The sequence below is a fragment of the Lactuca sativa genome, chromosome 3 (assembly GCF_002870075.4).
Source record: "Lactuca sativa cultivar Salinas chromosome 3, Lsat_Salinas_v11, whole genome shotgun sequence".
In the NCBI taxonomy this organism is placed as follows: Eukaryota; Viridiplantae; Streptophyta; class Magnoliopsida; order Asterales; family Asteraceae; genus Lactuca; species Lactuca sativa.
The window spans coordinates 55,721,963-55,794,051 of record NC_056625.2 but is presented as its reverse complement, the minus strand read 5'-3'; the positions used below and the strand labels follow the sequence as shown (position 1 = coordinate 55,794,051).

The window sequence follows — 72,089 nt, the reverse complement described above, 5'->3', positions numbered from 1 at the left end:
CCATCAGACACTTAACTTCATCATCTGATGACTCCTCATCAGTCTTCCATTTTTCTTCTTCAGCAACAAGAACTTTATGATCCAAGTTCTCTACTTTCAGTTTCTCAACCAGCTTGTTGTACTTCTGCTTCCAGTATTCATCCGAGCTTTGGATTCTTTGTTTGCATTCTTTTGCAAAATGATCAGTGCTCCCACAGTTAAAGCACTGGGCTTTCCTTTTCTTATCAGTACCATGCTTTTTATCAGCGTCTGATCTTTTTGAAAATTTTCCACCCAGCTTCTTCTGAAACTTTTAGAAGTTTCGGCCTGATTTCTCAAAAGTCTTTACAATCAAGGCCGCACTAGCCACAACCTTTTCGAGATCATCAGTGTCACTTTTAGATGAATCAGTGTCTGAATGGTTTTCAGTGTCTGACTCTGACATTTGCTTTTTGTGTGAGAATAAAGCTACAGATGATTCACGCTGAGAATCCTTCATCAGTTCCTTTCTCTGAAGCTTGGATTCCTCATAGTAACGTAGGTTTCCATAGAGACTTTGTAAGTCCATAGTGTTGATCTTCTCACTGTTTTTTAGCACATCAACATGGTTCTCCCAACCTGCACCCAGAGAGTCCAAAAACTTCTGCACTAGAACAGTTCGATGCTTCAACTGATCTAGTCTCCGCATATCATTAACAAGAGTATTAAACCTATTAAAGGTTTGAGTCAGAGTTTCACCTTTCTTTGCAAAAAAATGTTCATACCTTCGGTTTAGATCATTTATTTGAGTGGCCTTGACTTCTTCAGTGCCTTCAAAAGATACAGTCAGTGTATCCATCATCTCCTTTGCTGAGATGCAATTCTGGACCAGTCCAAAGATATTGTATGGCAAAGCATAACTGATTGTAGCCCGAGCACGAACATCTAGACCATTTTTTCTTTTGTCATCTGCTGTCCAGTTTTCTCTAGGTGTTTTCTTCATAGCACCATCAGGAACGTTGTTTTTCAGAGGCTGATACATCGGAACATATGGACCCTCTTCGACGATGTCCAACATGTCTTCATCTACTGACTCTAAAGCATATAGAGCCTTTATTTTCCACATAGCAAAATTTGTTTCATCAAAAGGAGGAATTTTAGCGGAAGGATGATTTGATGAGTTTGACGAAGAAGAAGATGAAGCCATTTGTTTGATAAAAGAAACCTGCTCTGATACCAATTGAAAAGACTTTAGACCAATCTATTTATCAAACAATGACTGTAAATAAGAACAATAAGGTTTCACAAAGAAAAACATTCACTAAGAATGATAATCTCACAAAGAGATTATAGTTTGCACAAAGCGGCTATTAGGGTTTTTAAAAGACGTAAAAAACTACACAAACCGATATAGAACAATATATAATACTATTCTAGACAATCCCTATAAATCAGGGATATAAAGCAAACTAATATACGCTAACTATGAAAACAAGATAAATACAAGATCTGTTACAATGCACTGAATAAAGCTATATACACTGAACTATTGAAATGCTGATGCTGATGCTGAGATATGCGCTGATGCTGAAAGATTAATTTCAAACATCATCATATTTCAAGGTTTGACCTTACATCGTGAGCATCAATGCTCACGTCGTGAGATGTAAAAATTCGAAAAACTTGTTTGATCGATTCACCAATGTGCAAATACATGAAAGATAGTCATAGGCTCTGATACCACTAATGGAAAATGTAGGTTACAATACAATGCTCTAAGCAAAAAACATTTAACAGTTAAAAGATTAGGGCACATGCTACCTAAGAAGGATCTATGCCTTTCACATAAAGGCAACATACTATGAACTATCAAACTATAAAATTTCCTAATGAAATTTGAATTCATAAGGATGAATACATACCTTGTTGATTGTTTTAGTAAACAATCAATAATCCTTTCTTCAAAGCTTTTGGAAACTAGCACCACAATTGGCGTGCCTCTAATGGTTCACACCCAAGCTAGCAAGAAAGAAAACTATAGAGAGAGGAGAAAGGAGAGTAGAATTTTGGATATCTCTATGGAGGTATGATTGGACGAAAATAACAAGGATTAAGGGTCTTTATATAGTGGTCCAAGGAAACCCTATATAACCTTGATTTGAATATTAAATTAGTATTTTAAATCTGGTATTTATCTCATTTCTTATTTATTCACATGAGATATTCTATAAAACCTAGAATATCCTCCTTGAAACCGTCCACCCCTATGGTGAAAGGTTATGGAGCCTTTTGTTCAACTATTGAACAATTACACTTTAGACCTTGCACTTTTAATTAATACCATTAATCCCAAAATTAATTCCAATTAATTTATTATCATATATCAATTAAATAATAACTTTTCTAATTAATATATTATTTTCATAATACATTAATAAGCCTTTTATATTAATTTATTAATAACATAATAAATTAATCTCTCTCTCTCTAAAAGTCATTTTGTCCAACTGATGGGTCTAAGTGCAACCCAAAAGGATTGTGTTACTATCTATTCAAGTATATACCAATTATAGTTATAAGCTTAGACACCTAATACAGTAGTTCAAACCTTGAAAGAAGTAAAATCTTGGCTTAGAAAGTGTTTCGCTATGAAGGATCTAGGAGAGGCTGTCAATATTCTCGAGATAAGAATTTTGAGAGATAGAAAGAGCAGACTAACTGGACTTAGTCAAAGTACATACTTGGACAAGGTACTAAAACGATTTAGTATGGAAAAATCCAAGAAATAAGAGCTACATATTCAGAGCAATGTCAAGTTGAGTAGGACTCAAAGCCCAAGTACGGATGTAGAGACAACTGATATAAGTCGAGTCCTTTACACTTCGGCTGTAGGATCAATCATGTACGCTATAACATTTAATCGGCCTGATGTATCCTTTTCTTTAAGAATGGTCAGTCACTATAAGGGAAATCCTGGTGGAGCTCATTAGACAGCAGTAAAGAACATTCTCAAGTATCTACGAAGGACAAAGGATATGATTCTAGTCTTTGGAGGCAATGATATGTTGAGAGTGACTGGGTATCGTGACGCCAACTTTCAGACAGATAGAGACAACTTTCGTTCTCAATATGGACGGGTGTTTACATTAAATGGGGGAGCAGTTACTTAGAAAAGTTCCAAGCAAGACACCATGGCTGATTCTACGTGCGAATCAGAGTACATAAAGGTGCGTGAAGCATCAAAGGAAGCAACTTAGTTGAGGAACTTCATCGGAGATCTTGGAGTAGTTCTAACCATTCAGAAACCGATGGAACTTTTCTATGATAATGAAGGTGCGGTTGATTTAACTAAAGAACCAAGAGACCATGGTAAGTCAATACATATAGATAGAAAGTACCATTATATCAGACATAAATTAGAAGAAGGTCACCTCATTGTGAAGATGGTATCATCAGAAGAGAATCCTATAGATCCTTTGACGAAGGCTCTGAGTAGGGTTAAGCACAATCAAAATGCTAGGAGCGTTGGATTAAGAGATGATATTAGTTATAGTATTTAGATGAGTTGTTTGAAACTTGTAACAAAATAAATGTAATTGATTTTTGGTGATTAAATAATAGAGATTATTTATGAGTTTTTTTACTGCCTTTGTCAATTATTTATTTTTGTGTTTCATTTTTGCATGTTTTACTTCTCAAATAATTTAATTATTCAAATTCCACAGTCATTCATACTTTGGGAAGTAAGTAGTGAATTAAGACTATCATGAATTGGATTATAGATTGTATAAGGGAGTTAGACATAGCAATTGCATTACGACAATATTCATGAGTACTTAGAAATAGAGATTTAAGTATTGGATAAACCCATGCTCAAAGAATTACTTCATGGATTATATCGCGAGTAATTGTGAGATGATAATATCTTATATTTTTTAAACAGAGATATATGAGTTGTAATTTACATATCGGTTGTGCATTGGTATTGCAAAAACACGTCAGTAACATAATGTTATAAAGCGCAGTGTCATGTATGATTTGATGAGTAAAGGATACAAGCATATAAGTCAAACTTTATTTGTTCCTTTTTCCCTAACGGGAAAAGTGATATCTTTGGGCCCCTCGATGATTTGGTGTTGACTTATAGTGTTGGGCCCAGCGAAGACTCAATTGATGTGTTCAATTTAGAGTCTTATGTCGTCATCACAAATCGGGAAATAAGGAAACAAAACATAGACAATGATATTGATGTTAATTCACTTCTCATGTTTGTATGATATCTAGTAGAAGGGAGGAATACTGGATCACTTATCTTAGGACCAATGTCTATTTATTTCAGAGTTCGGTAGTTAGTGTGGAAGCACACTTTGCTATCTAATTTAGAAGTTATACTAGTAATTGTAGTTATAGACTTATCCAAGTGGGAGACTGTTGGATTAGGTGTCTAAGATAATAAGTGTAACGCCCCATTTCTGGTATGTAATTCAAATAAAGTATTTTCATGTATGAAGGGGTACTGGACGATTCTATAGCCCGACTCGTCGTGTGGAGGCGGGATGATCATGCATTTTGAGCTGGCTACTCGACGAGTCCATATGCTGGACTCGGCGAGTCCGCTTGTCTGGATGGAGCCCTAATTTTAAGGGTTTGCACCCTATTTAAACACACTTATGTGCCCCCAACCTCGCCTCTATCACTCTCAGAACATTCCCCTTGTAAACCCTAGCCCCATTGTTGAGTTTGAGTGTGTTTGTGATAGCTTGGAAGCTTTGGGAAGGAAAGAAGGTCCATTGGAGGGAAGGAAGATCCAGGAGTTAGCTTACATCTGTTCTTCATTCAGGTAATGAAGTTATGACCTTGTGTATTCCTCCATTATAACCTTCTTTATGCTTGTTATGCCTTCTTTGGAGCCTTTTATGATTCAAATCTTGAGAAATGGACTCTCCTTGGATGAAAACTTCAGATCTGGACTCTTATTGCATTCTAGAAGTATAAAGTTTCAGTTAAGGTCGTGATTGAAGTCCCTCTTGAGCTTGGAACCCCATTAAGAGCTTGGGGTTGGCATTTGAAGCCTTAAAGCCATGCATGGACGTAAAGTTTGCAACTTTACGTGATAAGCATGCCCTAGAAGCATGGATCTGTGACTTAGAGTCGCTGCATAGCTCAAATCAGGACTGTATGGAAAAGGGACTGAATGGACTCGACGAGTCACAAGTATGACTCGGCGAGTCATATGAAGATGGCCTTGGACTCGACGAGTTGGATGAGAAACTCGGCGAGTCCGATGAAGATTGCCTTAGACTCGACGGGTTGTTCTACAACTCGACGAGTCAGATGAGTTTTCCCGAGAAAAGTAGTGTTTGAGTGAAATGGCTTCATTCCTTCGTAGTTACATGTAAAGTCAGCAACTTTACGTGTTCAGATGGTCCCAAGGGCTATTACCTACGAGTTAGAGGCCCTGGAATGGATTAGAATTTGATTTCATGGAATCTGCGTTTTGACTCGTTGATTTGTTCTTCGGACTCAAAGATTTGAGTCGCGAGTCCCCGTGTTTCCTTCAAGTTGTGAGTTCAGAGTGAATCAGTGAGTGGGAAAGGGGCTCGGAGAGTTAAAGTCAGAATTAGTAAAGGAGGGACTCGACGAGTCTGCGCCTTGACTCAGCGAGTCCGGTGAACTGGAAGTTGACTTTGACCAGGAGTAAAATAGTTATTCTACCCTCAGTTTGGTTATTAGTAGTTGATTGAGTGTGTTTATGGGAATTGTAGCCAGGAGAGACCGGAGCAGCAGCAGACAGTTCCCGGGGTAGAGTTTCAGCAGCCAACTTTCGAGGTGAGTTTTCCTTCCAGTAGGAACGGGTCTACGGCCACAATGTCGGCCCGTTTAGTTAGCAGTAGTTCTAGAACTCGGTATGATGCAGTAGTTAGATTGCTTGATGTCTTTGTGATTCAAGCATGTTTTGTGTTGTGTGTTCCGGACTTTGGTCCGATGCAGTATGCAGTATATGTGTTCATGCTAGTTGATATGTTTATGCTATGTTATGTTCAGTCAGTTCCGGACTTCGGTCTGATGCAGGGGACAAGGTCCCAGTCAGTTCCGAACTTCGGTCCGATGCAGTTTCCGGACTTCGGTCCGATGCAGAGGGCAAGGCCCTGGTTAGTTCTGGACTCGGTCCGATGCATTTTCCAGACTTCGGTCTGATGCAATGGGCAAGGCCCAATATGTGTTTATGTGATTGTATGTATGTGGTAGTCTGGGGGAGCTCACTAAGCTTTGTGCTTACAATTTCAGTTTTGGTTTCAGGTACTTCCGCAAGCAAAGGGAAGGGCTCGGGATAATGGCATCGCACACACCACAACTTCAGTTTTATCCTGGGAGTTGGTTTAGTTTTTCCTAGATATGATTTGACACAATCAATACAATTTTTTCCACGATATGTTATTATGGTTTTGAGATGTTGACGAATGATTTCTCTTTTATGGCATTCGATTTAATGGTTTTAGATTTATTTAAACAAAAAATTTTGGGTCGTATTTTGGGTTATTTCAATAAGTGAATTAGTATATACTTGAATTATTAGCAAAGTCCTTTTGGGTTCTCCTCAAACCTAGTAATTGAAAATGTTGACTTTTAAAGGGAGAGACTAGTTTATTAATTTATTATGTGATTAATAAATTAATTAAAAATCAAATAAATGAATCTATTAATATGTTATGAAAGTAATATATTAATTAGAAATTGTATGATTAATTAATAATTAATCAGAATTTAATTTAGAATTAATTTTGGGATTCATTGGATTAATTAAAAGTGCAGAGACTTTTTGGTTAGTTATTGAAAGTTGAAGTAGGAAGGCTCTAGAACCCCATGGGATGGGGTGGAGGAAAATTGGCAAGGATAAGCCTAGAATTTTCGTCCATAGGGTAAGGATGAGAAGATAAGACAATTTAGTTATTATATTAATTAATTTAGGCCTTATCCCAAAAACCATAACTTTGGTCCCAAGTTTCCTTCACCTATATAAACATCCCATGGCCTCATATTTTCGGTCACTTCATTCTTGAATAGCCAAAGACAAAATTATCTATCCCTTCTCCTCTCTCTTTAAGTCTTCTAGTTGCTAGGGTTGGGTGTGAACCATTATAGGCACGAGATTTCTGATGCTCACTTCCAATAGCTTTCAAGAAAGGTTTATGTTTGTTTACTACAACAAATCAAACGGTATGCAATCTTCCTTTGTGAATTTTAGTTTTGTAGTTTGATAGTTCATAGTATGTTACCTTTATATGAAAGACATAAATCCTCTCTTGGTTGCATGTGCCCTACTCATTTCATTGTTAAATGTTTTTCCGGTTACAACATTGTTTTGTAATTTACATTTTCCATCATTAATAATTATTCAAAATAAGATGTGAAATTTGCAATAGAATAACATATTAGTGTTCACTATTACATGTCCAAATTGCAACAAAATTTAAATTCAAAATACGAATTGACATTATCAATCTATTAAACCAATATTTTGGTGAAGAAGAGTGAATGTTGATCGTAAACAAAAAGGAGGTCGTAAGTTTCCTACTGTTAGAATTTGCAAATAGACCCCTTTACTTCTTTCAAAATAAACCGGAAAGGCCCTTGAATGATAACAAACGTAACAAAATAGGTAAAAATGCATAAGACTATAGGCTAGGGTTCCATTTCATCTTTTATTTTTTCTCTATCATTTTAATGTATCTTATTTCTCCTTATTCCTCAAAACTAAGAAACGGTCACATTTCGGTGAGCAAAAGAGAACTAAGAAACCGAAAAACTGACAAAATTATTAAGTTGGTTAAGATTAGTTCTTCTAACCAGGTTGCATATATTTTTACTAAGTCTCTTGGGTCTTCACAACATGAGATTCTTAGTGAAAAATTGTGTTTGTTTGATCATTTTTCTTCAAAATAATATTTTTCAAAATGGTTAGTTTGATTTGGTTGTTGAAATAAATAATGGTTTTATAAAATATAAAATCAAACTAACATTTTGTTTATTTTCATATTGGATATATTTTGTTGTATTCTTGGCTTTGAGGTTTTACAGGTTAGGCTATGGAATGGTGAAGGGTACCATTTGTAGATTGAGCAAATATTTTTCGGGTTTACACACAGATCTTTGGATCATGTATGACCCGACTACTTAAGGACTGAACAAGTGGAGGAGAGCTCATTCACAAGTTCAATCAATTTTTCATATGCTCTCTTGTTCTCTCATTCCATCTTCTCCGATTAGGGTTTGTTCAAACTGTTATCTAATCTTGTAGATATGTTAGTTTTAGATTGAGAGATTTGTACAGAGAGTAGTGTAGGTTTTTGTAGTGAGATTTCCCTATAAGTTGATGAAAACCATTTGTCTATTGATCCTCAAATGATATAATAGATAATGATGTTGGAAAATCGTGTTTCTATAAATTTTCACACTTTGAAAAATTTCTTATATAGACGATGATAATGGTGAGTGAACCTTTCTTTCATGCGGATGTGACACTCCTCTAAGTGAGTTTGATACCTTATATAAGGACAAAGAGGGTAGATGTTTGTTCACAAGGGCGATGTGGAACACATCTTAGCTTTCAAAATAAAAACCGACATACATGTAAAACATGAGAATCGAAAACAAGACAACAAGGTTCAATGTCCAAACACTTAACCACTAGACCATCCTTTTGTATATGTTTTTAAATCACAGAATATATATACACACACTTCATAAAATTTGATTCAGTTCAGTTTTGCTCGGTATTTTATATTTACGAAATCAAACCCATGATGAATTTTTTCGGTTTTAAGAAAACTAAATCCAAAACCGACAGTTAGGGTTTGGTTTTGATTTTTCGGTTTCGTGGTTTTTGTCTGTTTTCCGGTTTCCTGGTTTTGTTTTACTCACCCCTATTGAAATGTGACCGTTTCTTTGGTTTTGAGGAATAAGAAGAAATAAGATACATTAAAATGACAGGAAAAAAAATGATGAAATGGAACCTCACCTACGGTCTTATACATTTTTAAATTTTTTTTTTTTCTATTTCGTTACGATTGTTATCATTCAAGGGCCTTTCCGGTTTATTTTGAAGAAGTAAAGGGGTCTATTTGCAAGTTCTAACAGTAGGAAACTTACGGTATCGTTTTTGTTTACGATCAGCAGTCACTCTTCTTCCCCAAAATCCTTTTAATCATAGGCCGATCGATCGCTCGAAAAAGCAAAAGTTCTGAACTGCAAAAATGGCATCAACATTGGCGGCTCGTCAAGCTGCAAATCTACTCCGTCTTTCCACTCCTCGATCGGCTTCTCAAGCCGCTTCCCTTATCCAGCGCCGTGGCCTCGCTGGTGCCGCCGGTACGATTCATCGCACTTTCTCTCTACCCCTCAGATATCCGTCAATTGCTCCAATTGTATACTGTTTTCTCAATGTCCCCAAATCTACGTTCCATTTCGTGAATTTTTACAACTGCGGATGATTCTCTTTGGGATTTAATCATGGGCTTTAGATTGTATTGAGAATTCTAAACCCTAATACTGGTCATTAGATATAGATATGTGCAACCCACAGATTTATTTATGAATTGAGATTGAATTGTTGAGACTGATATTGTTTATTTGCAGACCATCATGGACCTGCAAAGGTTGACTTCTGGAAAGACCCGATGAGTCCATCCAGGTGGAAGGAAGAACATGTGAGTCTCCTAAATTTTCTGTAATCATTTGATTTGAATTCGATATTGATGTGTTAATGTATGTAAACTTGAAGTATTTGAAAGGTTTAGGGTTTTCACATTTCACATAATCTCAATTTTCCTGTAGAATGATTCAGTTTGATAGGTCATATACTCATATTGGTAATTAAGTCTGTTGTAGTGATTATATGTATGAAATTTTGTGTTTGCAGTTTGTTATTGTGTCTCTATCGGGTTGGGGATTGCTAATCTATGGTGGATACAAAATGTTCTCAGGAGGCAAGAAAGATGAGGTATCGTTCAATAACCATTTATGCTCATCTTTTAATAACCTAATGTTTATTCTTATTATGCACTTCTGATTCTCCCATTTGTGTTTTTATGGCAGAAACTGGTGCAAGCAATCAACTAAGAGCTCCAAATTTGTACTTTATGCTTTGTGCTAATAATTTGTTTGCATTGTTGCAACTTTTTCTGAAATTCAAATTTCTTCTCGACATCTTACATTTGCATAAATATTGAATGCATATCACTTATTTGAATAACAAACTCTAGAATCTAGAATTCAAGTTAGAATTGATTACAGTGGATCACACATTCAAGTTCATCTCTCTGAAATCAAATAACACAATTTGGGATTTAGGAATAGTTAGACCAAATACCAAACACCAAACAAACACCATTTAAGTTACAATGAATCAATCAGTCTTCAATTTCTTCCTTGTAATCTTGATCTGCTTCTGATCCATTGCTGGATTCCATAGAAACATCCACTTCCCTCTCACCTTCTTCATCTTCATCCTTAACCCTCGTTTCCTTCACATGATCCATGGTGGCGGTGGTGGTGGTGGTGGTTGTGTTCTTCATTTTAATCTTCACGTCATCTTCATGCTCCAAACTAGCGTTTTGAAGTTTGACATTAGGGTTTATGTTGGTGGTTACTTTTACTTTACTGGTTAAATTGGCTTCACGATTTGAAGGTGATGGATCATCGGAAGTGACTGATAAGATTTTAGGTGGAGAAGAAGAATGGAGAGTGGTTTTGAGATGGTTGATTTTGGATTCCTTGTGTTTGATTTCATTTTGTTTCTCATCAATTGTCAATTCAAGTGCTCGTTGTTCATCTCTTAAGGAACCAATCATGGATCGCATCTCCATCATCTTGTTATCGAGCTCTGTTTTCTGAGTTCGAAGGGAGAACAATTTCGCATTCAAATCCTGGTTCTTCTTCTTGTGTTCTTTCACATATTGTCTTTCTTTCTGCACAATGTTACATAAAATTATTTTCCAATTTAAGTTTTAAATACGATTATATTCTAGAGAGAGAGAAACCTGCAACAGGAGGTGAAGAGAGAGGATTTGTCGATCTTTGTCTTTGATAACGAGGTTGAACATCCGTCTGTCTCTCACCTTCTGAACCACCATCAGTCCCATTACTCCGACCAGAAGCAACACCGCTAGTATCGCCATTTTCTTCTTGTTGTTCTTCCATCCACCAACGCCACCTCCGCCTCCACCACCGGCGCCGCCGCTAAGTGGGTGTCCCTTCGTTCCCATGTTCACTTTGGTTTCAGTTTGAGGGTTGTAGTGGATGAAATCATGAAACAAGGTTTAAAAGGGTAGGTTGCATGGGAATTGTGCCCCAACTAAAGTGTTGTTTCATCTCTTCACTCTTTTATTTGTTTTTTGTATTTTTTGAAATATAAAATTGAATGCCAAACACGCTACTGTTCTGATTCTGCATGTCATTCGATTGGTGCGTTTGCATGCCTTTATTTTTTTTTATTTTTTTACACTCAACCTTCTTTTAAACTTTGACTGTCATTTAAAAAAATATATATTAAATTATTAAGATTAAATAGTAGTTCTTTAATGTACTTTATTTATATTTTTTCAGATTTAAATTTATTTCATCATTATTAAAATTATCCGCTTATTGTGTTATTGTAGTTGTGTCTAAGTTTTAAAGGCTCAAGAAACCTCGATAACGCCAAATATATGCATTTATATAACGTTATATGACTATTGTATGCAATCCAGTAAACAGTATCCTCTGGATATGTATGTAAGAACGGATTGCGACAGCATAAACTTATTTGGTCGAAAGTGACACCACAAGAACTAAAACTTAAATACTCCAAAGATGTAGAATATAATTTGTTGGGTTTAAAACATGAACATTTATTTTTGGGTAAGTTTTCGATAAATATTTACTTTTTACCCACTACAAGTCGATCAATTTTACACACTTTTTAAAAATTATTCGCTCCCTTCACAAAATTATGAAGATGAAATGTGCCGTGACAAATTACTTTTTAGTCTTTCATTCTTAAAAATATGGAGAAAAAAGAAGTTGTTGCAACCTCACACTTAAAAGCATGGATAAATTACCTAACTTTACACCCAAAGAGAGTTTCAAGTACGCATTAGGCAACCAAAGTTTTGTACCACATTAAGGTCCCCTGAAATTAAAGAGAAAGTTTTGCAAAGTGGTTATAATCAAGGTTGTCAAGATCGGGATATGATGTCGGATCATTTCAAGTTTGTAAAATCGAAATCCTAAGATCGGGATTCTAAGATTTCACAAAAAATGACATAAAAAGAAATTGATCACAGGCCCATCCCAGAGGGTGGACGATAGAGACGACCGTCTAGGGTCCCATCATTTAAAGTGGTCCAAATTTTTTATGAAAATTTTTATATTTAGAAGATAATGTAGGTATTTTTTTTTTTCAATTATTGAGTTATTATAAAAAAAACTTGATGACATTTGTGTATTTCAAGGGCTCATTTTTTTTTTCTTTCGTACTAGGGCAAAAATATATTTGGAACGACCCTAATTGGTCATATATAAATCTTTTACCATATTTCATGGTTAAATGCTCTAATCTATTGTTGAAGGAAAAAGTTAATAACAACCTGAATCTAAATCTCAACTGAGCTTTAAGTGAAGAGACCGGGTCAACCAATAAATGGGTAATAATAATAAAAACTTGATTAAAATTTAACAATTATCATGGAGTGGTAGGATTAGATCGGATCCGGATCTTGCGATCTTACGTACAAAATGATCTTATTGCGGTCTGACAAGATTTTCATAGGTAGGATCGTAAAATCATACGATCAAGATCCTTTTCCTGACAACCTTGGTTATAATACCAACTTTGTTGTATAGATCTAAATATTTTCCGATTAGAAAACACGAGAGGAACATAGTGGTTGCAAAAAATGAGGATGTAATGGTGAATGTGTGTTAGAATATTTTTGGACAAAATTACAAATACGCCAATAAAAAATTCTTTGTGAGCGACATTGATCATCGAGAAATTAAGTATTACATTAGGTCAGACATCTCCATAGGAGACAATCGATGGTTGCAGGTTTGGGGGTATAGTTATGTTGATGGTGCATGGAAGAGAAGATAGTAGAGAATAAAGTAGGAAGATAACATGAATCAAATTTGACGAAATTGACTCTTACCCAAGACATACCCTTAGTTAGGAAGGGTGCATATGTTTAAAATTGAGACAGTTGAGTAGTATATGAGTAGTCTATGTACTTGTTTCGTTTCCTCTGTTTCATGTTTGCCATATTTTTTTTATCACCTCACTATCATCATATATGTACTTTCAACTTGTATTCCTAGAATATGCTTCACTATTTGTTTATCGCGTGAGTTTTTATCTACTTACTCTTGACCCTTTTTACTTTAAACTTTCTTGCTTGTATCAACTATTTTTATTTCTTTAGTCACCCAACACTATATATATATTAATTTATTGTTGACTAGCGTTCCATAGGAGATCATCCTGTGTGAACTTGTGTTTTTCCTTACAACATACGTTCTCTATCATTGAGTAGAGGTTGCCTACATCTTTTATATATGTGTTTTCCAGTTATAAATTAGTATATTGCTCGATTTTTGCACATGTATTTATAAAGTGACCAACATGTCTCAATATATAGCTTGAAGTTCCAAGTATGCTTCTAATAACAAGTTAAAACTTATAACTTGAAGTTCCAAGTATTATGATGATAACAAGCTTTTGATGAGAATTATATGCGTCTATATAAGGATAGATATTTTGACAATTTGACGACTACAAATTTATTATGATAATATTATCTACTACATTGATGTTATCAATCTTTGTGTTTAGGACGTTGTTTCTTATTTTATCGAGGATTGTCGTGGGTCTATATTCTCAATTTTCAAAGGGTGTTACAATTAACAATTAGTATAAAAGTATTAGCTTAAGAGAATTATATATGGATCATAGTACCTAGACTTAGATTGTGATAATGCTTAACAGCTTAAGATGAAGTTAAGAGGTTGAAGGGTTAGGTGATGATCCTAAAGAGAGCAAAGGTTGAAAAAGTTGAAACATTGTTAAACAAACAAACTTTTAACCTAAATTTCTTGATGAGAAGAAAGAAAAATAACGAAACCTGTCATATAAGATACAAGGACCAAAAGCTAACAGCATTCTCATACATAATTGATCTACTTAGAAACACATACATCTCATCTCTAAAGAGTAGTAAAAAATCAATAAATAAAAAGAATAGTAATACACGATTATAGGCATTCCTCAATAGCTACATGATACAAATGAAGAAGAAGTAATATGCATAGCAGTTGTTGCATCTATATATAACCTTCAAAGCCCAGCTGACACCAATCCATGTAGTGTGACAATACCTATCAACTTGTTGTCTTCATCGATTACAGGCAAGAACTGAACAGGGGATGGAGGAGCCTCCATCTTCTTCATTGCTTCAACAGCCATTCTTTCTGCACTTATGGTTCTTGGGTTCCTATAATCACAACACATTTCTAATCTTTATCAAAAAAAGATTTCAATTTTCAAGTTCTAAAACGTAGATTTCATCCTCTTTTTCACAAAATAAAAGATATTTATGATTAATGTTACCTGTTGCACATTTCACCAACAGTAAGTTTAAAGATCCCCTCTTTGCTAGCTTTGAGTGTACGCCTAAGATCACCATCAGTGAATGTCCCTATGAGGTGATAATCATCATCAATCACCAGAAGACAACCACATCCTTTACTAGTTAGCTCCACCAATTGATCCATTATCAGGTCTCCTTCATGACATACTGGAAGTTCATCTTGCTTCTTCATAACATCCCTCACCTGCAACAGTCAATCAAATCAACAGATCGATACATACATTAATCAATGATCGAATGAAATTGAGAAAAAGGAACCCCGATTCTGAATTCTAACCTTAAAGATCAAACTCTTTCCGATCCGGCCAGCAGGATGATTCGCCGCATACCCTTCTTTTGTTAAATTCTTCGCATCCATCATTGCAATCGCGACTGTGCACCCAAAAACCATTTGAATCGCCGTCGATGTCGTCGGAGCCAAATCAAATGGGCATAATTCCCTTTCCAAAGGTAAATGCACATTCAAATCAGACATCCCCATCAACGCATTCCCCTCCACCGACGTCACCGATATCAAAAACGCCCCTTTTGCCCTTGCGCATGGAACTAACCTGATCAATTCTTCCGTATTTCCACTTTTGCTAAACATAACCAATACATCATTACTGTTTAAAATTCCGATGTCGCCATGGAGAGCGTCGACGGGGGACAAGAATTGGGATTTTATGCCAAGAGACACGAGGGTTTGTGAGATGTTTTTGGAGACGAAGCCGGATTTGCCGACACCGGTGATGAAGATCGTACCGGTTGAGTTTAAAAGAGTTTGTGTGAATACATGGGCTTGCGAAAGGTCTAGCTTATCAAAAAAGTTATTGAGGTATTTCTGTTGGGAGTTGAAAAGGGTTTTCAGTTTGATCGGATCAATGAGATCGGCTTGTTTCTCTGAAGGATCTGAATATAATTGTGGAAGAGACCCCATTTTGTTTCTAATTTCTTGTTTTACTGATACGATGGGGTCGGCAATTGGTTCGCCGGAAAAGGTTTCCGGCGAGTATGGAAGAGTATGGACAGAGGAATAGTTGCACTCAAAAGCCGTTGCTCGGAGAAAAAAAAAATACGCGGCACAAGATATATACATCAATCATGTGAACGGAGTCTCTGCACCGACACTTCTTTCGAGAATTAATTACAATAGCTACACTTCTTTATCTAAGCCCTTACAAGTTCAGTCCTTTTATTTTCCATATTGTTTCTCTATCCCCAAAACAAAACCTTGTTTACTTTTGTCCAAGATTAGATAATATATCAAGAAATTTTGAAAGAATAAAAATTAAAAATAAATTTATTCCTTCTCCTCGTCCACCAGCGTGTGCCATTTTTAGTAAAATTGTCCAAGTTATGAAAGTCCATCTCAACATGACGGCTCGACATAAAACAGTTTTTCAGTATTTACATGCACCACATGTTCAAGATTTTCTTTTATTTGGCCAACATATGTCTCCTGTGGAGCATCGTACTATCCTCAAATATCGACTCATAACCCCAATATTCACAGTTGACGAGATATGTCTGGTGTGCGGTAAGACATGTTTGGACTCTTTTGGATAGCATGTAATTCACTGTAAAGAACCCTTTGAAAATACATGCATGATATGGTCAGGGATGGTTTGTTTGACATATTTAACATTCCAAGGTTTCCGCCAAGAAAGAGACACCTATGAATTTCTTGACTGGCTCGACAGAAGGAAGGTCAACTGTAACATCCATAAATTTTACACCAAATTTAAACTTTTCCGATCACAACTTAAACCCAAATAGTGTTTGTTTACAAATTGTTTTCAAATCATTATTCATCAGAGTGTCCCAAAAACAGATTGTAAGGATGAGGAGCGGTACGGTCACGCCTTCGCCTTGTCACGGCCTCCTGAAGTACTCGAAACAATAACTGAAACTGTAAGCCCAAGGGCTTAGTGAGCTACCCCCAAAATACCAACACCACACTGATAATATCATAACAGTAATAATCAATCAATATGCATTATGGGCCATCGGCCTGACTGGACTACCCTACAAGGGCCTACAATCTAACTTAATCTATACTGAGCCTTCGGCATGACTAGACCACCTCGTGGGCCTATAGTCTCCCCGGACCGCTCATAGGGTATGTTGGCCTTCAGCACAAAGCAGGACCGTCTCAACCCAACCCCCAATCAAACAAACATGTGCACATAAATATCATACGCTAGCATTTGTAACAGTCAAACCGATCTAACAGATCAAATAGCATAACAACATCCTATAATCAGGATACCGATCTAACAGATCAAATAGCATAGCAACCATCCTAAACCAGGATGAAATCTAGCATATCAGTAACATAGCAACCATCGTAAACTAGGATGAAATCTAGCATATCAGTAACATAACAACCATACTAAACCAGGATGTATCTAGCATATCAATAACATAGCAACCATCCTAAACCAGGATGAAAACCATAAAGGGTCGGCCTTGGTGCCTTAGACCCTTTGATACAGTGAGGATAACTCAACTCGCAGATGTCGACTCGGTAGATAAATCCCAACTCTCGGATCACTCGCCAAAGACTCCTCCACCTAGTACAATAGTACGAGCATACTCATAAATTCTCAACCTCACAAGTACTCCATAAACCAACCAGTCAACCCCAGGTCAATGGTCAATGTCAAAGTCCTCAGTCAAGGTCAACAGTCCCTATTGACCTTAACTCACCAAGTACCCTCGGCTAGTCGCCGAGTTCTTTGAAGTTCTTTCCCACTCGTCGAGTTCCTACGATTTTCGATCGAAACCCCAAGGCCACCTATCGAGTTTCCTTCTTGCAACACGTCGGCTACACATGCATTCATAACTCGGGTAAAACTCATCCGACTCGTCGAGTTGTTTATACAACTCGTCGAGTCTAAGGCAATCTTCATCGAACTCGCCGAGTTATTCATCGTCGAGTTCATCGGCCATCTTCATATGACTCGCCGAGTCAACCTTGCGACTCGCCGAGTTCCTTCAGTCCTTAAGCCATACAGACTTATTTAAGCCATGAAATGGCTCCAAATTTTAGATCCAAGCTTCTAGGACATGCTTTTCACGTAAAGTTGCAAACTTTACGTGCATGCATGACTAACAAGGATCTTAATGCCAAATCTAAGCTCTTAATGGAGTTTTGTGCACAAGGAAGGCCTCAACCACGACCAAAACAGAAACTTTATGATTCTAGAACTTGAGAAGGGTCCAGATCTAAAGTTACAACTTCAGATCTAGCCCATAGCTCACTAATGTGACTCCCAAAAATCCATAAAACCCTAGAACTCAACCACAAAGAGATCTAGAAGAAAAGGGGAGTAAAGATTGCACCTTGATACCTCCAAAAGATGCTAGATGAGGTAAGATTTGTTTCCCATACCTTCCTTGCCTCAACTCCTTTGCTCTTCAAGCTCTTCCCTCCAAGCAAACCTTCTTTCCAAGGTCTAACACACACCACAAGGAGTACCACACGAATTAGGGTTTCACTGAGCTCTCAAAGACCGTAAGGAGGCCAAAGGAGGCTGAGGCTCCCTGGACTCGGCGAGTAGGTCACTTAACACGCGATCTCACCCCGCTGCTACACGACGAGTAGGGCAACCAACTCGTCGAGTAGGGCTTAAACCAAGGAACCTTTTATTTAAATCCATACCTGAGAATTGGGGCGTTATAATTCCTTTTATTTTTGGATGGGTTGGAGGGAAACACGCATGTGCGGACCTTACAGGGTTATCCCATCTCATTGGCTTGAGGGCTGGGGGTTTAACAGTGGGACATGCTGCTTTAAAAGCTGTTACAGGCAAAGTCACCAAACATGAGAAATCATGCATAAAAAATCAACACGTTTTCATACCATTTGCATTTGATACATTTGGTTTACCCGCGCCGGATATGGTGGAGCTTCTTGATAGAGTACAATGGATCATGCATTGCAATGTTATATCCCCTATATCTATGGATGTTGTCTTCAAAAGAATTAGTTTTACCATACAAAAAGGCTTAGCGATGTAGCTTGTTGCCCGTTTGTCATCTCACACGTTGTACGATGATAACCAAGTGGAAATTTAAAAAGATACTAAACTACCAAATACTTTTTTATTATAAATATTGTTCGTTTCATATAAATAACTTAATACTTAGGTTGGTATATGTAGAGATGTCATAAATCGACCCAACCTACCAACTCAACCGGAACCCAACCCAAAATTAGTAGGTTGGGTTGAGATTTTCAACCTGTTGTTGGATTAGGTGTCTAAGCCCATAACTATAATTGGTATGTACTTGAATTGATAGTAGCAATGTCCTTTTGGGTTACCTTCAAACCTAACAATTGAATAGGATTATTGTTGGAGAGAGAAGAATGATATATTAATTTATTACTTGGTTAATAAATTAATTTATTAATGTATTATGGATATAATATATTAATTAGAAATCATATTATTTAATTAATATTTAATCAGAAATTAATTTGGAATTAATTTTGGGATTAAATGAATTAATTGAAACTGTAGGGACTAAAGGTGACAATGTTTAAAATTTGAGCATTGAGCATTCTAGAACCTCCCTTAGAGGGATGGAACGAAATTTAGAGTGTCCTAGGGTTTCCTTGGGCTCTAAGGGTGCCTTGGAAGCCTTAGGGGGGAAGTTAAGGAATCAGGGTTATCTATGTAACACCTAGAATCAGAAAGACTAAGAAAGGAAAGGAAAACCCTAAGTCAAGGGGTCAACTCGTCGAGTCCATAGGTGAACTCGACGAGTCGGAGTGGGATCCGGGTTATGGAATAAGTGACCGACTTGACGAGTCGGCAAGTGGACTCGACGAGTCTGGTCTGAATGAGGAAAAGCCCTAATCTGAGGGTTTGCACCCTATTTAAAGGACCTTATGTCCTCCCCTTAGTCCCCCTTGTCGGCCAGAACTGCTATACACGATTCCAAACCCTAAGTTGAGTGAGAGAAGGAAGAAAGTGAGTTTCGGTCTTTTGCAAGAGGAAGCTTTGGAGGATTTGACCACTAAGGAGCTGGAGGATCCAACCCTTTTGTTGTGAGCATCAGTTTGAAGGTAACAATCTGTCACCTTGCCTTTGTTGCTTCTAGATCTTCTCATGGATGATGTTTTGGGGCCATTTTTTATGATAAGGAACCTTTTTGAGTTAGAAGTCCAGATCTGAGGTTGCTACTTCAGATCTAGGTGTGTCTTGGCCCAGAGATCCATAAAGTATCAGTTTTTGGTGTGTTGGTAAAGCATGTTTGCCCCAAACTCTAGCCCTAGAGTGTTTTAAGCCTATAGCTCCTTGGATTCATGTAAAGTTTGCAACTTTACGTGAGGAATAGACTTTGGAAGAGTGGATCTTCAAGATGGAGCCCCTGCATAGCTTGAAAAGCCACTGTATGGATTAAGAACTGCAGCTTCTAACATCCCAAAATTTAACACCAAAAATTTCTTTTAATAAAACATTACTTTAAGCAAAGACATCATTCCAAAACATAATCTGAGTATAAGTTTTCAAAACACATGTTCATTATCAGAGTAAACATTCCCAGGCTGTCTAATCTATGGTGTGTGCCATGCGATCACCCCGAGCTCTTCCCTCCGCTACCGGAAGTACCTGAAACCAAAACTGAAAACCGTAAGCACGAAGCTTAGTGAGTTAGCCACATACCATGCATAACCACATACTGCACATACTGGGTCATGCCCGCTATCCTGGGCCTCGCCCCCTACCTCGGGCCTCGCCCGCTACAACGGCCCCGCCGCTTCAGGCCCCGTCTGGCTTTGAGCCCCGCTCGGATACAGATATGTTTCACTTAGGCCTTGCCTGTCACAGGGCCCCGTCCACTAACATATAATAGCACATACACATATCACATAACATCATATAAGCTAAACATATACTAACAGCTCTTGCTCAAAGGCCTCGCCTATCTCTAGGCCCCGCCCGTGTCCTGCTACTGATGAGTCATGGAACCTCGTCCATACTCCTGCTGATAGTGAGATACGGGCCCAGCCCACCCTCACTCCTTTCCTAACTTGGGCCTCGCCCCTGGACTACTGCTACTGAGATGTGGAACACCATCCACACTCTGCTATTGGTGAGTTACGGGACCTCGCCCACACTCACCTCCCTACCAGGCACATACAAGTATCACACAGACAACAAGTATAAACTATCACATAAACCATTTCTTTGGCACCCGCCCTCTATCATTGGACCTTGTCCGAATATCATACTAGCATATTATGCCTAGGGCTAACCCCAGGTCTTCTACTCATAACTACATGGGCCGGCATTGTGGCCGTAGACCCATTCATACAAAGGGAAAACTCACCTGCACTGGCTGAACTTGCTGATGATCCCACTAGCTGTTGCCCGACCACTCACTGAACTCCTGCTCTACTTGCTTCCCGAGCTATCAATATCAATGCAATACTTAGTCTAACTGACCCCCGACAGTTAACCAAGTCAATTCTGGTCTAAGACAAAGTCCTGGTCAAAGTCAACCTTTCCAGGTCAACCCTACTCGCCGAGTCCACTTACTGACTCGCCGAGTTCATATACTCAGGGTCCTTCCATTCGTGACATGACTCGCCGAGTCAGTCCATGACTTGCCGAGTCCAACGATTTCCGAGTCCTGACTTGTCCAACTCACTGAGTCTCCAACTGAATCACTGATTCGAGTCTCAACTCGAAGGATTTGGGGTTTCGCGACCTGACTCGCCGAGTCCAAGAACAGACTCGCCGAGTACAAGGAAATCTTCATCCAACTCGCCGAGTTCAGGCCCAACTTCATCCGACTCGACGAGCTGTTCATCCCACTCGTCGAGTTCCTCCTCATCTTCATGCTACTCGCCGAGTCCACTAGAAGGACTCGCCGAGTCCACTAGAAGGACTCGCCGAGTCCATTTAGATCTCCAAACATGCAGAGGACTTTTGAGTCATGCAGGGACTCCAAACCATAGATCCATACTTCCAAAGCTCAATCCCTACGTAAAGTTGCAAACTTTACGTATAACTAAAGAGATCTAGGCTCAAAACACACTAGGGTTTGGTTTAAGGACAAAAGGGCTCCACCAACTACTCATCTCCTGATGCTTTATGACATATTGGACCATCCCAACAATAGATCTGAAGTGGCAACAACATATCTAAGCCCCTAACCCGATTTGGGTCTCAATCAACCATAAAACCCCCAAATCTCATGACAAAATAGATCTAGATGCAAAGAAGGGAAAATGGCAGCTTAATACCTCCAAGATGAACACAAACTGAAGTAGATCTCGAGCACACACCTCTCCTTTGAAGCAACCTTCTTGATCTTCAAGTTCCTTTCCAAAGTTTCCTTCCTCCAAATCTATATCTCTCAAATGATGGAAGCTCACACGAAATATAGGGTTTATAGGTTCTTTGGAATGATATGGGGGCTGAGGGAGGGACATAACACCCTTTATATAGGATACAACTCCCGGAATTAGAGTTTTCCTCGCACAGACCAGACTCGCCGAGTCACCTTGGTCGACTCGCCGAGTCGGTCACTTACTCCCCGACCTAGATCCCGCTCTGACTCGCCGAGTTCCTCCTTGGACTCGCCGAGTCGCCCCTTAACATTAAGGTTTTCTTTCCTTTCTTGTCCTTCAAAACTTGGGTGTTACAACTCTCCCCCATTTAAACTAAACTTCGTCCTCAAAGTTTGCTATGGCCCACCGCCTGCGATCTGCCTCTAATACCCTGCCAATTATTCCAACACCAGCTGGCTACCTTCGTTGGTCTTCCGCCCGATCATTCTGACTAGCATCAATCCTTGCGGATAATCATCTCGGGTCAACCCTAACCCTGAACATTCTGGAAACACAACTTACTCAACCGACAATCCTTCTGGTACTCTCCGAGTACTGCAATTGAACCTATAGGGGTTCACCCCTTCTTTCCTCACGTGATTCCCTTGCCTTCCCAAGGCGATGCTCCAAAAACAACTATTTCCTCTGTCACTATGAAGATCCTATCTTCACCAATCAATTATTCCCGCTAAATCCAGTACGGGTCATCACCGCCAGTAACCACTGACACTCCTCTCTTGTCATAACTTGGTGTTGAGCATTCCTCGACTCAACTAACTGAATTCCACCATAACCCGCTTTCCCGCACTACTACTAACTGGATATTTCTGCCATTCCTCATCTGCCTTCCGGATGAACTAAGACCACTCTGGTACCTACCAACCTATCAATATCTGGATTACCGGATCCCACCGGTAGCTAGTCCCAACACCATCACTAGTCGCTCTCAGCGACTTCCAAAGAAACCTCGACTACCTGTAACTGCTCAATCAATTCTGCCATTCAGGCACTACAAACCTGGGATCCCCGATCCCCTTTCTTGACACTAAGGTCCCTACCAGGTCCCACCTGTGCTGCTAAAACTCACGGGCCTCGCCCACGGGTCCCACCCACCTCTTTCCTTCTAGTCCCACTAGTCTATTCACTCTCGCTCGGGCCTCGCCCACGGGTCCCACCCAACCATACTACTGAGCAACCCTGCTCCCAGGTCTCATCTACACTGCTAATCTCATACGGGCCTCGCCCACGGGTATCACCCAACTATATCCTGGAGCGGCCTCTCCCAAGGTCTCACCTCGCTAGGGCTATACAGGCCACTCCCTATCATTCTCATCCACTATCTGATCACTAGAAAATAAGGGCCTCGCCCCAACTCCGCTAACGAAGCGACTAAGGAATGCTACTTACCCATAGCCTTACATCACCATCCATTGCTGACTGCTAGTCAATGCTACGGCTGCCCCGTAGTCTTACAACACTTCTACCACTGACTGCTAATACGAAGGCACCCATGTGCCATTAGCTCTCAAGATCCTCATTTCGACTCCCTCGAGTCCTACGGGCGATCCACAATCTAAATCCCCAACCACGAACTAACCATTACCATCACACGCACTAGCTGATGGGGAGTTTCTCAAACTCCCAACCCTGAAATCCTCAATCCATCAAACGTTGAACTACTTCCTTTCCTCCTCGGAGGTCGCGCACTCATTCTGGGTCTGCGTGCTCCTCTCTGGGCACACTCGGAGGATTCTCCCCCACTTCGATCCTGCTTACCCCTTGCTGCTCGATACTCAAAAGAGATCCCGATCTTTGCTACCATTCCATAATCCATCTACTTAGGAACCCAAGCTTACCATAGCTAGGGGTCTAACCAATCCATCTCTAACACTATACAACTCCGATCTAGCGAGACATACCAAGTCTCTTCCAAGCATGCTACAGATACTGCATCCTATGCAACCTTCTCCAACAGGGCACATCCCCTCACTACCATTCGAATATCCAAGGTATGCAGATGGCATATAACTCGACCATAATCAACCGCAAAAAAATAAAATACTCATACCGATAATGATGCAGAACCATAACAATATAATCATGCACAAAATCAAAGAACTGAAAATGGAAATTGCATACCTGCAACGTCCGGCGATGCGCGCGTCTCCAAGGTCGTCATCTGAAAAGCCCTGATTCCTGCTGCAGGTGCCTCTACCCGGCCCTGACGGCCATCCGTGATCCTCAAGGTTGCAGGGGCGGGTGCCATCACCCGTCCTGCCGAAGACAAACTGGGGCACTGGGCCTTCTTGTGGCCTCGCTGGTTGCAATGAAAACATATCAAGTCTGATCCCTGCGCGGCGGTAACAGTACAATCCCTGCTGAAATGACCAGTCCGACCGCACTTGAAGCAGCCAGACTCACCACCGCTACCACTCCTGCACGCGCCCCCATGCGCCCTGCCACACTTTCCGCACCGACTGCGGTCCTGATGATCCCTCGATCTCAAATCCGATCCCTTGGGCCTTTTGCCCGAACCCGCAGCTACCTGAACCTCATCCGGCTTCCTCTTCCGGATTTGCTCCAAATCAATTTCCCTTTCTCTAGCCCGAGAAATCATATCTTCCAGCGTCTTACAACTGGATCTGCTCACGAACTCCCTGATGTCATCCCTCAACATCTCATGGTACCGAGCCTTCTTCATCTCCTCATCCGCGACATACTGTGGTACAAGAAGAGCCCTCTCCCTGAACTTGGCGGTGATCTCCGCCACTGTCTCAGTAGTCTACGTCAAATCCTGAAACTCTCGTGCCAGCTGCTGCACCTCAATCATCGGCGAAAACTCCGCCCTGAACCTGGCCGAGAAATCGCTCCAAGTCATCGCGTCCAATGCGGCATCATCCCCCAAAGCATGACCAATCTCCTCCCACCAATCCCTCGCTCTGTCCTTCAGAAGACAGGAAGCGAGTCTGACCTTGCCCCCCTCGGGACACTTGCTCATACGAAAAGCGTTGGCAACATCGGCCAACCATCTGCTACTAGCAATGGGGTCCCTAGCCCCATGATAATCTGGTGCCCCGCAGGCTCTGAACTCTCGAAATGTCAAGGTACACGCTCCCATCAAGGCCATCATCTCAGTACGGAAGGCTCCCAGCCTCTTATCCAAAATCTCCAATATACCCTCCTTGACCGTGCCAAAGATCACAGGAGTCTGAGCTAGAATACTACACGTAACCTCGGCTGATATCAACTCTCTCATCCGCTCCTCGAGCTGCTCGGCCCCTGAACCCGAGCCTGATCCCTCTCCGGCGACTGATCCGCCCACTAGTCTCTCTCGCAACGTCACCATGTTGAAACGCATAACACAACCACTATCAGAATACTCATCACTGATGCGAGACCAAACATACCCTACTAGGTTCCCAGTCTTGTCTCGGCCCTTCCCGAATCGAGTACGGATCCTCTACTTTCAGTAGTACGGGCCCATACTACCTTCCACATCTATCCGTACTTTCCTCAGGAATTGCTTTGACTCCACCAGGTCCCTTTTTCCCATTACTACTGCTCCAAGCACTACCTCATCCTAGGCTTACCCTAGGGAAACATCTGACTCAACTCAAACCAGTCCTCAGCTCCTGAAGGTCTCCTTTGATGCCAATTAGCCATCACCTGGATACCATCACATGCGACGAGGCTCAGATAAGACAACGGTTGGACTCGGACAAGAGCTGCGCAATAGGACCAAATCCAGCACTCTAGGATTATTCAACCCTGATCGCATGTGATGTGTCGTATCCACCTAATGGCTAACTCCCATCACTCAGAATCCCACAATGCACAAAGCAAGCAACATTCGAACAAGGGAAAATCTAACCATAACATACTCAAGCAATCATATCCACATAGCAAGAATCGGAACTAGCATGCAACACAAACTCATAACTCAGGCATAACCTAAACAGGCTATCCTACTGCTGTCTAATCAACACTATTATGCAGCTCAAAGGCACAAATAATAGGCACATAAGGCATCATCCCTAGATCCTTAGTCCTATTCTAGCATGTTGTTCTATCAACTGATAATCATAACACAAACTTGTATGGGTATTTTGGGGTACTTACTTGAGCTCGATTGATTGCATGCACCATACCTCTTTTCTCTTTTCAAAGTTCTTTTCTTTCTGAATTCCTTTTGCTTTTCTAAAACTGTTTTTCGTTCTAAAAATTCTTTTTACAAAACTGTCTTTTCATTTTTGAAAACTGTTTATCCGACCCCTCAGTTTGAGTTCAGGCACACCCGAGAGTATGCCCGAATCCCTCAAACCAAGGCTCTGATACCAACTTGTAACATCCCAAAATTTAAGACCAAAAATTTCTTTTAATAAAACATTACTTTAAGCAAAGACATCATTCCAAAACATAATCTGAGTATAAGTTTTCAAAACACATGTTCATTATCAGAGTAAACATTCCCAGGCTGTCTAATCTATGGTGCGTGCCATGCGATCACCCCGAGCTCTTCCCTCCGCTACCGGAAGTACCTGAAACCAAAACTGAAAACCGTAAGCACGAAGCTTAGTGAGTTCCCCACCTTACCACATACCATGCATAACCACATACTGCACATACTGGGCCATGCCCGCTATCCTGGGCCTCGCCCCCTACCTCGGGCCTCGCCCGCTACAACGGCCCCGCCGCTCCAGGCCCCGTCTGGCTTCGAGCCCCGCTCGGATACAGATATGTTTCACTTAGGCCTCGCCTGTCACAGGGCCCCGCCCACTAACATATAATAGCACATACACATATCACATAACATCATATAAGCTAAACATATACTAACAGCTCTTGCTCAAAGGCCTCGCCTATCTCTAGGCCCCGCCCGTGTCCTGCTACTGATGAGTCATGGAACCTCGTCCATACTCCTGCTGATAGTGAGATACGGGCCCAGCCCACCCTTACTCCTTTCCTAACTTGGGCCTCGCCCCTGGACTGCTGCTACTGAGATGTGGAACACCATCCACACTCTGCTATTGGTGAGTTACGGGACCTCGCCCACACTCACCTCCCTACCAGGCACATATAAGTATCACACAGACAACAAGTATAAAACTATCACATAAACCATTTCTTGGGCACCCACCCTCTATCATTGGACCTTGTCCGAATATCATACTAGCATATTGTGCCTAGGGCTAACCCCCGGGTCTTCTACTCATAACTACATGGGCCGACATTGTGGCCGTAGACCCACTCATACAAAGGGAAACTCACCTGCACTGGCTGAACTTGCCGATGATCCCACTAGCTGCTGCCCGACCACTCAGTGAACTCCTGTTCTACTTGCTTCCCGAGCTATCAATATCAATGCAATACTTAGTCTAACTGACCCCCGACAGTTAACCAAGTCAATTATGGTCTAAGACAAAGTCCTGGTCAAAGTCAACCTTTCCAGGTCAACCCTACTCGCCGAGTCCACTTACTGACTCGCCGAGTTCATATACTCAGGGTCCTTCCATTCGCAACATGACTCGCCGAGTCCAACGATTTCCGAGTCCTGACTTGTCCAACTCGCTGAGTCTCCAACCGACTCACTGATTCGAGTCTCAACTCGAAAGATTTGGGGTTTCGCGACCTGACTCGCCGAGTCCAAGAACAGACTCGCCGAGTACAAGGAAATCTTCATCCAACTCGCCGAGTTGTTCATCCAACTCGCCGAGTTCATGCCCAACTTCATCCGACTCGACGATCTGCTCATCCCACTCGTCGAGTTCCTCCTCATCTTCATGCTACTCGCCGACTCCACTAGAAGGACTCGCCGAGTCCATTCAGATCTCCAAACATGCAGAGGACTTTTGAGTCATGCAGGGACTCCAAACCATAGATCCATACTTCCAAAGCTCAATCCCTACGTAAAGTTGCAAACTTTACGGATAACTAAAGAGATCTAGGCTCAAAACACACTAGGGTTTGGTTTAAGGACAAAAGGGCTCCACCAACTACTCATCTCCTGATGCTTTATGACATATTGGACCATCCCAACAATAGATCTGAAGTGGCAACAACATATCTAAGCCCCTAACCCGATTTGGGTCTCAATCAACCATAAAACCCCCAAATCTCATGACAAAATAGATCTAGATGCAAAGAAGGGAAAATGGCAGCTTAATACCTCCAAGATGAACACAAACTGAAGTAGATCTCGAGCACACACCTCTCCTTTGAAGCAACCTTCTTGATCTTCAAGTTCCTTTCCAAGGTTTCCTTCCTCCAAAGCTATATCTCCCAAATGATGGAAGCTCACACGAAATATAGGGTTTATAGGTTCTCTGGAATGATATGGGGGCTGAGGGAGGGACATAACACCCTTTATATAGGATACAACTCTCGGAATTAGGGTTTTCCTCGCACAGAACAGACTCGTCGAGTCACCTTGGCCGACTCGCCGATTCGGTCACTTACTCCCCGACCTGGATCCCGCTCTGACTCGCCGAGTTCCTCCTTGGACTCGCCGAGTCGCCCCTTAACATTAAGGTTTTCTTTCCATTCTTGGCCTTCAAAACTTGGGTGTTACACAGCTGCTCGGTGAGTCACATGGGTAGACTCGGCGAGTTGTATGAAGATAGGCAGGAACTCGACAAGTTGGAAGAACAACTCGGCGAGTCTGTTGAAGATTGCCGTGAACTCGACGAGTCTGTTCTTGGACTCGACGATTTGGATCGCAGAACCTCAACCTTTTCTGGTTAAGACTTAGATCGGTGAGTTGAGTGGTGACTCGGTGAGTTGAGTGGTGACTCAGTGAGTTGGACAGGATGAGACTCAAAGATCGTTGAACTCGACGAGTCGGCGGGGTGACTCGGCGAGTTGTGGTGTACTGTGAGATTTCATAGCATAAGGACTCAATGAGTCAACGGGTTGACTCGGCGAGTGGAGTCAGTCAAGAAGTTTGACTTTGACCAGGACTTTGACTTTGACAAGAGTGGACTTAGTTGGCTTCTAGAGTTCTGTTTGGACCTAAGTGTTATGTATATTGATATTGGTAGCTCGGGGAGCTAGTGGAGCAGCGGTTCAGAGAATTCTCGGTTAGCAGTCAGAGGGTTACTAGCAAAGTTCAGCAGTGCAGGTGAGTTTCCTTTGTGTGAATGGGTCTACGGCCATAATGCCGGCCCATGTAGTCATGAGTAGGAAGACTCGGGGGTTATCCCTAGGCATTGTTTGCTTGTATGATATTCAGGACCAAGGTCCAATGTCGGGCAGGTGCCCAAGGAATGGTTTTCATGATAGAGTATACTTGTTGTCTGTGTGATGCATGTATGTGCCTGGTAGGGAGGTGAGTATGGGCGAGGTTCCGTATCTCACCAATAGTAGAGTATGGACGGTGTTCCATATCTCATTAGTAGCAGAGCAGGGGAAAGGCCCGAGATAGGTACAGAGTGAGTGTGGGCGGGGGCCCGTATCTCTCTTACAGTAGGATGTTGGACGGGGTTCCATGACTCGCTAGTAACAGGATCAGGGCGAGGCCCAAGACAGGCGATGCCTTAGGACAAGAATACAGTAGGGTATGTTCAGTTATGTGTTATATGCTATTTTGTATTATGTGGTTAGTGGGAAGGGCCCAGAGACAGGTGGGGCCTAAAAGAAACAGATCTGTATCCGAGCGGGGCTCGAAGCCAGGCGGGGCCTGGAGCGGCGAGGCCATTGTAGTGGGCGAGGCCCGAAGTAGCAAGCGAGGCCCGTAATAGCGGGCATGGCCCAGTATGTGCCGTATGTGTTGATGCATTGTATGTGGTAGGTTGGGGGTGGGGGAACTCACTAAGCTTCGTGCTTATAGTTTTCAGTTTTGTTTTCAGGTACTTCTGGTAGCGGAGGAAAGAGCTCGGGGTGATCGCATGACACACACCATTGATTAGTCAGCCTGTGATGTTTTTACTCTGATAATGATATGTGTTTTGGAATTAATACTCTAAATTATGTCATGGTTTATGATATTTTTTATGAAAATGGTTTTAGTAATGATTTAAAGAAAAATTTTTGTCACGGATTTTCGGGACGTTACAATCTAAGATACACCTGCCTTATCCTAAACCTTCCTTATCACCTATATAAACCCTTATAGGGTTGGAATTCGTCTAAGGGCACTCCAAGAGAGGCTAGGGACGAATTTTCCACTTCCATTCTCTCTCCATAGTAATCCTTGGTTGTTAGGTTTGTTTGTGAGCCATTAGAGGCGCGACACTTGCTACCAAAGTTCAAGATCTTTAAGCATTCGATTGTTATTACAATATAACAATAAAGGTATGTATCCTAACCCTAATTATATGTTAATTTCGAAAATTACATGTGCCTCCTAGGGTTTCTAGTTTTTGTGTTCAATGCTTGTATGTCTAATAGTGAAAACATAAATCCTCAAATTAGGGTTGCATGCAAACATAGGATTGTTTGTTTTGTATAAAACCCATCATTGGTATCAGAGCATATGGTTTTTTTTTGTTTTCAATTAGATTTGGTACAATTGATTGAACTAGACAAAATTAGGGTTTATGGCTATTAAACCCTAAGGCCTTTAAATTTTCGCAAATTAGGGTTTTAGAACCCTGTTTTTCGAAAATCCCTAAGGGTTTTCAAACCCTTTCCTTTGGCCACCTTGGAGTCGAAATCTAGGGTTTCCTAACCCTAGGGTTTTTTGATTTTTTGGCAAGGTTGAAAGCCTTGCCTTCCACTCCAAGTAGAAGATTTCGAAATCTAAGGAATAAGTTAGTAGGTTGTTATTTTTGGTAATTATCTTGTAAATTGTTTAATTGAATAATTAAAGATATCGCTACCTAAATTTCGAAATCCATGGATAAAGGATTAAATTAAGTTAATATGTTTAATTTAAATTGGTAATCCTTATTTGAATTAATAATTTAATTTTAGAAAAATTATTAAATCAATTTTTTTTAAATTTTAAGATTTTAAATTAAATGGTTTTAATTTTTGAAAATTTTAAAAAAAATTTAAAAACCCTAGTATTTTAAAAGTTTAAAATACACCCCTATACTATATAAAATTAAAAGTTTAATATATTATATATGTATAAGTAAAAAGTCAGTCTTACCGTTAGTAGGTCTCATTCATAAAGCTGGTTTATAAGGGGTGTTTAAGGAAATTGCCTATAAAATGGTGATTCAATGGGTATCCACTCTTACCCACCGCACTCTTGACTAGTGGAGGGTCGTTAGCCGAACGGTTAGGATAGGATACAACATTCCATTATAAGTATAATGAAAAACAAAGTAACTAAACACTTTTATAAATTCCCAAATCTTAGTTACTTTAGGAAAAATGTGGAATTTGTGCTAATCCATGAAATTGCACATTGCACCCTTATTGGTCGATTAGTGGATCATGTGTGGTTAACCGGTACACTAATATGGGACCAATGAAGGATGGAAATGGGTAGCTTGATGTTTATCATAGATCAATGGAGCGTGTGTGGTTAACCGACACATTGATTAGGTGATTCGTAACATCGAGAGTACCGAGCTAATTTGCATGGTTATCCACACCTTGTTTGTGATCCTCAGCATCCCAGTCACAAATGAAGGGCACAATCGAGATTTAAACAACATTGAAAGGTTCAATGAATCTCAAAAGATCTAGGAGTTTCAATTCATTTAAAACTTAAATTTCTTTTTCGTTTTTCATGGTGGAAATTGGTAAATCATCATTTACATACCTTCAAATGTTCTGCAATTTGGATTACGACACCCCTCTTCCAAATTGTAGAACATTGTGTTGGATCCTAGCCTTAATATCTCATTTGGGTGTTTTATTAAGGACTCAATCAACTGACTTGAATTTTCTCCCGTTTTGTAGATGTCTGATTCTAACTATGGTCTTCCCAAATCCCTTGGAACAAGCTTTCCACATGAAGACGATATCTCGCGATTCGATCGAGGAACAAGAGATCATTCTTCACTTCCTTCACCTCCTCCTATTGTTCTCCCTGACCCACAAGTTTGAAGGCTTGAAAAGTTCAAGCTCACTCAAGCCCTTTTGGCAAGTAAACATGGAGAAGGAAAGTCAGTGTGTGCACACGTCTTAAAGATGAAGTCGCGCATTGACAAGTTAAGAATGTTGGGAGTCGTTGTTTGTGAGAAGCTGACTGTTGACTGGGTTCTTCAGTCACTTCCTAACTCATATAGTGAGTTCGTAATAGAGTACTATATGATGGACGACGACGTGACCCTCATCGATCTCACCTATTTTCTTGTTGCTGCTGAATAAGAAATGATTTGGCGCACTGGAGAAGCAAAGTTGATTGGTAGATCTGCCTTCCAAACCTCCATGGACATAGGCAATGGCAACAAAAGGCATGCCATGGTCAAAAAGTTTAACCATAAGAGAAAGGCGAAGTCTGAGGTAGTTCCATGTGCTATTACAAAAGAGTCAATTTGCTTTTATTGCCAAGAGAAGGGGGATTGGAGACGAAGCTGCTCTGTCTACCTGAGAGATCTAAGAGATGGGAGAGTCAAGATGTATGACGCTACTTCAGGTAAAATCCATTAACTAACTCTATAAAGTTCCTATTTTGATTCTTAATACATTATGTGATAAGATTACATTTTATGATGTTTTGTAGAATCAAAGAAAGAGAGGAAGCTTAAAGAAAGAAGTGAGATGAGTCTGATCGCAAAGAAATGGATTTCGATCGCACGATTCGATGATCGGATGATTGGAGCTGCTACTTTTAGAGTTATGGTAGATTGCTTAGGAATATGTAATAACATAGTTTTTCATTTGAATTGCATTGTAAGGACAAGTTTTTCCGCACCTTTTATAAATAAAATTTTTGTTTTTGTCTTATTTATTTATTTCCTTGCAATGGCATGAATGAAAAATTGACGTTTGTGTATTTCTGGTTTTAGCAATGTTGAAATGGATGTGATTCTTAGTTATGTTATTTGTGGAAATGTCGAGAATTTACCAAATAAAGAAATATTCTTGTCGCCCGAGTTTCAATGGGACAGAAACTTATAATCATACGAATTTTATTGTATGATAAATGAGAACCTTCATATTTGGAAAATTAAGACTAATTCTTTGACAAAAAGTAAAGTAAAGGACTAGGAGAACTGGTACACAATGTTGTGCACTAGTCAAGTCCACCACAAAGAACAATAAGATTATTCGTCATGATTTACTAAAAGTCTAGTAAATGTGGTTATGCTTACAAGATTAAGTGTAATTCTAAATCATTGAAAAGTTTCAATGTATGGCAGAATGAATAAGAAGAATCAATTAGGCAGAAAGATAAAAGTTTCTCCAATCTAAGAAGAAGGGAGAGTACTTTTGTATCGTGTTTTATGATCGTCTTGTTGATTATGAAACCATATCACAATTAATCCTTTAAGGACATCTTAGTGCACTAGTATGGCTAAGAAGAGGAATCAGAAATTGTTGAAATGGTTAAATCAAAAGGATGAGTCATACTTCGTTCCAAAATCAAGTCTTAGAGTCATACTCCAAGATTGTGAATTGAGTGTCACATCTTAAGAAGTTCTAACACACTCTTCAAATGTCAAGTAGAAAATTGTTTTTCTTACTCTTGCACGTTTGAAATTGGTAAATTTTGATGTCTTGGATAAGACAAAGAACAACTAATATCAATTGTGTGTAGTGTTTGTCTTGATAAGAATCCACACTAATTATTGAGTATTTGTTTGTCAAGAAATGTTTCTTGACAGGAGAATCTTATATGTCAAGAGGTCAGTGGGAGTCTAAATGATCTTGAAAGGTTTCAAGAACTAATCAAGAGTAAACCTATTATTAAACACTAGTGCACGACTTGAGGTTTGTGACCTATCGTGTTGAGATATCCTTGTTTATATGCCATTCCAGTTTAGTAAACTATGCATATGAGTTCTATGAGTTCTCAATAGACTTCATAAAGGCAAGCACCTTGTTCAATGAAAGAACATTGATAAGTACAGGTGAATTGCTAAATAACTTGGAAGCAATGGTGGGACCCTTGATGGCAAAAAAATCAAGTATGAACAAGTTCTGTCCATATGAGTTTGGATTTGTCACGAACATTATCTTACGATGATGGTTATGACAAATTCACATGGATAGGAACACATACACCATAAAATCTAAGTGTCATAAGGTTTCTATCCTTCATAAAAATGATTGTGAGGAAATGCTTTCACTAAGAGAGATTTTAAGGAGATATTGATTATGTAAATTGCATTCTCAAATTCGATTATGATTACGACATCCCTCTTCATAGTTCGAATTGTGAGATATGGCGATTAGTCTGAACATTTGGGACTTAGTAATATAAGTTCTGAATTAGTTTAGACACACATGTAAGCTATCTAAGGAAAGGTGTATGAGTTTGAGAAGCTTAGATAAAGGCTTATCGAATCATATCGTATTAGAAAAGATGAACTTTGGAAGTCAATAAGTACTGTTTTCTAGAAGTTTAACTGATTTCTGAATACGTGTCAAAGCTAGTGGGAGCATAAATGTTATGCTGGAATGGATATAATCATCATGATAGTGGGAGCATGATTATTAATTTAAGTGTTGCAGGTTGTCAATGTTAATTATAGAAAACAAAAGTTTCACTTTGCAAAGTTGCAGGGGTTGAAAAGTTGTTTTGCTATAATTAAGGGAGAAAATGTTATACTTCGTTTCAAATCTAAAATCTTAGATTGAGAAATTCTAATCAAATTTAGTCAAGGATATATTAACTGCATTCTCTTAATTCGATTATGATTACGACATCCCTCTTCATAAATCGAATTGGGAGAACGTGGCAAATAGAAATATTATGGCAAATGGTTAATAAAGTATCATGCTTTTATGTAAGACATTATGAATTGTGTCCCATATGCTTCTCGTATAGGATTGATTGCATATGCTGTAATATTTGACCGTTCTAAAATTTTCCAAATGTCTAGGGCATTAAGAGGGAAAAAGGGACTAGAACCAGATTTGACTAAAATAATTAAACAACAATCAAGGACTATCGAAGGTTCGCCAATGATTGATCGCTTGTGAGCAGTTGGAAGTATACTAATGGATGGACCATATTGACATTATTATGAATAGACAAGATTCTATTTAGAATGAGTTGTCATATGGAAAATATGGAGATGTTTCCATATTGGGAGTTGAAAGTTAAGAATTTATGTCTAGATTAGAAACTTTTATGCAAGAAGGATGTTCAAAGGAATGCACTTTGAATGTGAGACTTTTACATCTATGGGATTGTCGTGTAACAATCTCCAATAGAGCACTTTGTAATTTCATTGGCCGAGTCTTAGTGACTTTTGTGCCGTGACATTACAAAAGGAACGTTGCATAAAATGTTAGAATCTAACAAATTCTAGTATGGTGAGAACTTTGTATTCTTACACTAATGATTAGGATTAGAAATTATGAAATGAGCATCATTGGAAATGTGTTCATTTGATATATTTCACGAAGTAATGACTATAGGTAAACATAGTGTGAATGCTTGGTGCATGGGACAACTGTTGTTATAATTCAAGTAAGAAGTTGATTACCCGAAACAACAAATAACGAGTAATCAATATGGTGATGAAATAAAAAATGTTTTATTTATACTTAAAAGTTTGGGGCTATATAGGATTAGTATTATTCTTGTGTTTCACTTTGCATGTTTTGACTTCCGAATAATAAGATTATTCAAATCCTCCACAGTCGCTCATACTTTGGTAGTAGGTATGAATGAAGACTGTCATGAATCCGTCTGTAGATTGTCAAAAGTGTTTAGACATAGCACAACTTTGTTGCAGAGTTCATGAGTGCTACTATAAGATTAGAGTATTGGATTAAACCCACACTCACTTGGATCGCTTCATGGATTTTATCACGAGTGATTGATGAGACAATAATATCTTATATTCTTGAAACCGATACGTGTGAGTTGTATTCTACAAGTCGGTTGCACATTGATAATATGTAAACGCACCAGTAACTTGGTGTTATAAAACATATTGTTGTGTGTGATTTGATGAGTAGATACAAGCGAGCATTGGAGTCGAAGTTTATCTATTCCTTTTACCCAAAGTGGATAAAAGCGATATCTATGGGCCCCTCGAGGATTTAGTGATGACACTTAAGCGCTTAGCTAAGCCGGGACTAAGTTGATGTGTTCAATTGTAGTTTGTTGTCAGTCGTCATAAATCAGAAATCGGGAAACAACACATAGACAGAGAGAATGATTAAAATCCATGTCTCAGTGTATATGATATCTAGAATGAAGGAATATATGATCCTTTATCTTAAGGACACGTCACTGATAAGATCAGAGTTTGACAACAGCTTTTGGTAGCTAAAATTTTCTAGTCAATTTTGAAGTTATACTTACAACTATAGTTATTAGACTTATCGAAGTGGGAGACTGTTGGATTAGTTGCTAAGCCTATAAATATAATTGGTATGTACTTGAATTGATAGTAACAATGTCCTTTTGGGTTGCCTTCAAACCTGGCAATTGAATAGGATTATTGTTGGAGAAAGAAGAATGATTTATTAATTTATTACTTGGTTAATAAATTAATTTATTAATGTATTATGGATACAATATATTAATTAGATATCATATTGTTTAATTAATATTTAATCAGAAATTAATTTGGAATTAATTTTGGGATTAAATGAATTAATTGAAACTATAAGGACTAAAGGTGACAATGTTTAAAAGTTGAGCATTGAGCATTCTAGAACCTCCCTTAGAGGGATGGAATGAAATCTAGAGTGTCCTAGGGTTACCTTGGGCTCTAAGGGTGACTTGGAAGCCTTAGGGAGGAAGTTAAGGAATTAGGGTTATCTAAGATACACATGCCTTATCCTAAACCTTCCTTATCACCTATATAAACCCTTATAGGGTTGGATTTCGTCTAAGGGCACTCCAAGAGAGGGTAGGGCCTAATTTTCCACTTCCATTCTCTCTCCATAGTAATCCTTGGTTGCTAGGTTTGTTTATGAGCCATTAGAGGCACGACACTTGTGGTGCTTGCTACCAAAGTTCAAGATCTTAAAGGATATTATTGTTATTACAATATAACAATAAAGGTATGTATCCTAACCCTAATTATATGTTAATTTCGAAAATTACATGTGCCTCATAGGGTTTCTAGTTTTTGTGTTCAATGCTTGTATGTCTAATAGTGAAAACATAGATTCTTAAATTAGGGTTGCATGCACACATATGATTGTTTGTTTTGTATAAAACCCATCACCTAAAACATCCATAAAATTCAGAAAAATTTAAACTTCTAAAACTAACCCAAAAACATAAGTTGTTTATAACATAGTTTTCAAAACATGTTCCATATTAGAGTTTTCCCAACATCATAAGTCTAAAACAAGAGGATATGTACGGTCACACATTTGCCTTCCCACGATCCTCTGAATTACCTGAAACATAACCCACAACTATAAGCCAACGCTTAGTGAGCTTTCCCCCAAAGTACCAACACACAATACAGACAACAATAACAAACAACATGCATACAGAGCCTTTAGCATGACTGGACCGCCTTACAGGCCTTCAACCTATCTGGACCGCTCACAGGACCTTCAGCATGACTGGACCGCCTTACATGCCTTTAACCTATCTGGACCGCTCACAGGACCTTCAACATGACTAGACCGCCGCATCGGGCCTTCAACCTATCTGGACCATCCTCCGGGCCTTTGGCCTAACTGGACCGCCTCTCAGGCCTACAATCTACCCGGTTATCCTTAGGTATCTTGGCCTTCAGCACAAAGCAGGACCGCCTCAACCCAACCAACCACAACATGTTGACATACTCATAACTAATAAACATATAACTAAACATCAGACAATAGGCAGATTTACAGATCACTACTGCATGCTAACATCCTATCTACCAAGATACAGATCTAACAGATCACCACAGCATAGCAACATCCTATCTACTATGAAACAAATCTAACAGATCACAATAGCATAGCAACATCTATCTACCATGATACAGATCTAACAAATCAGAACCGTACACAATCATATGATAAACTAGGATAACAATCCAAAGGGGTCGACCTTAGTGCCTTTGACCCTTAAGTACAGTGAGGAAAACTCACTTTGCTCTGCCAAATCCCACAAAAAGAATCTTTGGCCGCTGCCTCGCTAAAATCTTCGCGCTAAAAATCACCAAAATAATCATCCATCAATAATCGGATTTGGTCCACACTACTTTCCCAACTAGGGTAAAAGACCTTTTTACCCTTTACTCAGCATGACCCAAACCTAGGCCCATACCAACAATCCAAAGGCCCAAAATTCCAAATAACACTCAACGCCTATATATGGCCCAATTTTCTAAATTGGGCCCAAACCCCTACCTAGGCCTTACCCTGAGGCCCACTAATTTTTTTTTACTCCAAACTCTTGCATTCATGTGACCCAACAAGGCCCCAAGCCAGTAAGCCCAACGAATAGCCCAAATCCAAGGCCCAAACATACGAAGCCCACTAGACTGAGTATGTGGGGAGTACTCAGCATGTACACGCAGCGTACTCGCTTGAGGGCTTGTACGCTAAGCATACCTTCTTGTACACCCAACGTACTCACCCAATCAGCCCAAAACTTAATTTAACACTTAATCCTTAAGACATATCTCCAGAACATAGATTTGACTTCCTTTAGCTGGATTATCACGTAAAGTTGCTAACTTTACCTTCATGAATGGCTAAATGAAGATCTTAAGCTTAAAGAGGACTTAACAAGTGACTTAATGTATGCATGTGACCATGAATCCTATAAAGCTTGCACCTTTATGCTCAAGGAGTCCACCACAAGCTCGACCCTTAAAACGTCTTAACTCTTCAATCAAACCAAAATAGGACCAAGCATAACAAAACAAACTATGAGGAGATCTAAACATCTACAAGCCAATGTATGAACTTGATACCTCAAAGAGATTGCAACAAGTGAGATGATTCTGGATCTATGACCTTCCTTCCAAGCAAAGCACCTTCAATCTTCAAAGCTTCCTTCACAATGAGCAAAACAACCACTAAAATCCTCTCAAGGGATCAAGAACACCACCAAGAAAACTTAAGGGACGATTTAGGGTTTTAGGAGGTTTGGGGGCTGGTAAAGAGGCCAACCCTAGCGTTTTAAGGTGTTTATATAAGGCACAACACATTTAAATTAGGGTTTCTTGAACTCCTCGTACGCCTAGTGTACGAGGCAGAAGCTTCACGATCAAACTGCTGACTATGCTCAGCGTAAGCCAAGGTACACCTCGCGTAAGGGTCCTCGCACAAGTACGCCTTGCATACACCCCATTTTCGCCCCACGTACTAGGATTTTTTTTTCGCAAAACCCTAAATTCTTTCGAAGGCCATAACTTCTTCATTATTAAATCAGATTCCGACGATCCTTATACCCATGAAAAGGTAACGAAAAGCTCTACGCTTTTATCATCTCATAATCGCCTTAAAATTTCCCGAATAAAAATCCAATTCCATTGAAGTCTGAGCTGACACTTAACCAAAATACCCCTTGGCTCCAAAACACAAACTGAACCCCAAATCATCTAAATTTACATCACCCATATCTAAAAATGTCCAAATCTCATTTCCTCAATGACCCTAAGCCTGATAATTCCAGATCTTTGGTCATCACCCCGAAATAGGAAACGATTCGAAACAGGGTGTTACATAACTCATTTACCCGCCTAACCTATTAGTTAGATAGGTTGGTTTAAATAAATGTTGTTAACGCGTTTTCAATTCACCAACCCATTTAACTTTAATATATATTTAATTTAATAATTATTTAAATATTACCATGTACTAATCTAACTATTAGTTTATAAATTACAATGTTGTATTATTATTATTATTTATGTTTTAAAAAATGCAATCCTAATTGCTATATTTTTTCTTTGTGCCGACAACACTAGTTACTCTTCAAAATTATTTCGAAATTACATATCTTTAATGTTATTTGAAATTTTCTTTGTATTTGTGAATTTGGATTGTGCTTTTATTATACTTTGAAAGTTTATTAAGTTTTAAACTAATTTAAGTGGTATAATATTTAGTTAATTTAATTACTTTTTAATTTTAAGTGGGTTAACCCATGTTTAACAAATTTATTTAGTAAGTTGGGTTGAGAATCACATAAACGGGTCAACCCTATGATAACCCACTTATCTGAAAGGTTGGGTTGGGTTGGAAATATCTATCCATTTAAATAAAAAGGTTGGGTTAGAAATCTTCAACCCAATTAATAAATGGATTGAACCCGAACCCAACCTAAATCGACCCATTGTCAGCTCTAGATATATGTATTTAAAAAGCAGTTATGTTGGGCTACTAACAAATAATGTCAATTTGTTTGCCAATAAAACAAGAATAAAAGATAATGTATATATTATGACGATGTTTAATAAAATTTACAAAAGTTGTAGGGTTTATTTGTGTGAAATTGTTTGGCGAAAATATTTATAAACGTTTGCAAAATGTAAAATAACATAAAATATAAAACCTAAAAACTCTAAAACTTTAAAAACTACTTGAATTAGCTTTTAAATTTGAATTTTTTTAATTTAAACTTAAAATTTTAAGCTCATACATTCTAATAAGTTTTTATTATTTGAGTTTTCTTTTAAAGTCTTTAAAACTAGTTAACATGCACGTCCCATATATATCAAAACACCGACGTTATATCCATGGTTGTTAAGATCTTACGATTTCATGATCCTACAAGTGAAAAACAATCTCGATCACACTATCTATTTACTTTTATTATATACTTGAGTCTCAAAATTTCGGTTATTCTATTTCAAATTAAGCATCACAAGTTGCAAGAAGTCTTGTAGATTATTATCATTTCATCAATTCATCTCGAATTAGGCAGAACACACTGGAAATAATCTCTTTGTGATCTTATGTCTTTAATTGTATATGATCATAATGATTGTTTTTTTCTCTAGTTCAAATGTTTTCATCTTAATTTTTATGGTGTATATCAACAAAAATTATGGTTCATGCTTAAGAAGTTAAAGTTGCTTCCATTATCGATGACTTAATCAACATCAAGTTATAATATATGCTTCACACCTTCAATATCTTGCGAGAAAATTTGCATATGAGTTCATTATGGTATGACTTTTCGATCTTGATCCAATCTTATGATCACGATCTTGCTAAATATAATACGATGTTAGGTAAGATTCAGATCTTTATAACCTTGGTTGTATACATCAAACTGGACAAACCGGTTTTGCATGTAACACTCTTATCGGTTGTTTTCATTTTATTTTTTAAAACAAAATATATAAAAATATGAACATGGTTTTATTTTTAATCATTAAAAAAACATTACATTATTTATATAAAAATATATAAATAAAGACGTTGACATATCATTTTTATTTAATAATATTACATAATAATAATGAATAAATGGGTTTGATTGATTGTTAATGAAATTAATAAAAGTCGATTTGATTGTATTGTATTTATAGAAAAACAATATGTTTTTAATGAAAATGAACTTTTGTTTTATTGTTTTATGATAGTCATGTGTTAGAAATATGCATCAAACAAATTGGTTGTGTGTTCGGGAGATATGTGGTTCAAAATAAAAGATGTGTCTTTCAAAGCATTAAAGCAATATTTTTCTTTGATATTTAATCAATTTGAATGATGACGGGTGACTTACATAGATGATAGAAGTGAAGAGCATACAATATTTTTTTATTAAAAAGTTATTTGGTAAGTCTCTTAAATGTGAATGGTTTTAACTTCAGCATTAATAGTGTTTGGTATACATCTCTTCTACTTATGACCAATTAAAAACTTCTCTACCCTCTCTAAAACATTTTTCTTTGAAACCTTTCGCCGCTAACCTCACAAACCATCTCTTTTTCTTTTAAATTTCTTGAAGAACCTCGCCAAGGTTTGAATAGAGAGGCAACAAAGTAGTCTAAGTCAACTCTTTAATTATTCAACAAGAAAATGGCGACGAGAGGGTAACGAAGGTGTTGAAGTGGTGGTGAAGTTTTCGGTAGCAAAGACGGTATTAGGAATATTATCAAGTTACAACAATGTATTCAAGTTCAATTATAAAATTCAAGGGCTGTCGGGCTCTTTCAAACACTTATCCAGAACACATGTCCTCGAGGTCAATACATATTGTTCTTAGGCTCATCATTTGCTCCCCTTTTTGTCCAAAAAAAAACCTAATTGTTTTCTTGCAAGTTAAGTGGTTTGTGGATACTCTACTTGTTTTGGTTATTTCCTTGAAAATTCAATTGGGTTATTTCCTTTGCAATCATGAATCTGCTTGTGAATTTTCTTATGTTATCTAATCAACAACATATTAGACATCAAAAAGACCTTGGTGGAGGAAGCTGGAAGAAAGTAATGTGTAAATTTTAAAGAAGATATATGTATTGATACTATGTTGTATATGTTACAAAGAATATATTATATGAATATATAAAGACGATACAACTGGAATTTTCTAATTACATGGCTTCATACTAGGTCTAACTATTGACTCTGACTATGTCTTCTACTCACATGTTGTATACATGTGTGTATATAAGAATGTATTGTTATTACCCAATGCAAGCTCATGAGAGGGATGAACTTGAAGTGAAGATAGTTGTTAGGTGCAATTTGTGCACCTTTTTGCACACCTTTTAGCCCCATTTCATGCATCTATTTAGCATATTTGTTCTTCATTTTTCTTGCATTTCATCATATTCATGTTAGTCTCTAGAACAACCTTATTTGCACACTTTCATGTCCTTTTCAGGTAAACCGGAGCTTGGAATGCGCTTTGGGAGGTGCCAGGAAGCATTGGTGAAGATTTCAGGATGGTTGGGCGAAAAACAAAAAAGTTGGAAAAATCAAGTTTGGATTCGGAGTCAGAGGGGTACATGGGCCGTGTTGGATTTACACTGTAAAATCAACACAAGCCGTGTTGGCTGCTGAACACGGGCCGTGTCAGTTTAGCCTATTTTAACACGGGTTGTGTTCGACCCAAAAACCAACTTTTGGCAGTTTTTCCTATCTTTCATATTATGGGTCGAGGACCATTTTTACATACGCACAACATATCGAGCACATTTTGAGAAGGGATTTCGAAGGTTTTTGCAAGGGTTTGATTAATAATCATTTGGAAACATTATTTCTAGTATTTGTAAGTTGTAATTGCACATTATTTCCATCTATTAAACTTGTGATATTGTTCTAGCCATGTGTGGCTAGAACCCTAGTTTCTCCAATTTCATGTTTTGACTTCTTGGTAGTGACTTCAATCATATGACATGATGTTTGTTCTTAATTTCTATCTAGTGACTTTGATTTAGCTTTAATCGAATGTTTGCTTCTAATTGTGATTCTTATTGGCCATTTGAATTAGGGTTAGATCATTCAAGTTATCTCTTTTAAAAAATCCGTAATTGTTTTGTGAAATTGAACAAGTAACAAGCATTAAATTGATCTCTATTGAATGAACTTAGTGTAAATCCTATTTATACACTTTCACACTCTCGAGCTTGTGAGGAATATTGGGTGTTGTTGGGAACATTCACATAAAGCTTCATGCGATCTTTTAATGTAATAATAAGAGCTTGTTTAGATTAGGTTAGTAAGGTTAGGGTTAATCAAAGAGCTTGTTTTGGTTAATTAATGTGGTGAATGAGAAGTCTTAGAGCTTATTAACACTTTCAAGTACCAACTTAGATAAAACTGAACGAATATTGTGTCATCTTTGAGTCACATTGCTAAGTTGTCATACATGAAGTTGGAGTCCTTACAAAATATGAATTTAATTCACTCATTTAGCTGATTACGTGTGTTTTTAACTTGTTGTTTAGTCATTGCATTCTAAACCCCCTTCTTTAATCTTTTGTGAACAAGTACCTTGCGCAAAGGGGTATTAGACTGATTGTCCCGTGTCTCTGTGGATCGACCATACTTGCCTTGTACTACCTTTTAGTGCAATATAGTGGGATTCTTTTGGAGTATATCGTACCCCTTTATTTGTTGGGTTTGACACGCCTAACAAATTGGCGTCGTTGCTGGGGATACGGTGTTACTAATTGTTTATGCTTAGATCTTTCCGTACAGGTACACCATTGTCAATTGACTCGGAGATAGAGAAGACTGCAAAGAAGTTAAGGAAACAAGACAAGCTTCGTAGGAGGCAACTGGGTTCCGGGACTTCTTCATCTTCTAACCCTCCAGTAATCAACATTTGGGAGAACATACCCCTCTCAAGTGTGTCCGCATCCGAAACAGAAAGTCTTTCACTCTCATCTCAACCATCCTCACCCAAAACACCACCTAGTTCACTATTCCAAAGCTTTGTCCAATATATATATATATATATATATATATATATATATATATATATATATATATATATATATATATATATATGAAATAATTAAAATAAATTCATTTAAAAATAAAAGATAAATTTAGACTAAACAACAAAAAATAAAAAATAAAAATATATTCTAATAAATGAATATTTTTTTGCCACATGTCATATTTTCGTTCAATTTGCCAAATGTCATATTGTGGTTATTTTGAATTTTTTTTTTCACATCTAATTTTAATGAATTCCACATAATATGTTAATGTAATAATTATAATAAATGTAGTAATAAATAAATAACAATTTCATTAATAGAAATACATTTTTATTTCAAATTTCTCAAATTAAAGATCATTAGTTTATTTTATTTACTTATTTAATTTTAAAAGATAAAAAAAATCAATTTTAATAATTTTTTTTTTATTTTCTTATAAATTCAAAGTTTTTAAATATTTTAACCTTTATATTTAATTTTTTTAATCTTACCTAATAAATAAAGAATTTTTTGCCACATATATTTTTCTCCTTTATTTGGACACATGTCATTTTTTAGAATTTTTAAAGTTTTCTATTTTCCACTTGTCATTTTATTGTATTTTTCATTTTGTTAAATTAAAATTCCACATTTAATATGTAAGGTAATATATATATATATATATATATATATATATATATATATATATATATATATATATATAAAATGTATTGAATACATTAAAACCTCATTAATTTTTATAATTCAATTTTTTTTTATTTTTTTTATAAATTTAAACTTTTTAAATTATTAAAATTTTATATTTAATTTTATTTAAAATAATGTTATATATGAATCTCATAGTTAATCAACCAATGTAATATATAGAGTTCCAACTAATAATATACGCATAATAATAATAATAATAATAATAATAATAATAATAATAATAATATATGTGGCGTCATGGAAATACAGATGGGGCTTCCCCTAATCGCCGCGTCAACACCAACCTCCTCTCATCTGTTCTCGGCAATTACCATAAATTTCCAAGGCATTTCCAAATCATTTCACGGTTTCAGAAACTGAAAAACCATGTTAGAATACTTCCCTCGCGACATATATCTCCAGATCCTCAAATGGCTCCCTCTCAATTTCATTCTCCAATGTCGTACCGTCTGCAAATCATGGAATTCCCTCGTTTTAAGCAACGATTTCATCTCCGTTCACCACAATTTAACCAAATCGATCATCGAAAACGGAAATCAAACGCTATTGATCAGGTATTTCGATCGAACACGTAAACTCGAGCAATACATCATCGGAAAAGATGACGAAACTTTCGGGTTAAACTTTTCTAATATTGATTTCCAATATGCGAGCACAAGCGCCTATTTTAGGGTTGTCGGATATTGTGATGGCGTATTTTGTTTGAGCGATGACTTATTTGATTCCATGTCTAAGGTTATTCTCTGGAACCCATCGATCAGAAAATCCATACGGGTTATGGTTCCGAACAATGAACAAAGTTTGACTCAAAGGACTGTTTTGGGGTTTGGTGTTTGTCCAAGGACTCACGATCCAAAGGTTGTGAGAATCATGTATACGCATAACTTCTCGATGCCGCATAAGCTTCAAGACGCTCCATTGATAGACGTTTTTTCACTTTCATCAGGTGGTTGGAGGCAGCCTCTCGGGGGTAATCATAACAGTACCCTACATAAAATGATTCGATTAACTTGGTCTCAGGTTTGCTTTAATGGAGTTATACATTGGGTTGCTTGCGACTGGAAACATGACGCGAGGCTTCGTTGTTTGATCATATCATTTAATTTGGTCCATGAGGTGTTCGATGAAATGCCACTACCAGATGTTTTAACTCATCATGATGTCTCAAGCTTGTCAATCAGTACTCGCAAAGGAGATCTTGTCATGCTTGAGTATGACATGGAAAGAGGGAAGGAATGTTGTGGTGTATGGGCTATGAAGGAGTATGGTGTCGCAAGATCATGGGAAAAGTTATATGTTGTCCATCTTCCTGGTATGTTAAGAAAGACGATTGGGTTTAGGAGTAATGGGGACATGGTAGTGGCGTTGAAGAATCATGAGTTAGTGACTGTTGAATGCACAGGGAATATCAGGAGTCTTGATGTATATGCCAACATACGTTCTTTCTTCCTTGGGTCATATATGGAATCCCTAATTTTGATCAGTCAGATGGATCGACAGATGTATCTTGTTAATGGTGATGATGACACTTGTGAAGAATATAGAGATAAAAAAGAAGGTGGACATGTTTAAGTATGTACTATGTTTGGTTTGTTAATGAATATTCACAAAAGTTTTGGGTAGTGAAAATGAAACATTAGATGTTTTTACGACAAATGATATCTTAGTTATGTTATTACAAACATTTAGGCTTAAAATTACCCAACCATTATACATCATATTTGAATGAAAAAGAAACTAGAACATTCAAACATTTAACCACAATCCATATTTGGGCGAGAACAACATATTTGCTGAACGAATTTTAATGATTTGTCTATAAAATTATCCAAAATGAAAATTATATTAAGTATCTTGATCGTTACTCATGAACGGAAAGAATCAAGAATGATCAAAGATAAAGTACCAATGTGATTATTTTGTCTAGCTCGAATGTCAGTGTTTGGGTTTAATCAATTCATAAACAGTTGAAAGAATCAATCACGCAACAGTGAAATACAATTTTAAAATTCAACAATCCCAAAAGTCGGATTCAGTTATACAAATGATAATCAATAATAATCAACGACTATAAGATGTTTGTGGACGATAACTTGTTATATAGAGATCCTTTGACATAGAAGGATGATGTTTGTTTTTGAAGAGATAAGATGTTTGGAGGCCACGAACCACAACAACAAAAGAAAATGTGGACTAAATGTCTATTTGTTTTTGAAGAGATAAAATGTTTGCATTACGAACCACAACAACAAAAGAGTAAGAAAGATAATGTTGGTTTTTAAAGATCTGCATTACATAAAAAAATAATTATAGTTTTTCAATATTTCAACAAGTAATCAAAGATTTGTCATTCACTCTCATGTATTACACTTTTGACTAATTAAAAAAATATACAACGTAGGAATGATTTACATATAGAATGAAGCATCTTTAACCAAACCCATGCACTAGATTATAATCTGGAATATAAAATAAGGCATTTTATGGTGAATCAAGTTAGTCACATGTACAATGAATCATATATATAACCATTAAGGTGAAGCATCAAGCCTAGCATCAAACAAGAACCCATGGTACAACCCATCACCATTGCCTGGAACAAACCAATTTCATATGTGTTTATCAATTGGGTAAGTATAGTATTCATGAGAACACCTGAACATTTCAAGAGGCATTCTCACCTTGTTTAAGCATCAAGTCTAGCATCAAACTTTTTGCAGAAAAACAAACCTTATTCCCACCTCTAAACACTTCTTAAACTTGCTTGATTCTTGAAAACTCCTTAACATTTCAATTTCAAGATGCATTCTTCCTAGGGATGGAAATGGGATGGGGTTGACCATCCCTGTCCCCATCCTTGACGGATGCGGGGAATCAAATCCCCTCCCCTTTGTATTTTGGGCTTTTCCCTAACCCATACCAACCCATTCTCAATCTATTAACATAATAAGCTCAACTTAAAAAAAACAAGTTTAATAAATGATCAAAACCATATGTCATAATTAGATTCTGTTTACATCAATCGTAATGTTTAACAAGCATCAAAACGAAAAGTGACGATTTGGTATACAAATCGTCGAACAAAGTGACGATTGATGAACTTTTGGAATTGTGAACATAATTTGGTATATGGACTTTATCTCTGATGGTCTAATATAGATCAATTAATTTTAGTGGACTAAATTCAAATTCAATAAATGATATATATATATATATATATATATATATATATATATATATATATATATATATATATATATATATATAGTCATCAAAACGAGGGCGAGATGGGTTGGGGATTGTTATACCCGGCCCCATCCCCGGTTTTAGCATAATGGGGGATCCTCAGCCCCGTACTCGGTACCTGTTTTGGTGGAGAATACCGGTCACCGATTGGGGCGGGTCAACCAGGTTCCCCACCGGGTTGGATGAAATTTTCATCTCTAATTCTCCCAACTTCACCCCATTTCAAAGTACACAAATCCAATCTCAAAATCGGAATAGTGGAACACGAAGCATTCAAGTGAAAATGATGATTTCAATCCGTCAATCATCGAGATTGCAGGGTCGTTTCAAGATTTCAAACACATCCCCCATTTGTATTTTCAAGGGTATTCCATGGTTGAGATGTTTGAAGATTTTAAGTAGTTTCACAATTCTAAATTTTATTATGCTTTCTTTGATAGCAAATTGTTAAAGGATTCCATTTAAAGACTTAAAGTGTCAAAATATTGCTCTATATTTCTCCATATATAATATTTAAACCTTGCATATATATAAGTTACCTTAATCTTATTCTTATAGATTAATAAGAACACACGCCACGCCTTATCTTTAAATATTTAGACATCATAATCATATAAATATTAAAAAAAAATGTCTACAAAATATTACTCTATTTCTCCATAACAAATCATCTTACTTTTTAAGTAAAGGTGGCAATCGGCCTTTCTAACCAAAATCGTGTATTTTTCGTTTCGGTTAATAGATCGAAATCCCATGCTCCTCTGATTTCACCCAACTCAGTGTCTGATTCAAGGAATCGGCGACAATTTTAGGGCTAGGCTTTCAATTTTGGATGCAGAAAACCAAATCCATCAGCCAGTCGATCTTTCTTCTCATGATGCATTTGGAATTCTGAAGCATTAATACTGATGAAGAAGATTGGACGAGAGGCTTTTGTTAATTTGACCCTGATTCTCAAATACTCCCAATTCCCATGGACAACCGGAGTAGCTGCTGTATTTGTTTTTATCAGTCTCACCCTTTCCATTTTCCTCTTACTCCAGCACCTATCTGCTTACAAGAACCCCGAGGTCTCTCTCTCTAATAATCTACCTTTATCACACACACACACATTAAAATGTAGAGAGTAGGTTGATGATCGCATGTACATTATTGCAGTAAAAAAATGTTCATACAACCAATATCCTTTTCATGATGTATTTGGGAAATTTATGAAGCAATCTCTTGTCACATATACTGAAGAAAAGTATATGAGGGTAAAAAGGCGTAATTAAGTTTCTGTTTTTTGATTGACAGGAGCAGAAGTTTTTGTTGGGTATTGTACTCATGGTACCTAGTTATGCGATTGAATCTGTAAGTGATTTACAACTGACTTATATTCAATTAGTTGTATTTACATTATGCCTTGGTAATTGATAACTATATAGATGTTTAAGTAAACAAATATATAGAGAAAAATATGATCAATCTAATTAATGCGTGTTCATTTGTTTGGATATACTTTTATGTGTAGATAGATATTTAGGCTTTCAAACTTCATTGTGCAGTTTGTATCGCTATTGAATCCATCAATAAGCATTGCGGTTGAGATACTCCGAGATTGCTATGAAGCTTTTGCAATGTATTGCTTTGGGAGATATCTTATTGCATGTTTGGGTATGTAATATGTATCTTCTCTCTGATTTTTTTATTTGGAAATGATGAACCTAATTAATTATAATGGTTTTAATTAATTATAATGGTTTTCTTGAAATTAATTAAGGGGGTGAAAAAAGAGCAATCAATTTCATGGAGAGGGAAGGGCGTGCAGGTCTTAAAGGCCCCTTGCTAGAAAAACGTTCTTCAAAGGGAATCATTACACATGTTTTTCCAATGAATCTATTCTTACAACCATGGCAACTAGGTCAAAGGGTTTACCAAATCATGAAAGCAGGGATCGTACAATATGTAAGTTTTATCATTAAAGAACAAAACTTTTCTTCTCTACTTTAATTCTTGATGTTGAACACGAGTCTCTATTTGGGAAATATCAATACTTTTATTAACACCACTTAATAAAAGAACTTTATTGCTTCCATCATCCATAAAAGAACACATTTTCATTTCTTTATCAGATGATTATAAAAGCTGTTACAGCTGTTTTAGCGGTGGTTCTTGAAGCCTTTGACGTATATTGTGAAGGAGATTTCAGATGGGATTGTGGGTACCCTTACATGGCTGTTGTTTTGAATTTCAGCCAATCATGGGCTTTATATTGCTTAGTTCAGTTTTACGAAATAACAAAGAAAGAACTCGCACATATCAATCCACTTGCTAAGTTTCTGACATTTAAAGCAATTGTATTTTTGACATGGTGGCAAGGTGTCGCTATTGCCCTTCTCTATTCTTTTGGTTTTATCAAAATTCCAATAGCTCAAGAGTCGCAATTTAAATCATCTATCCAGGATTTTATTATTTGTATTGAGGTAATTACTTAATTTTCTTAATTAGTTATATCTATTCTTTCTTCGTTAATTTAACAGGCGTTTGTATTAATTAATGTAGAACAGATGGGCGTTGCTTCTTTGGTTCACATATACGTGTTTCCTTCAGAACCCTACACGTTAATGGGAGATCTTTTCCATGGAGATTTTTCTGTTCTTGGTGATTATACTTCCGATTGTCCTCTAGATCCTGATGAAGTTAGAGACAGTGAACGCCCCACAAAATTACGCCTCCCAAGACATGATCCTCGTGTGAAGAACAAAACCGCCATTAAAGAGAGTGTTCGTGATGTTTTTGTTGGTGGTGGTGAATACGTAAGTTCTTTAATTTCAATCTATTTACTTTCAATCTCTGAAAATATTAATGTTTAGTGACAATTTGAATACAGATTGTGAGTGATTTGAGGTTTACAGTGAATCAAGCTGTGCAACCAGTAGGGAAGGGGATCACGAAGTTTAATGAAAAACTGCATAAAATCTCTCAGAATATGAAGAAGAATGATAAAGGAAGGAGAACGAGAGATGACAGTTGTATTGCTAAAAGTAGAGAAATACGTGGAATAGATGATCCGCTTTTGAATGGGAATTTTAGCGACAGTTGTGGTGATGGTGCTGTCAAGAAAACAAAGAGGCAACGAAGGACATCAGGATACATGAGTGCAGAAAGTGGCGGTGAGAGTAGCAGTGAGCAAAGGGTGAGCTGTGATAGGTATCAAGTTCGTGGAAGTAGATGGGTTACAAAGGATTAGTATATGCATTAACTTGAAAAAGACTGGATTAATGGAGAAAAGGAATACATGGAGATCAATATATGAAGAGAGAGCTGATATTATGGAAGCTTTTGCTTTAAAGGTGAAGTTTTTGAGTGTTTTTTTTTGGCTAAGATGACACTCAAGAGGGCTTGTAGATTCTTAATTATGTGTTGAGCTTGTGTTGATCAATGTGCTTATTTTCTCCTCAATTTTGATCATGTTGAGATGATTTGGATGTGGAGTCTTGGAACATTATAATAAATTTAGAAATTCTTGTAGTAGGATGCATTGGTTTTGTTTGGAGGATCATTTGGAGTTGTTTTGGTATAGTGCCTCTTTATGGAATGCAATTTTTCTCTCTAAGTAGTGGTCATTTCTCCATGTGTAAAAGCATAGCCCAAATTAGATTTCTACATCTCTATTAGAAAGAGATATCACAGATTTGGGATAATCCAAAAAATCAATTTGGATTTCTGCAAATTCAAGGTTAGATTTCAATATTACAATCAACTTTATAACAATGTCATATGGGGTTTCAATGATACAATCAATTAGTTGTTGGGCTAAGTATCACCAACATTTACTGCAAACAATAACCATTTAACCATCAACATTGGGATTCTATCTGTATCACCATGGAGATAGAGAAGAACCCAATGTAGTGCTAGGGGCGCGGCGCTAGCTCATTAACCACATTCCTCATTCCTTCGATAAATTAGACATCAATGTGAATGTTGATATGTTAGCACATGAATATAACTATGTCGATAAAAATTATTCACAATATATGTTGTTAAAATAACTAGCCTATTGTAATTAACTATTAACTAAGAATTCATATAATAATATAAAAAGTTGATATAAGACATTATCATTACCTTAATAATATGATAAATGACGTCTATTAGAACATTGAAAATTGAATACTATTATAACGATAGAATGTAATCTACAAAGTAGAATTCAAATTTATATGATTAAAGAAAAATCTTTATCTTGAATAATATGAACTTAATAGACTTGACTTTACTCACCAGTTCTGATTAAATAAATTATGTATAATTTTTTTAATTTATAACTATTGTTATTGTTAATGAATCAAAAAGTGACTTGTGTCCCGACATATTAGTAGTTGAGATACAAAACTCAATAAAGGATGTGCAAGATTCAAATATTATATGTCCAATATATTGTTAGTGTTCCAGAATTTACCTTCCAGGCGATAAATTATCAAATGGATTTGACGTGGGCTTTCTAGGTGTTATGATTTAACCTCACAATTTCAAAGTTATTTATTTACTTTTCAATTTCAACAACGATGTTGTTTTTATATACCAAACATTGTTTTCAAGGTATAATAATTTTTTTTATCTTATGTATATATAGTTAATTATACTTTTAATTTAATATTATTTCTGATTATTGTAATTTAAAGTTACTTTGTAAGTAATGTTTCAATTAATCAAAAGGTAGTTTTATAATATTTTACATAAGAAATAATGATGTTTAACATATTAAATAACAAATAACAATGTTTAAATTTTAAAATAACAAATGACAATAATTAATAAAATCTACGTATTACTTTTTTTTTTAATAATTCATGAAATATGAATATTCTATTATTAAAAAGTTTACATTAATTTATGAAACTACATAAATAAAAATAATTGAAGCTAATATAATAAAATTTAAATTGTTCGTCTAAAAACATATTTTTTAAATAAGTGAATTTCTAAGATAACTATCTTTCTAATAAAATTAAAATATAAAACGTAAAATAAAATATTTTTTAAAATTTGCATAAGGTATCATTACATATTTAATATCTATTACATATTTTTTTAATATTTATTTTGATTGAGTTGACAATGAATGATATTTTTTTTGAACGACAAGCTGAAATTAAAAGAGAAAAAGCTAGTCAGGGGCTAGAAGTACAAAAACAAGCGGAAAAAAAAAGTGTAAGAGAAGGACGAAAACAACAAAACAAAACCAATAGATTTAAAGTCTGCTATAACATTCTAGAATTGAGTCACAACACCATTCAAACCACCTCAGATTATGCCCTTTCCTCTTTCTTGCATTGATCCAAAGGATCGAGAGTGATTTTACCTTGTAAGCCAGCGCTGGCGGCGCTGATTGCGATTTGGAGATTGGGATTGGAGAGTATGCCTTTAAATTCCTATACTTCCAGATCACCCAGATAAATATTAGCATTATAGCTTCATGAATCCTTGCTAGCCTTTGATGCCCCCCAATTTTTTTCTTTACATTGCAACAGGTCACGGATTGATGTAAGAGGATATTCCAGAAGCCGCCACCATTTGCAGATATGCTGCCAAACTTCAATCGAAACCGAACACTCCACAAAAATGTGATTTTCAGATTCCTGGGCTCCATGACAGATCTTGCATAAATTTGAAGAGCAGATTCTGAATTTTGAGAGGTTTACCATAGTGGGGAGTTTACCGTGATAGATACGCCAAGCAAGAATATTCAATTTTTCTGGGATCAACGGATTCCAGGACCATCTACCATCACTTGAAGGAAGAGTAAGCTTGTCGATATGACTTCTTAGAGAAGCGACATAATATGCCCCAGAAGGATCAAGCGACCATGACCATTTAAGAACCCTGTTAGCATTCGAAGACAGATGCTAGTGATTTGAAAAAAGACACACTCTCCTTCTCTAGAAGTTTTGGAATATTTGCGACCGTACCCCAACAACCATTTTTTCTCTTAGCGATAGATGGTCTTGCGACCCCCCCCCCCCCCCCCCCCATCTTCTACGTTTATAGATTTAATCACCTCAGCCCAAGTAGTCTCAGGAAAGTTTCTAAATCTCCACCACCATTTGCCCATTAAAGCTAAGTTCTGAGCCTTTAAACTACCGATCCCAAGCCCCCCTCTTTCTTTATCAGCCAAATTTTTTTCCCATGCTATCCATGACATCTTCCTGGAGTTTGCATCACCCCCCCCCCCCCCAAAAAAAAAAAAAAGAACCTCATCCTTATCTTCTCAAGATTTTTGATAACTTTAGTAGGGGCTTTATACCGAGAGAAATAAAAGGAGCCAAGACTCCTCAACACAGCTTTACAGAGTGTTAGATGGCCACCAAAAGATAATGTAGAGGCTTTCTATTTTGATAATCTCGCCAAGAATTTCTCGAGATGATAGGATTCCAATACGACACTCTAGCCATAGAAGTTCCAACCGGTAATCCAAGATATATGAAAGGAAGGGTTCCAATGGAACAATTGCTATATCGGGCCAACAAATCCAAATCGCAGTTTGGGACACTAAAGCCAAATAACTTACTTTGGACAAATTTTCCTTGAGACCAGAGGATAATTCGAAACATCTAAGGATTTTGATCAAGTTTTTTGCGTTTTCTATAGACCAAGAACCCAAAAAGATAACGCCATCTGCGTATTGAAGGTGCGAAATGGTTCGGCCTTGGCGAGGTAATTGGATACCTTCAAAGGCTCCAATTTGTTTTGCCATATCCAAGGCTACATTTAGAACTTCAGCTGCAATGATAAATAAGAACGGTGAAAGTGAGTCACCTTGCCTGATACCACGCTCCATACCAAATTTAGAGGTAGCGAACCCATTTATGAGAATTGAGATCCTTGCAGAAGATAGACAACCATGAATCCATGATCACCACTTGTCCCCAAACTCCATCTGTTGTAGTATTGAATCAAGATATTCCCAACTGAGGCAATCAAAAGCCTTCTCAAAGTCAACTTTAAAAGCAAAAGCCCTCTTCTTATTCTTTTTTAACCAAGCGATTACTTCATTTAGGATAAGAGGACCATCAAGGATATATCTATTTTTGATAAATGTCGTCTGAACTCGGCTAACCACCAAGTGAATCACCTTCTTTAGCCTTTCCGCCAGGATCTTAGAAATTGTTTTGTACAAGCACCCGATTAAACTAATGGGCCGGAAATTACACATCAAGATGGGATCCTGGATTTTTGGGACGAGGGTGATGAAAGATGCATTACAGCCCTTGTCAATGAATCCATTAGCTTCAAAATGTTTCACCACAAAATAGAACTCGTTTCCGATCACATCCCAATGCTTTTTAAGCAAAAGAAACGAGAAACCGTCCGAACCAGGAGTCCTATCCGAGCCACATGCCCAAATTGCTGCTTTAATTTCCTCGAGTGTGAAGGGATCCTCAAGACAGACAACCATATTATGGGACAATTTTTTGAACAAAAACTGCTAAACTTAGGCCTTAAACAGATCGACTCAACAAATCGCTCCGAGAAATGTTTAATTGCAATTTGCTTGATCATATCCGAATCATTAATCCAAAAACCATTTTCCTTAAGTCCGTTAATTCTCTGTGACCTATGATGCTTATTTATCACCCCATGAAAAAACTACTATTCTCATATCCTTCAAGAGCCCAACAGATTCGGGATTTCTGCTTTAGGTCTTCTATGCGTCTATACTCAATCTCCATGATCTTTTGATACACATGAAGGCGGTTCTTTATTAAATTCTTATTAACGGGGGCAGATTCAGCAAGAAGATCAATAGAGTTGATTGTATTTGTAAGTTCCACCAATTCCTTTCTATTAGCTTCGATGATTTCATTCCTCCATTTTTTTATATGCTCCTTTAAATTCTTTAATTTACCAGCAACAAGAAAAAGTGGGGATATATTTATAATCGGTCCCGTATTGTTACCGAGGGACCAACCATTCTTTATTACCATCTTCAGTACGAATATAATTCTCCACAAGATACATGTTGTGTTGACAAAATCCTTCCTTATATGACCGATAAACGATTGAAAAGATTGAAAATTTTATAATATTTAATTTTTAATAATAATTTATTTCATTTTTAAATAAATAAAAAGTAATAATTGGGGGGGGGGGGGGGGGGAGGGGAGGAAGGTGACATGGGATGGAAGAATATCATAACTTTGGGGGTGAAATGATGGAATCAAAAACCTTGGTGGGGCTTATGATTTTTCACATAACATGGAGGATTAGATGGAAAATTTATGTATAAGAAAGAGACCAGAGAGGGTTTTTACTTGGAGGGTCTCGGATTCACAAATTCAGAGCTGAAACAACGATGTCCGCCAGAGCGTTGAGGAAAGTGCTTAATGAACAAGAATCAGCAAAGAATCAAGACATCATATTGTCCGATGATGATGAGTCGGAATCACCCTCCAATTCACCCCGCCCTTCTTCAATTAATCCTTTCGATCTCCTCAACGAAGAGGAGGAGCAGGAGAAGGAACAGGAACAGGTGCGTTTGATTACACGATGATTTTTGTTGTTTTATATCGTAATAGCTGAACTTTCATTGTTCTTTAGCTTAGTGCTAATTGGTGTAGTTAATCTTGGTTCTGTTTTTTAAAAATATTCCCGATGAGTAGGGTTCTTATGTGTGTTATTGGACCTTCCTGATTTTCAATTATCTTTTTGAGCTAAGTTTCTGATTGCTCGTGATAATCTATTAGTTTCTTGATTTCATATAAAAACCCACACTTTTGATTTTGTATGCTATTCAAGTACGTTTTATGCAACAAGTGATGCGATTTCTTTCTTTTAAATTGAGCATCAGAATGCCACTAGTTCCATCTCTCCCAAGTAAGAGCTACACCCTGACTTTGAGGACATCAAAAGGGCTATTTTTTCAAGTTAAAGTTTTTGGGTTCTTGACTTTTGGAGAAATACTTGTAAAATACATGAAACTTTGTAACAAGTATTACAAACTCAACAATGTTATTGGTAAATTACTGATAAATCCATATCAACTTTGTGTTCCTCAAGTACTAGGTTTGATGCTAAAACTTTAAGTTTTGTTGAAATAGAGAAAGTATTGATTTTACTTTGCATAGTATTTTTATTTCTCTTGAAAAGTTCATAATCCGCATAAATATTGGATTTCAACTAGACTTTAACATGCAAAGTTTAGCTCTTTTTCTTATATAATATATGGGTCTATCATTTTTTATTTTCGCTATTACTGTTTTGGACTCTTAACAATCCATAAAGTTAAGATATTTATTTGTTTTCTTTCCTTACTTTTTGATTGATAGTGTTTTTGTTAATGATTAAGTATCACTAGATGACTTGATCTAGGACTTTTGTGCATATAGTTTAATGTGATAGATGATTTTATGGGCCTTCAAGTATCAATCTTTTACTTATAGATATTTTGATATTGTCAATAGCCAAATCATATTACTTTCGGATGCATTTTTGTATGATAATACTACTACATAAACTTGTACTTTATATTACAAGAGGTTACTAAAAAAATTCTATGGTTTATATAACTTGATGTTTCTCAACATGTGTATTTTTACTTGCAAACTTCTACAGTTCATATAATTTCATAATCAGTCTCAAACACTCAATTTCAGGAGAATGATGCTAGTGATGTTGATACCTCCTCTACAGTAAAAAATGAACACAATTTACTCCCCAGTAAGAAAAATACTGCTACCAATGCCATATCATCAAGTCAAAAATCAAAGAAAAAGAAAAAGAAGAAGAAGAACAAGGCAACTACAGGCACTGTGGATTCCTTAGATGCCATATTAGAAGATTTATCTTTCGGAGTCAATTCATCTGGTGGTCAAAGTCAAAGTCAAACCCGGTCTTCAAGAAAGAAATCTGAAAATGTGAATGATGAGGGGGATAGACATAGATCAGGGAAAGGATGCACAACAAACATACTGCAAGTGGATCCAAGATTTCTTAGTGCAGAAAATGAGCTGAGGAGAATATTTGGATCAAAAGTTGTGAGTTCATTTGAAAGAAGTAATCAAAATCAAGCAGGAAGTTCTAGACAACAGAGTCGAACAGGGAGACGTGGGGCCCACACCCATAGAAAGACAATTATTGTTTCTCCCTCAGAGCATTGGCCTAGGTGGGATGGATCTCTATCCATGGAGCTTCTTGAAAACAAAGATGGATGCACCTATTTCAGGTGAGTTTTATTCATGATATCTTTCCTTTTAAAAATAGAAGCTCAAATTTGTTGCCCATTTATTTCCCCATACTGCTAGTGGACTTATGATTATTGATAGGTTGTCTGAGTGTGAGCATGGTAGCATATCGTTTAGTTGACTTTTTTATATTTTAAACAAACACCTTTTTCATTAGTTTGGATAGTGGTCAAGCATATATTCACATAAATTGGATAGTGTAGGATGCCCATAATTACCAAAGGAAAGGAAAGGAAAGTGAGAAAGACAAAAACAACTATACTTACTTCCCGTTAGGTCATGGGGTACCTGGGATGTTAGATGTTAGACAATCTTACCTCCACCCTGGGTATGGGTATGGGTATGGGTAAAGAGGCTACTTCCATCTTCGACGTGTAGAATTATGCACCATGCATTTGTTTAAAAAGAGGGATATGCGATTTAAAATGTTGATACTAGGGATATAATATTAATAGTAATTGATAAAATAAGTAAGTATATAAATACTTAAATACAGATAAAAATAATGTAAGTAGCTAAAATATATACTACTCTATTACCCTACTTTTATGGATCCACTCCCTCCTAGTCATGTATTTAGAAAGTGCTAACTTTTAATGTCTAACCTCAAACTATCTTCTCATTTCCTCATTTGTTGACCTCTCATCCTCGTCCCATTTGGACGTAACACTCTCCACCCTTCTTATCGTAGTCATTTGATGCCTCTTCCTCTGGACATGTCCACACCTTCACAATATTCCTTCCTTTAGTTTTTCGGTCATGGACACTACTCCCAATGTGTTTTCGATAACCACATGCGATATCTTGTCTAACATTGTCTTATCGTATATCCATTGGAGCATTCTCACTTTGCAACTTACATATTCCTCTCATGCGTCTTCTTTTTTGGCCAATATTCAAAGCCATACGACATAGCAGCCCCTCTGGCTCAACTTTTACACTATAGAATTTCCCTCTTAGGACCTTGTAGCACAATACTCTTGTGGCCGAGTCTTTATGTTGTGGTTAACGTTGTTCTTTACTTACTTTTCCTTGTGATCTTAGACCTCCGAGTACTTGAAACTTGTTTTATGGTGTGGTACTTGCTTTTAGGGCAGACTTCTACTCCCTTGTCTTATGCTTCGACTCTTGAATTGCACCAAAGATATTTCATCGGCAAAAAATGTACATAATGGCACTACTCCTTAAATTCCATAAAAAATGTCATCAAAAATCAAAGAGAAAATGTAGAGGCTAAATGAAGGACCCTGATAGAGCCCTATGTCCATCGGGAAAGTCGGGAAGGTATCATGTTATTAGCTCATTAGCTAGAGTATACATAATCATTATAGGCCTGGCATATTTGTCTTCCTTACATATCTTCATTAGACCCCTCTACTTGTGAGGCTCCACCATCTTCCTTTCTCGTGGTATACTATCATGTCTTTTCTAGGTCAATAAACACCATATGAAGGTTTGTATTTCTTTCTCTATACATTTTTAAGGTGTTTGGGAAGGTAAATTGTCATGGTCTGTGACCTCCCTGACTTGAAACTGAATTGATTATCTATTATCACTGATTCACGTTGTAAACAGGCAGGCTTTCCGTCGTGTCATGGTATGACTAAGTAACTTTATACCTTCGATAGTTGTTGTAACTTTAGGGAGCTTCTTTGTTCTTATAAATTGCTATTATAGTACTATGGGGCTAGTTTGGTTTGCAAATTGTTCTTATAAATTGGTATTACAGTGCTATGGACCAAAAAATGCATGCCATATCAAAAGATCATGTGATATGATTGCTTCTAAAACAATTGTTGGCTCTCTATGATCGCCTCACATGTATTGACCATGCCATGCGTTTGGGTACAATGCCCAAGACCAGTGCATGCAATCAATACTACCTAGCATTCCTGGGAACCCATGCTTACTTTCATGCACCGTGTACAATTGGTGGACATCATTGATGGTTGGTTTGCACAAATATCGTTGCCTGTAAACCAAAGTAATAGCTTTCTCGAACTTGTATGCAGTATCCCGTGTGGTACACTTGAACATCCTCAAATACTTGTCCCATTTGTCTGCTCCCATGCTGTAAACTAACTGACGAATTGTGGCTGTTTATTTTTGAATTGGAGAAAAACCTTTTTTGCATCTTGAATCCCACTTCAATTGGAAATATGGAAAAAGACCATCCAAATCGCCAACAATACGTAAAAATAACTCTTTCCTCATCCGGAATCGCTGTCAAAACTTTGCAGCGTACAAGGCGTCATCTGCTAAATAGTCTTCTATAAGACGATTGACGATTGTGGTTGGCTTTGCAATTTCTCCGGAACGGAGGGTTTCTTATTGTTAGGTCGTAAACGTGAACTTTGACCTTGTCGGTTTCGGAAATACGCAACTATTTTTGCCATGACGGAACCGACAAATAATGCCTCGTCTTGAGCCATTGAATAGGAGGATGAAGATGACGACATTGTGTTTGAGTGGGTTTTTGAGAGTATGTAGAAATAAGCTTGAAATTTATGTTCGGTTTGTTTGGTATTTATAGAGTGGTAAATGTATTAAATTTTTTTTTTTTTGAAAAATTAATGTTTCTAGCAGTCTAGCCGTTGAAACTAAAAAAAAGGAAAATAAATGTTTTTGCATACTACGTTTGAAAAAGAAAAAGAAATTTTTGTTTTTCGATCAATGGAATGAAGAGAGAGGAGGCAGGGAAGCCTCCCCTCACTCGCAAACCACACAGCCGAAACCGCAGTCACGGTGTTGTGCTTCCAGCCGCGGTGACATGGGTTTATTTGTTATTGTTGGAATTTGTCAAGCAAATTGCAATTCAAAGGTTTTGGAAATCGAAGGAATTCAATTTAAATCGGGAGTTTGGTTGGCAGAAATGGAATGGTTCAATTCCCTTTTCTTTTCATTGTTTATGTTTGGTTTGTAACTTTTGTCACAGGATTTGGAATGGCAACAAATAACAAAATTACTCTTAACTACTATTTTTCATTAAAAATGTTTTAAATAGGTATCTAGATATTTAAGTTAACTTTTTAATAATTAGATTACACATAATAATAATCTTCTTCTATCCTAATAAATGAAGATCATTTTGCCAAATGTCATCTTCTCATTAAATTTGCCACATGTAATTTTGTAAATTTTTTGATTAAATTTAAATCCACATGTCATTTTGTGGTTTTTTTGAATTAAATCAATTAATATGCCACGTAATACTAAATTTATATATGTAAAGTATTAAGTATATTTAATGTGATAATAAATGCAAAGAATCTTAAAAAATATCTTTCTTAATAAATGAAGGTTTTTTTTGTCACATGTCAATATCTCATGAGTTTTGACACTTGTCATTTTGTTGTATTTTTAAAATAAATAATATCCACATGTCAATTTATGGTTTTTTCCAATTTTTTAAATTAAATTAAAAAGCCACGTAATCCTATACTTATATATGTAAAGTATCAAATGTAATAAATATTATAATAAATTGCAATTAATATGTTTCTTCATTTCTTATTTTAAAATTTTATTTTCAAAAATACTTATTATTTACATCTTAATATTTTATTTTCTTTAATCAAACCCGTGTAATACACGGGTTTTACACCTAGTAATAATAATAATAAACAAAGAAACCAACATACAATACTCATAATCATATAAATAATGAGTATCAAGTATCAACATCATCTTCATGCTAACAAATGGCTTTGTGATTGTGATTATCACATCCCTTGTATTCTTATCCTCTTTATTGGTTACATATGGTAGGTGGAAAAACTATTATTATGACTTTTTTGTATAAATTTCTGGTATTAAAAGACAATTTTGACCTTACATTTGTGTGACTATATTTAGGTATGTGCCATCATCAACCTACAGCCTAGCTCAAAGACAATTTGAAGCTGCAAAAGCATCACATGATCTGAACACCATCGCAAGTATTCTTTTACACCACCCTTACCACATAGATTCCCTCACAACCCTAGCAGAATACTTCAAATTCTCAGGTGAACTCCAAATGTCAGCAGATGCCACTTCAAAATCTTTATACGCCTTAGAATGTGCTTGGCATCCATTATTCAATCCTTTACAAGCCACCTGTAAATTACAATATAAACATGAAACAAATCAACAGCTTTTCACCACACTCTTTTCCCACATGAAAAACATGGATAGACGCGGGTGTCATCGCTCAGCTCTTGAAATATGCAAACTATTAGTTTCCCTAGACTCTGATGACCCAATGGGAGCGTTATTCTGTATTGACTATTTTGCCCTTAGAGCCGAAGAGTATAAATGGTTGGAAACGTTTTCTGAAGAGTATAATAGCGATAACTCGATGTGGTTGTATCCGAATTTCTCATATTCACTCGCAATTTGTCGCTTTTATCTTGAACGTGAAGAAAAAGAAAAAGAAAAAGAACAAGATAAAGATAAGTCGAGTTCGAGTGATCTTATGAAACAGGCTTTAATGCTTCATCCATTGGTTTTAAAAAAGTTGGTGGGTAAAGTTCCTTTGAAAGAACAAGTGTGGACGAAGATAACTAATCATGCTTTTTTTGGAATGGATCAAAGTGGAAGTGAATCATTGGATCATTTGATTAATATTTATGTTGAAAGGAGTTATATTATATGGAGACTCCCTGAGCTTCATAATTTTCTTAAGGATACAGCTTTATCAGTAATTGAAAAGATGGAAATTAGTCGAAGTGAAGCTAAAGATTGGGAGTGTGTGAGAAAAGAAGCGTTTGCATCCGATAAAAACGAGTGAGTATGCGTTTTTCTTGAAATTATTCTCAATTTTTATAGTTTAAATGCAAGAAATTGCAATTAAGATTATTTATGATTGTTTTATTTTACATTGTTACAGGTATTCACACTTGATGGTATCTGATTTCTCTGATTCAACGCCAACAATTCCTCCAGAAAATTTGCAAAATTTTATGATAGATCCGAGGTTGGTGGACATGCATAATAATAATAATAATGTTAATGTTGTTGGTGACAACCAAGAAAATATTCCGGGTCTGGGTCCGGGTCCCGCACGGGCCCCTCGTGAAGTTGCAAACAGGAATGCATTGGCGGTTTTGTTTGAGTCCATGTTACCATGGATTGATTATGGAACAAGAGAAGATGATGATGTTCAAGACGATGAGGATTGATTGATTAAACCTTTTTTTTTATTCTTATTTTATTTTGATTGAGAGTCTTAATAATTTATGTTGAGATTATTATCTTTTAAGAAGGAATTTTACACCAAGTTTTGGGTGTATACATACCCGCAAACAATCAGATATTAATGAGTTATCGTTGTATATCGCTTGGAACTGTTATAATCTTAGTTTATTTTTGGGATGATGACAAAAACCTTTTGTGGTCTTGTGGGTTCGGTTGCAAATTACCTTTTTACTTTTTGTGGTCTTGTGGTTCGGTTGCAAATGTAAGAGGTAGTCAATTATCTGATCTTTGTTGTTATGAACTTATGGTGTCTTTTTGGATTCTAAAATCAGTAGTTAGAATCCTTGAATTGGTTGAGATAAGTTGAGTATATATATATATATATATATATATATATATATATATATATATATATATATATATATATATATATATATATATATATATATATATATATATATAAAATAGACAAAATTGCATGATTGGTTCCTTTGGTTTTCCAAAATAGACACAATCATGACAACTATTGAAACATCTACCCGTTTGGTCCCGATGCTTTAAAAAATTTGTATGCCTGATCATTTTGGTCAATGCGTCTATTTGAAACCGTTAGTCGTCCTAGGTGGCCTACTTGACTTGCCATGTCACTCTAGCTGTCAAACTAAGTAACAAGTGTTCAAACTAATTAACAAGTGTTCAAATTTTGCTTAGGAGGTTCCTATGATTTTCTAAAATTCCCCTCTGTGTCCTTATTTACACCATTTTAGGCAATATTTTTTTGAAGTTTTTTTGGGTTACAAGTGTAATTTACTACCTCCGTCTCAAATTAATTGTCCACATTTAACTTTTCAAGTCTTTATTCTTCAACTTTGACCTTAAAGACCGATTTGTTTATGTTTTGTTTGAAAATCAGAGTAACCTTTTAAAGAAAAGTGTTGCGGAATTTGTTCCCAAAAGATAAATGTGATAAAGATTTATCAAAGCATTTACGAAGAAATGTATTTCATTATATTAAAACATCGGGATGTCATGTTCGATACTGTGACATCCCCATTTTCACAGCCAGAAAAGACCGATTTTGTTTATGCTTTATAAAAATCAGAGTATATCTTTTAAGAAAAACATTGTGGAATTTGTTCCCAGAAAAACATGATAATTACATTATCAAGGCATTTCCGAAGAAATGTATTTTTATTTATTTTAAAACTTTTGGGATGTCATCGTCAATACAGAAACATAAACATAAACAGAACTTACATTCATTATCACTAGTGATTTATATCTCCTTAATCTCTCAGTGTAATGTGACTTCATATCAACACCTGTGATATAAATAAACTGAGTGAGTCAGGTTGGGAAACCTGGTGAGTACATAGGGATTTCAATCCCACAATGTTATAACACACACACACATACACACACACACACACACACACATATATATATATATATATATATATATATATATATATATATATATATATATATATATATATATATATATATATATAAACTCACACAATATACGATTTCCCCATATATATAATCAACTCTTACCCCACCCCGTCAATCATCACAACAAGACTATCCATACTCACGGACCTTAAATTTTACCTCTTACTTCGGATCTAATCCATACTCTTGAGTCCATGATTGTACCCATTCCATACTCTTGGATAAGGGACAATTGGTATGTGTCTAAATCCGTACTTCCGGATTAATGACAGATGACTATGTCCTGTCCATACTCCCAGACTAAGGACAACTGACTATGTCTTAATCCATACTCCCGGATTAACGACAGTTGACTGAGTCCAATCCATACTCTCGGACTAAGGACGGATGACTACGCCTAATCCGTACTTCTGGATCAATGACATGTTCAAGGGTTCTATTCCCCGTATATATCTCACTCATACTCATAAGGAGATACTACCAAATGACCCTCATAACAAATTTTAGGTTTACTCATTAACCTAAATCATTATAAATAACCAGGTATGTTCTTTAACACGTAATTCAGACAACATCAAATAATTCGCACATAAACATATATTTAATACATTCAATCAATACTTGTATTAAAATCATGTTCATGAAAAGGGACTATGCACTCACCTGATAAGGTGGTGACTTGGTACTCGGACAGCGCTTCGTTACTCTTTAAACAATTTCATTCGACAAAACCTAGTATCATTACCACTAGTGTTTAGTTTAATATTCACCGAGACTAATTAATTGTCTAACTATTATTATTATTATTATTATTATTATTATTATTATTATTATTATATAAGTGTTAAACAACACTATATAACTCATAATAATAGCCCAAACAATTATTTTAAGGTCCTAATAATGTTACTATAATTATTTAGAAGCTATATTAAAAATTGCGTAGGCATAGCTCACTTACAACCGGTTTTATAGAAAACCGGGCTTTGTTTGGAGCAACGTTTCCGAACCGAAAGACCCTTTTTCTCTGGACTCCGGGAGCCTCGGGGCTTCCTTCGGGTGCTAGGGGGTTTACCTAGGCTTAGGAGAGGGTTTAGGGGCTAGAGAGAGAAAGTAGAGAGAGAAGGAATGAGAGAATTGTGTGTGAAATGGGCTGGCCCTCGCATGCCTTTTATAGGCCTGATCTGCGGAGTACGCTGGGCGTACTCTTCGGAGTACGTTGCGCGTAGTGCTTGGTCGTACAACACGCGTCGCTCTTCGGATGGGTTATCGTGGCGAGCTCCGGAACCACAGAAGGTTAGTCTGCTGGGCGTAGAGACTTCGTACGCGAGGCATTCTCGGACTACGCGGGGCGTAGCCTTTCACACTAGCTTCGCAAATTACTAATTCGATTTCTAAAATTCGTAACTTTTGCATACGATCTCCGTTTTCGATGTTATCCACGCGTAGGCGGGAATGTACTCTCCAACTTTCGTTTAGACTCCGTCGGCTAATTTTGACTTTATTTTAAATTTATATTTTTAACACGCCGGGATAGGATTGGTCCGTTAAAAATTCATAACTCCTTCATCCGACGTCTGTTTTCGTCTGTCTTTTTATTGTTACGCTACTATTAACTAGATCTTTGATTCTCGTTTAGGTTGTGTCGGCTAAAAACTGCTTGATCTAATATTCGAATTTTGGGTTGTACACCGCTAAGCCGAAACTTCGAAAAATCATAACTTACTCATACGAAGTCAGATTTGGGCGTTCTTCTTATGGACGCTCTCGGTTTAACGTATTCTACGAATTTCATTTAGATAACTAAGGCTGAATATCACTCTATTGTAAATTCACTATTTACGCTTCCCAGTGTCGTGTAGGTTCCGTCGCGAAACTTTGACGGGTCATAACTTCTTCGTTATAACTCAGATTTAGGCGTTCTTTATATGTACGGAACCCTTGTAACATGTACTACAACTTGGTTAAGATTATTTATTCTAAACAATATTTTTTTTGAAAAGTCGTTTTCGACCCCTATTATCTCTAAGTTGACTAGCCCGGATCTACGGACGTTACAATTATCTCCCCCTTAGGATGATTATGTCCCGGAATCATCAACGAAACAGGGCTCACATGATGAATCCATATGTTATCTCTTCATCCTAGGTAATAATCGTAACTTCTATGTCGCTTTGAACAAGTATCTAACTCTTGGACTCCTTGACTACAAGTGGTGCTCGATCTTGCACCTGCTCCCTATCTCACGTTAGACTCCAAATTATGACCTTCAAGTCACAATCTCGATCCTCACTAGAGACTCGTTCTTCTTCTTAACAAACTTAAGATAAGTTATCTTATTACTACAATGGATCGATGTGTCATATTCTAATGACCTATCATCGTATGTTGCAACGCTTAGACTTAGGTCTTTTAGAGTCTTCCAGAACAGGCTATACCTTCCTTCATGTTCTAATCACATCTTAAAAGGTAGCATTTCTAGCTACAAGCAACTATCGCGATACCTCTATTGATCGCTTTGATTGTCTTTCACTTCAAGCTTTTAGCTTAAGTCAGATGCTACATCGGACTTGGTTCTCTGAACTATTTAACATACTTATCGTAGTAGGACTCAATTTGATATGACCGCTCAAGTCGGAATAACAATCATCTTCTTAGTCATTACCGAAACGATGGTAACGACATTCTTGAATAAAACGATATCAATTACTAGCTTCTTGGTAACCTTGAGACCTTCCCTGATCCAAGTGCGAGTCATGTGCTTCTGGTAGTATAGGCCTCTACTACCATTCACACCTACTCATACTCGTCCCAAGTATTGTCCCGCAGTTTTCCAAGTCACCATACAAGAAAATCACATAACAACTTAACACATCAAATATCAAAATGAAGGTTTTATATTATTCTGTGAAATGATTACATAGGTGTTCAAGTTCACCCTAGACTATGCCTCTAATAGGCAACATCATACAATATTATGGCTACTGCGTAACTCGATCTTCGGGTATGAAGTCCTCATCCTTGATTCCTCGCGTTGTCATCTGCTTCGTCAAGGATCATCTGAAATGCTCTTGCCTTTGGTTTTGGCGGCATATTCGGCTTTGTAGCTTCTTCTTTCCTTGGGAAGTCTTGCTTGAAGTGTCCCTCTTCACCACACTTAAAGCGGACTTCTCTCTTGGTTGTGCATTTGCTGGCGTAATGACCAATCTTCCCGCATTTAAAGCAGGTCATCTCTTTAGAGCATTTCCCAATGTGCTTCTTTCTGAACTTGTCACACATTGCGCTCCTTCTTCGATCTTCTTTGAACCAGACTTCGAGAATATTCTCTTCTCGTCAGACCTTAAGGATCCTTCAAACTTTCTCTTCTCGCCAACCTCTATCTTGCTGGCGGCTCTTCCCTTGATCATATCTTCAACATGGCAGCCCAGATAGCTGCCTCCAGAGTAGGTGTCTGACGTATTGGCACCGCATACTCCCATGGACGTCCCTTTGCATACTTGTCAATTTTTGTCAGCTCGTCCAAGACAAGGCGCAAAGCAAACTCCATCTTGTTTGTGAAGTTGTTGGTGTATTCATCGATGGTCATGCTTCCTTTCTTCAAGGTTAGGAATTGGTTCTCCATCTCGAGCAGGTTTTGGGCTGAACAGTACTTACGTTTGAATTGCACCAAAAACTCTACCCATGTCAGTTGCAGGGGCTCATTGGGGCTTAAAGTCTTCCCCAGGGTGTTCCACCAACAAACAACACCTCCTTGAAACTGTCGCACTGTAACGTGGTTTGTAATTTGCCTCTGCAACCACACGTCATGAAGGACAACTCCATCTTTGAGATCCAATCCATAACTCCGATCGGATCTTCCTTTCCAGTGAAAGTCGATGGCTTGCAAGTCAGAAAATCCTTTTACTTGCATCCATTCCTCTCGACTCCATCATCCTGGTTGTTTTGTCGAACTATTGGTGGGTTGGCTTGACCAACGATCCCACTGTAGTTCCCTCTTTCTGACTGTCCATCGTTCAATTCGGGCTGTTCAATTGGCATTGTAAGTTCCTCTCGATTTTGTTGAAGCAAGCGTCTGGTTTCCTCCATTTGACGATCCAACATCGTCTGAATCATTGCTTGCACTCCGACCATGGTGATTGGCTCTGGAGCGGCTACCATAACGGGTATTTGCTCAATCACTGGAGGTTGGTTCCTGTTCCCATTTGCATTACCGGCCCGACTGCGGGTTCTTGTCATTTTGATCTTTACACCGAATAGGGTAAATTTAGATCTTTACTTAGGATAGACGTTTAAATCATCCTTATCCTCCCGAAACGTTTACATGTTAATTCTAATATCGTAGTCATACGTTTAGAATCCTAAACACATAAGGTTTCTAGATCCAATCGGCAATAGACCTTAGATTCGAACAAATGTCAACATATCAGGCACAAATCATTTAGCACATAAAAGCATTTTAGGCATCTTCCCTAATTCAGCTAGTGCTTGTGTCTATTTAGATGTATTGCCTTGTGACATCCCCAAAATCACGGCCAGAAAAGACCGGTTTGTTTATGCTTTGTTTAAAAATCAGAGTAACATTTTAAATAAAAGTGTTGCGGAATTTGTCCCAAAACAAAATATGATAAAGATTTATCAAAAGCATTTCCATAGAAATGTATTTCATTAAAAGACTTGGGATGTCATGTTCGTACAGATCAAAAGCATAAACAGTACAATATAAGCCTTACTACATTATTTCATATCTACAGGCCTATATCCGTAATCCCTCGTCCAAACATCATATCTATGCTCAAGCGCCACTACATGTAATACATAAAACTGAGTGGGTCAGGCTTGGGAGCCTGGTGAGCACATAGGGTTTTCAACCCACAATAAATAAGTTTATTAATTTCATCAATCAACAATAACCCGATTACCTGTTCCCATTATCCTCACTTTACGTCCCTAAACACCTATCATAAGGGACCTAGTCTAAGGATCATCATCGGGATGGACACTACTGCTAAGGGGATTCCTTAACAATAAATGTCCTAAAGGCAACCATGTGGGGGATGGAGTACACCAGTGAACACATCGTTCACAAACACCTACAGGTTGCGAGCCTGCTAGTGTTCCACTGGACTGTCTAGAAGAGTCCGTGGTCGTCATCCATACTCCGCTAGATGACAGAATCAACAACATCAACATCGAGGCCTCTCATCATTTTATCACACATCACCTATTACATCTACCCATGTTTCACCCCCACATTTTCGTAGATATAAAATACATATACAGTTTAAATCATTGAAAACATGTATAAAAACGTTCATCTAGCATAGATAACAAGTATTCAGATAATATGCACACATAGCATGTAATTTATATAAAATACTTCATATCTATGTGTAAGCTGAAAGTAACTATGCACTCACCTGAAAGGTGGTGACTTAGCACTCGGACAGCGCTTCGATACTCTTAAAACGATATTCCTTCGATAAAACCTAGTATCGATACCACTAGGATTTAGTCTAACGATAACCGCAACAAATTAATTGTCTGACTATTATTATTATTATATAAGCGTTAATAACACTCAATATAACTCATAATAATAGCCCAAATAATTATTTTAAGGACCTAATAACATTCCTATAATTATTTGAAAGCTATATAAAAAATTACGTAAGCGTAGCACACTTACAACGAATTTTATCGAAAACCGGAACTTAATTGGAGCAGCGTTTCGAAACCGAAAGACTCCTTTTTCTCGGGACTCCGGGAGCCTCGGGGCTTCCTTAGGTTGCTAGGGGATTTATCTAGGGCTTAGGGGTGTTTAGAGCACTTAGAGAGAGAAAGTTTTTAGAGAGAGAGAGTGAGTTTTGGTGTGAAAATGAAGGCTGCCTTCGGACCCCTTTTATAGGCGCGAAGCCTCGGTGGTACGCTGGGCGTTCAACAGCTACGCGAGGCGTAGCTTCGGATCAGACCTCCAGGTGGCAAGCTTCGCATGGTGCAACGCGGCCTATTCTCGGACCACATGAAGACCCTTCGTACGCGGCGTGTTCTGAGCTCGGACGCTGGGCGTAGCGAGGGGCGACGCGTCACTTATCTGAGGCGGGTACTGAGTCAGCAATGGAGGGTCTAGATTGCGCCACGTCATCAGATTTGCAACAGACTTCGCAATTTCGAGTTACAACTTCAAAAATTCGTAACTTTCGCGTACGACCTCCGTTTTCGACGTTCTTTATATCCACGCGAAGGTGGGAACGTACTCTACAACTTTCGTTTAGACTCTGTCGGCTAATTTTGGCTCGATTTTTAATTTTATATTATTAACAAGCCGGGATAGGATTGGTCCGTTAAATCCTCATAACTTCTTCATCCGACATCCGTTTTCGCCCATCTTTTTCTCGTTACGCTACTCTCAACGAGATCTTCGATTCTCGTTTAGGTCGTGTAGGCTAAAAATCACTCGATCTAATATTCGAATTTCGGGCTGTACACTGCTATTCCGGAACTTCGAAAAATCATAACTTCTTCATATGAAGTCAGATTTGGGCGTTCTTTTTATCGATGTTCTTAGTTTAACATATTCTACGACTTTCGTTTAGATCGCTAAGGCTAAATCTCGCTCTATCGTAAATTCACTATTTACGCTTTTCGGTATCGTGCCGGTTCTGTCGCGAAACTTCGACGGGTCATAACTTCTTCGTTATAACTCGGATTTCGGCGTTACTTATATGTACGGAAACCTTGAGACATATTCTACAACTTTATGTAGAGATATCGGGCTTATCTCACACTTTAATTTTGACGCTTATTTTTATTCTTTATTAATTATACATTTATAATTAAATAATAAACACATAAACACACATAATTCACATAATACTCAAATATTTCATCTTTATTACTTCAAAAAGAGTTACAAGAGTTG

The 72,089-nt window shown here is 37.3% G+C and overlaps 6 protein-coding genes across 8 annotated transcripts; 4 read left to right on the top strand and 2 right to left on the bottom strand.

The window, feature by feature from the left end:
- The first annotated feature begins 9,121 nt into the window (after positions 1-9,121).
- LOC111914508 (uncharacterized) lies at positions 9,122-10,214 on the top strand. Its single transcript, XM_023910243.3, has 4 exons — positions 9,122-9,327; positions 9,595-9,665; positions 9,878-9,958; positions 10,054-10,214. The coding sequence occupies exons 1-4, from the start codon at positions 9,213-9,215 to the stop codon at positions 10,075-10,077; spliced, it is 291 nt and encodes a 96-aa protein (XP_023766011.1). The 5' UTR covers positions 9,122-9,212; the 3' UTR covers positions 10,078-10,214.
- Positions 10,215-10,262: 48 nt separating this feature from the next.
- On the bottom strand, positions 10,263-11,145 carry LOC111914507 (uncharacterized). The gene is made up of 2 exons (XM_023910242.3): positions 10,998-11,145; positions 10,263-10,925 (listed from the first exon to the last, which is right to left on the bottom strand). Exons 1-2 carry the CDS (start codon positions 11,133-11,135, stop codon positions 10,368-10,370), a joined length of 696 nt encoding a protein of 231 aa, XP_023766010.2. The 5' UTR covers positions 11,136-11,145; the 3' UTR covers positions 10,263-10,367.
- Positions 11,146-14,099: 2,954 nt separating this feature from the next.
- Positions 14,100-15,700, bottom strand: LOC111914506 (probable arabinose 5-phosphate isomerase). Its single transcript, XM_023910241.3, has 3 exons — positions 14,917-15,700; positions 14,600-14,823; positions 14,100-14,483 (listed from the first exon to the last, which is right to left on the bottom strand). The coding sequence occupies exons 1-3, from the start codon at positions 15,556-15,558 to the stop codon at positions 14,327-14,329; spliced, it is 1,023 nt and encodes a 340-aa protein (XP_023766009.1). The 5' UTR covers positions 15,559-15,700; the 3' UTR covers positions 14,100-14,326.
- A 29,611-nt stretch (positions 15,701-45,311) lies between these two features.
- LOC111914505 (F-box protein At3g07870) lies at positions 45,312-46,788 on the top strand. Of its 2 annotated transcripts, XM_042900114.2 has the most exons (2): positions 45,485-45,616; positions 45,798-46,788. In XM_042900114.2, exons 1-2 carry the CDS (start codon positions 45,500-45,502, stop codon positions 46,632-46,634), a joined length of 954 nt encoding a protein of 317 aa, XP_042756048.1. In that variant the 5' UTR covers positions 45,485-45,499; the 3' UTR covers positions 46,635-46,788. The 2 variants fall into 2 exon arrangements, with proteins under 2 accessions (XP_023766008.1, XP_042756048.1); XM_023910240.3 differs by having other exon boundaries at positions 45,312-46,785.
- Positions 46,789-48,978: 2,190 nt separating this feature from the next.
- LOC111914416 (protein LAZ1) lies at positions 48,979-51,821 on the top strand. 2 transcript variants are annotated; one of them, XM_023910160.3, is made up of 7 exons: positions 48,979-49,378; positions 49,605-49,661; positions 49,856-49,964; positions 50,071-50,255; positions 50,423-50,773; positions 50,858-51,106; positions 51,181-51,821. In XM_023910160.3, exons 1-7 carry the CDS (start codon positions 49,217-49,219, stop codon positions 51,538-51,540), a joined length of 1,473 nt encoding a protein of 490 aa, XP_023765928.1. In that variant the 5' UTR covers positions 48,979-49,216; the 3' UTR covers positions 51,541-51,821. The 2 variants fall into 2 exon arrangements, with proteins under 2 accessions (XP_023765928.1, XP_042756425.1); XM_042900491.1 differs by lacking the exon at positions 51,181-51,821 and having other exon boundaries at positions 50,853-51,054.
- Positions 51,822-56,594: 4,773 nt separating this feature from the next.
- Positions 56,595-63,904, top strand: LOC111914504 (uncharacterized). The gene is made up of 4 exons (XM_023910239.3): positions 56,595-56,826; positions 57,950-58,518; positions 62,393-63,304; positions 63,408-63,904. The coding sequence occupies exons 1-4, from the start codon at positions 56,650-56,652 to the stop codon at positions 63,697-63,699; spliced, it is 1,950 nt and encodes a 649-aa protein (XP_023766007.1). The 5' UTR covers positions 56,595-56,649; the 3' UTR covers positions 63,700-63,904.
- Positions 63,905-72,089: the final 8,185 nt, after the last annotated feature.

Excerpts from the sequence above, each read along its gene's own strand:
- LOC111914504 (XM_023910239.3), top strand. The coding sequence starts at position 56,650 with ATGTCCGCCAGAGCGTTGAGGAAAGTGCTTAATGAACAAGAATCAGCA. Across the intron at positions 56,827-57,949 it reads AGGAGAAGGAACAGGAACAG|GAGAATGATGCTAGTGATGT; the intron begins GTGCGTTTGATT and ends ACTCAATTTCAG. Across the intron at positions 63,305-63,407 it reads TTTGCATCCGATAAAAACGA|GTATTCACACTTGATGGTAT; the intron begins GTGAGTATGCGT and ends ACATTGTTACAG.
- LOC111914505 (XM_023910240.3), top strand. The coding sequence starts at position 45,429 with ATGTTAGAATACTTCCCTCGCGACATATATCTCCAGATCCTCAAATGG.
- LOC111914507 (XM_023910242.3), bottom strand. The coding sequence starts at position 11,135 with ATGGCGATACTAGCGGTGTTGCTTCTGGTCGGAGTAATGGGACTGATG. Across the intron at positions 10,926-10,997 it reads CTCTTCACCTCCTGTTGCAG|AAAGAAAGACAATATGTGAA; the intron begins GTTTCTCTCTCT and ends AACATTGTGCAG.
- LOC111914416 (XM_023910160.3), top strand. The coding sequence starts at position 49,217 with ATGAAGAAGATTGGACGAGAGGCTTTTGTTAATTTGACCCTGATTCTC. Across the intron at positions 49,379-49,604 it reads CTGCTTACAAGAACCCCGAG|GAGCAGAAGTTTTTGTTGGG; the intron begins GTCTCTCTCTCT and ends TTTGATTGACAG. Across the intron at positions 50,774-50,857 it reads ATTTTATTATTTGTATTGAG|ATGGGCGTTGCTTCTTTGGT; the intron begins GTAATTACTTAA and ends AATGTAGAACAG.
- LOC111914506 (XM_023910241.3), bottom strand. The coding sequence starts at position 15,558 with ATGGGGTCTCTTCCACAATTATATTCAGATCCTTCAGAGAAACAAGCC. Across the intron at positions 14,824-14,916 it reads GAAAGAGTTTGATCTTTAAG|GTGAGGGATGTTATGAAGAA; the intron begins GTTAGAATTCAG and ends TGACTGTTGCAG. Across the intron at positions 14,484-14,599 it reads GTTGGTGAAATGTGCAACAG|GAACCCAAGAACCATAAGTG; the intron begins GTAACATTAATC and ends TTGTGATTATAG.
- LOC111914508 (XM_023910243.3), top strand. The coding sequence starts at position 9,213 with ATGGCATCAACATTGGCGGCTCGTCAAGCTGCAAATCTACTCCGTCTT. Across the intron at positions 9,328-9,594 it reads TGGCCTCGCTGGTGCCGCCG|ACCATCATGGACCTGCAAAG; the intron begins GTACGATTCATC and ends GTTTATTTGCAG. Across the intron at positions 9,959-10,053 it reads CAGGAGGCAAGAAAGATGAG|AAACTGGTGCAAGCAATCAA; the intron begins GTATCGTTCAAT and ends TTTTTATGGCAG.